Below are 71,328 nucleotides of genomic sequence, written 5' to 3' on the forward strand. Positions count from 1 at the left end.
GCAGGGTCTCATACAGCAAACAACAGAAGGTAGGCTGTTTATTTTTATATTAAAAAGGGCTTCTTAAGATCCCTTTATACAAAGTTTAATATTGCGAGTAGCTCATTTTGGACTCATTATATCCCGCATTATTTTTCTCGGCATATGGGGGCACAAATCTACCACAATGTGAACGTTCTAAACCAGTGCGTTCCACAGGGACCCACTGGAAAGCTGATGGGCATTTATTTACAGCAATTGAACACTAAATTCCTTCCATTTGGTCTATAAATTAATGTAAATGAGATTTAAATATCATGTTATATTGTGAATTATTTGTGAATATTCTTTGGACGCTTAGGCTATTTAAAAATGTTAATCTTTCCTTAAGAAATTGATAGATGTTTAGATCTAGTAATTGAATTTTGATTAAACATGATTTTCTTTTTGAGTATTTACTATTTGTTTCAGCGTTTAACTTTATAGTTTCTACCTTTTTTTCTAAAACGGTAAATAATAACTTGTTTCTGTTAATGCAGTTCAGTGTTTTTTTTAATTTACATTGTAAACAGATGTCTCCAAAGAAGAAATGTAAAGTTGTCAATCCAAAAGCCCAGCCAGGCATAGCTGTTCAACTTGAAATGAATTTCTCTGTCATGCCCGAGTCTAAGAGGGATCTTAAAAATGGACACATCTTGTACTTGTTTACCTCATTTGGAAAAAGTCTGCCTGAAACAGATAAATTGCTGAGTCCACATTTCTCTTTGTCGGATGCAGAAGGCTATTCATGTGCTGCTGTTAAGTTAAGAGTGCAGGCTCTCATTAAACGGACGTTGCTTAAGTTTAAAAAACTCACCAATCCCATGGAATTTGGAGCATTTATGGAAATTTGTGATGAAACTTTTAAACTTCAAGAAGGTGGGCGGCGCGACTGGGTGGGCGGCACGACTCTGGTCAGCAGCGGCCTCTGCAGTCTGTCCGCGTTTTATTATTTTCTGTCTGTGTTTTTATGTAGTTTTTGTTTTTGTTTTTTGGGGTGTGTGGGTGGGGGGGTGCGGGTGGGAATACTTTTTAAATCTCTCCCGGCACGGGAGACCCGACCTTTCCTCGTCGGGTTTCCGTTGTCGTTGGGGCCGCAACGAGGAGCGGCCTCCAACAGGAAGAGACCGGGGACTCTGGTGCTACGACTCACCGTCGCCGTCGCGGGGCTGGCCGAGTCCGGAGCGGGTGGAGCGGTGGAGGAGCGCTGCTGCTGCTGCTGCTGCTGCTGCGGCCCGACCGGAGAGTCGGAGGCTCCAACGGCAGGTCTGTGGACGGCGGCACCGGGAGCCCACGGGTCCCTGGAGGGAGACCGCTTTTCAGGGCTCTCGCAACGGCGACTTCCCCCGCCCGAGTTGCGGGGTTGAAGAGCTCCTGGAGCGGGGCCTACATCACTGCCCCGCGCGGCTTGGAATGGCCGCGGGACTCTGCGGCGCACGCCGGGGGCTCTAACACCAAGACCCGGTGTGCGACCTCGCACCACCCGGCGTGGCTTTAATGGCCGCGGGACAATCGCCATCGCCAGCCGGGGGCTTTGACTTTGACTCTGACATGGGGGGGGGGAGTGCAGTGGAGAGATAAGTTTATTTGGCCTTCCATCACAGCGATGTGATGGATGTTTATGTAAATTATGTTTTGTCTTGGGTCTATGTGTTTGTAATGTATGGCTGCAGAAACGGCATTTCGTTTGGACCTCACGGGGTCCAAATGACAATTAAATGTATCTTGTATCTTGTAAGGCAGTCAACACATTTCTTTAGATGACATTCCACTCCCTGGTGCTCAAGATCCTGAATTCTTGACATCAGCTGAAAGCCAAGTGCCCATATTTCAAGACACTGAGGATATGGACAATGACAGTCATAGTCTGCATCCTCCACTGAATCAAGCAACGCCGACAGCTACTGCCTCACCTGAACCAATGCCATCGACATCTGGTGTTTCAACAAGATGTAGCAGAGAATTTCTTAGTCTTTCACCAGGGAAACAGAAATTGAAGAAAAGAGTAAAGTATGTGTCCGAATTCAGGGCTGCTCTTTCAACAAAGTATCACACAAAGATCAGTGAACTTGGGGCACGGTTGAAAACTCCCAAACGTATAGTTAATCAAGCCTTAAAGAGAAAGCAAAAGTAAATGGATTCAAAGGACAGAAAGATTCAGGAACTCAAAACCAAATTACGTGATAACACTTTGGCACGGGAGCTCTCTAACACCAAGGTAGAGATTTTGAAACTTAAAAAAGCACACAGACAATTGCTGATATTTCGTGGCAGTACGAAAAAGAGGAAAATTGTTTCAATTCAACAGCTCAGAAAATGTCAAGATAATTTAAAGGACAGGGAAGAGGATGTGAGACGCCTCGAATTTGACATTCTTGTCCTCAAAGAAACAATCGAAACTCTGCAGGCTGCCAGTATTGTCAAGGCAAAGGTGGGCCAGAAAATTTACTCCTCAACAATAAGGATGCATGTGTTCGACTGTATTGTAAACAAAACTCCCACAGCAAACATTCCAATCCTGATAAGCCAGTTCTACAAGCGGAGTGGACTTCATCTGGATCATGTTCCACAACGCAGTGCAGTTGAAGTGATGGCCCGAGAATTGGCGGCTATTGCTGAGTTGCAAACAGCAGAGATGCTCCTTGCAACAAAGGGTTTGACTGTGGGTTTTGATGCAACCACCCAGGAAGAGATCCACATTAACAGCGTTCATTTCACCACCACAAACAAATGTCTCTCTGCAGCAGTCGAGGAATTGGCTGGTGGGACTGCTGAGGACTATGCACAACATATTTGTGAAACAATTGACAATTTATGTAAAACCTACACTTATTTCAATCTGCAAGCAAATTATCAAGAAACCAGACAAAATATGATCGCCAACATTTCAAACACAATGAGTGATAGGTTGTGCAGCAAATCATGCTGCTATTAGAATTGTGAGTAGTGAGTGGGGTAAATATTTGAATGAGCTCTACTGCCACTTACATCCTCTTGACTCCATTGCTACATCAGTTCGCTCAGACCTAAAAATGCAAAAACAATCTGGAGGACAATTCTTGTTTGGGAAAGACTGTCTAGCAGTAAATGCCATTCTGCAGATGAGCAAGCTTCGTTATAAAAACGGAAAAGGAGACCCAAAAGGATTTGTCGCATTTTTAGATGACAGGAACATCCCCCGAGGTGTCCTCCCACGGTATCGTGGCAACAGATTGCACATACTGTTTCATATTAGTGGCAAGCTAATAGAACATTATGATGACTTTGTTGCACTGCTGAATAGCGGAACATCCTGTGGGGGGGGGTTGAAAAGCGCCATCCTCCATGACTTCACCCAGGCTGAAGCAAAAGTAGAACTTCAGATATTGGGCTTATTTGGCAAATATCTGACTGGGCCTTGGATGAAGCGCTTCTACACTTCAAGCCAGAATCAGATCAACCATGTTGATGGCATCAACGTGGTTAAATTCAGATTCAGATTCAGATAAAGGGGTGATTGCTGCTCTAAAGGAAGCCACAGAAGATCCAGAGAAATTGATATTGGCAAGGGAAGATTTCTTCGGTGAGGAGGTACATCTTGATGCCACATTGAAAAAGCTTTGGGAGCTACCAGTACATCCACAGTTCAGTTCAAAGATGAGAAGCTGTCTTCAAGCTGTCATCACTGTGTTGGAGAGGTGTGTTGGAGAGGCAGTATAGTAAATACTTTGAACTTGATGTAACTGAGAAACTGAAGGAGGAGACTGCATCAGCAAGATCACACAACATTGATGCGGAGGAGATAATGGGGATGTTTAGTTCATTGAAACAGAAATCTCCCAATGCCACCATGTGTTATTTGTCATGTAGGATGCGGGCCTGCAAGAATAGAACAGTCAACTTCCTTGATAATCTCGAGGAGCATCGTAGGGAGGAGGTGCTCTATAAGGCAGTGACATGGGGGAGAGTGCAGAGGAACACACGGAAGAAAAAACAGAAGGAACTGATAGCAGAAATCATTAAGCGACAGAAAGGCAAGAAGCATGCTCGAGACACGAAAGAGATGAAAAAACTAGGGGAAAAATTGACTATTCCAAATGTGATGATCTACATGACATTCTTAGTGGGAAAGTAGTGGGCAGAAAGGCATGTCATGCGTGGTTTGAAGATCAAAAACTTGTAGTTTACAATGCCAAATTTGAAAAGTTGAGGACAAACAACGTGTACAGAATTGCTTATTGGTTGCAGTCTGAGGAGTATGATGATGCTACTGATCATTGGCATACTGCCAATGTACCAACTAGCAGCTGATCTTCTCCATAAAGACTTGGTCTTTTGCTAGAAATCGTAATTTATTTACCTATCCATAACGAACTTACTGCATATTATACAATAATATTAAAGTTCTGATCTTGAGAATATCACATATTTGAAATTTCAAGGCAGTCTGGTTGTTTATTACTATTTCTGTCACAACGGTCAATTTTGTAATTAGCTACAATTAGGTAACTAACTAATTATATGCTTTAATTTCAGGTCATCCAAGTAAGATTGTTTTATATTTTTTCAGAATGCTTCAATCTATGATGTGAAAATTTCATTAAGTTCTTTTAATTCTTAAGAAAGTTACGGGCTTTGGACTGTCCAAGATCACAGCTTTTTTGTTATGTCCATAGAAAATCAATAGGAAACAAGATGCTAATTTCCGAGTATGAAAATGTCCATAACTGTTTTAATACTTGAGATATGAAAGTGAATTTGGTGTCAAATTTAACTTATTTTTATGCTTTATCTGATGGGATAAATTGCAGACCTGATTTTAAAAATCTCAAAATTTTGTAACATTGCGATTATAAATCAGTCCCGCGGCTCAAACACGGGGTGGTTGAAGCTGCCGCCCACCAGTCCTGCAGACGCAGCCGCTTCTCCTTGACAGAAGTTGAACAATGATGAAAGTTGCGCCTCAGAATATTTAGGCCACCTGTTGCTTTCACCGTTGCATGATGAGTCTGACCATTCCAACGCTGATCATTCTGCAATTTGATGCCAAGACACTTGGTTTGTTTGGATTCTTCAAGGGTGGCACCAAGTATATTGTAAGATGTTTCGCCTGGATTCCTCTTTCTGGTGACACGCATGGTTTCACATTTGGAAGGGTTGAACTGCATGCCCCATTGTTGTGACCACTCAACCATAGTATCGAGATCCTTTTGGAGAGCATCTTCATCATCAGCTGACTTAATTGGACGGTACAGCAAACAATCATCAGCGAATAGTCTGGTCGTACTTGCGACTTTTTCATGGATGTCATTTATGTAACGCAAAAATAGATGTGGGCCAAGTACGGTGCCCTGAGGTGTACCACTCAACACTGGATGCCAATTGGAGCTCTTTCTGTTCACACACACACGCTGAAGATGTTTTGTCAGGAAACTGGAAATCCATCGTTTCGTGTTGGAACGAATACCATAGAAGTCAAGCTTCCGAAGCAGTCTCTGGTGTGGGATGACATCAAATGCTTTAGAAAAGTCCAGCACAACTAAATCCGTGATTACGTTACTATCAAGGTGCTTGGCCAGGTCATTTGTCGTCAGGATAAGCTAAGACTCACATGATCTATGCCTCCTAAATGCATGTTGGTTGTCAGCAAGAATGTTATGTTTGCTCATGTGTCGCATCAGATTACTATCAATTAAATGATTAGTGTAATTTTCCTGAATTCCCCTCAGTTCCAGTTCCTGATCAACAGCCATTTTAAGAGGTTCCTTGCATCCTCTGTAATGACATCTGATGGAGTTGTACAGCACAGAGACAGTCTGTGTGGCCCAGTATGCTGGCCATCAAGGACCCTCTGCACCAATCCCATTTATCATCTGTTGTTTTGTAACAATCTACACCGTAATGCTTCAAGCACTCATCCAGATACTTTACACATGTTTAAAGTGTACCTGCATCCCCCACATTCTCAGGCAGTGTCTCACATTGCAATCAGCCAATGGATGAAAATATAATCCTCACGTACCCTCTAAACCTCTCCATCCTCCCATGGAAGCGATGCTCACTAGTTTCACATGCCTTTGTTTATGTCATAGCAGCAGAATTAAAACATTCAGCCCATTGAGACTATTCCACCATTCAATCCTTGCTGATCTACCTTTCCTTCTCAGCCACATTCTCCTGCTTTCTCCCCATAATCTTTGACATCCTAACTAATCAGGAAAGGCTTGGAAAGGTTTCTCACTATCCATGCTATCTCTGTCCCTATAATCTTTTACTATATCTTTATCAGGTTCCACCTCATCCCAGGCAACAATCTCCCCTGGTGAATCTCCCCTGCGTATTCCAGTTCCTCCTGTAGTCTGATGACCAGAACAGCACCTAACGATTCCAACTCCATACACAGGAGGGAGGGATTACACTAGATTGGCAGGGGGGGTGGGATCTCATGCAGGACAGAGGCACAGGAGAGGTTATAGTTTGGTATGGATGGTGGTGTGGGAAAGGTTATTGGACAGAATAGGCAAAAATCTGGAGAGCAAGGAAGGAGGGTTGGTTTAAACCAAAGATCCTATAGCAGAGCAAGATAGGCTACTCCTGCTAAATGCAATGGACTGAGGTGTAGTACGCTATGGAGGGGTTCATGGGCATTTTTCCACGCCCATTTTAGCAACCTGAGCCTACCTAACCCGACCCGACTCGCACTGTAATCAATGTTGCGGGGCAACAGTTTGTGTCGGTTAGATTCATAAATCTGTCAGTTCAAACTTCTTGTCAAGAATAAAATTTGATTCTGTTAATTGTCTTTTTTAATGTTTTTTAAATCATTTATTTTTAAATGGCTCACAAGCTGTGTTTGAGTTGATTTTGTAGTAATCGGAACCGACCGGACTCGCAGGGTGATTGACAGGGGGGGACTTTTGTGCGTGATATAGGGTTAGATTCATAATTCTGTTGATACTTGTTAAAGAATAAAATGTTTATAAACACACATACATGAAAATTATATAAATGTATATAACACACAATTATATTTCTTTTAATCCAATAATGAACTTTATTTCAGACTAGACAAGGGACATTAAATAAGAAACATTGTAAACCTCCCTGCAACTTCACACACACTAGGCCTTATCTCCCCCGGCACTCTCTCGCCTGCCCCCTTACTACAATGTCCCCCCTCCTATGCCCCTCTCCTCACCGCCCCGGGCCCCGCACTCTCTCTCCCCGCTGCCCCGGACCCCGCACTCCTTCTCCCCGCTGCCCCGCACTCCTTCTCCCTGCTGCCCCGCACTCTCTCTCCCCGCTGCCCCCGTACTCTCTCTCCCGCTGCCCCGGGCCCCGCACTCCTTCTCCCCGCTGCGGATCCAATCCTTGGCCGGAAGCAAGAAGGCGGGAGCAAGAAAGCAAAGCAAGATGGCGGACCAAGATGGCGGAGGCAGGTTGCTAAAATGTGTCCTATAATCACCCATGAATCCGCCCATGAGCGTACCTCACGTTTGCGTGAGAGTAACCCATCTTGCTCTGTTATAGGATCGTTGGTTTAAACTGCAGGTATTTTAATGCAAGGGGCTTGACGAGTAAGGCAGATGAGCTTAGGGCGTGGATACGTATGAGCGACTGGGACGTTGGAGCCATGACTGAAACCTGGTTGAGGGAGGGGTAGGACTGGTAGCTCAATGTTGCGGGGTACAGGAACTTCAGGAGAGACGGATGAGGAAAAAAGAGTTGGGGGAGTTGCATTGTTGGTTAAGGAGGATGTCACGGTTGTGTTCAGAGGTGACATTATGGACATTTTGTCTAGTGGGGCCATATGGATGGAGCTGAGGAACAAGAAAGGGATGATCACCATGTTGGGGGTGTATTACAGACCCTCAAATAGTCAACGGGAATTAGAAGGACATATGTGCCGGGCAGCTGGGATCAAGTGCATCCTTGTAGGAGTTTCGGGAACTAAAAACTCTGTATTTACCGAGGAGAAAGACAGTAGGACGGAGGAAATTGGAGCAGTCACTGGAAGTGTCATGAGAGCAGTCAGGGTTACTGTCAATAGACAATAGGTGCAGGAGTAGGCCATTCAGCCCTTCGAGCCAGCACCGCCATTCAATGTGATCATGGCTGATCATCCCTAATCAGTACCCCGTTCCTGCCTTCTCCCCATATCCCCTGACTCTGCTATCTTTAAGAGCCCTATCTAGCTCTCTATTGAAAGTATCCAGAGAACCGATCTCCACCTGATCTGAGGCAGACAATACCACAGACTAACAACTCTCTGTGTGAAGAAGTGTTTCCTCTTCTCCGTTCTAAATGGCTTACCCCTTATTCTTAAACTATGGCCCCTGGTTCTGGACATCCCCAACATCAGGAACATGTTTCCTGCCTCTAGCGTGTCCAAACACTTAATAATCGTATATGTTTCAATAAGATCCCCTCTCACCCTACAAAACTCCAGAGTATACAAGCCCAGCCGCTCCATTCTCTCAGCCTATGACAGTCCCGCCATCCCAGCAATTAACCTTGTAAACCTACGCTGCAGTCCCTCAATAGCAATAATGTATTTCCTCAAATTAGGGGACCAAAACTGCACACAATACTCCAGGTAATGTTGAGGAAGTACTGAAGGTACTGTCGTGTTTGAAAGTAGACAAATCTCCGAGACCTGATCAGATATAGTCGAGGACACTGGAGGAAACTTGAACAAGTTAGGGCTTTATTCTTTGGAGCGCAGAAGGTTAGGGGGGGACTTGATAGAGGTATTTAAAATGATGAGAGGGATAGACAGAGTTGACGTGGAAAAGCTTTTCCCACTGAGAGTAGGGAAGATTCAAACAAGGGGACATGACTTGAGAATTAAGGGACTGAAGTTTAGGGGTTACATGAGGGGGAACTTCTTTACTCAGAGAGTGGTAGCTGTGTGGAATGAGCTTCCAGTGAAGGTGGTGGAGGCAGGTTCGTTTTTATCATTTAAAAATAAATTGGATAGTTATATGGATGGGAAGGGAATGGAGGGTTATGGTCTGAGCGCAGGTATATGGGACTAGTGAGATTATGTGTTCGGCACGGACTAGAAGGGTCGAGATGGCCTGTTTCCGTGCTGTAATTGTTATATGTTATATGAAACTAGAAAGGAAATTGCGGGAGGCCCAGTTGAAATGTATGAGTCGCACTTAAATACAGGAGAGGTGCCAGAGGATGAATCTAACCCTATATCACACACGTAAACTGTTCATTGATTACATTGCGAGTCGGGTCGGGTAGGCTCCAGTTACTAAAATGGGCGGGGGGAAATGCCCAGGATCCCCTCCGTAGCGTACTACACGTCAGCCCATTGTATTTCGCAGGAGTAGCCTATCTTGCACCGCTATAAGATCTTTTGTGGAAAGTGCGTAATAAAGGCGTTTGTTGTCCGTGAATGCATAAGAAAAGGGGGCGCAGAGCGAACAGGGGCTGGTCGTGTACACACCATTATGAGCCGTGTTGGCATTTACATCGAAACCAGTTACACTTGAATCACTGAAATCAGACTCCACTCCGCAGCAATCTCTGCGGCATCAATTCAGATAAATTCAGGACATTAGAAAGCCCCAGCTCTTTCTTCTGCCGGATTAGTGGCTCTTAAAAGAGCCGTTTGTTGTTGGTGGAGAGGTGGAGTTTAGGCGCGCTCCCCGCGGATGCGGCGGGCCAGCTGGATGTCTTTGGGCATGATGGTGACTCGCTTGGCGTGGATTGCGCACAGGTTGGTGTCCTCAAAGAGCCCCACCAGGTAAGCCTCGCTGGCCTCCTGCAGGGCCATGACGGCCGAGCTCTGGAAGCGCAGGTCTGTCTTGAAGTCCTGAGCGATCTCCCGCACCAGGCGCTGGAAGGGCAGTTTGCGGATGAGCAACTCGGTGGATTTCTGGTAGCGCCGGATCTCCCTCAGAGCCACGGTGCCGGGCCTGTAGCGATGAGGCTTCTTCACTCCGCCCGTGGCTGGAGCGCTCTTCCGCGCCGCTTTGGTCGCTAGCTGTTTGCGAGGAGCTTTCCCTCCGGTCGATTTGCGCGCTGTCTGCTTAGTCCGGGCCATTCTCCTTCAACAGTAGAAGCACAGTGTGAAATACAGGATCTGAATCAAAGATCTTTGATCTGAATGACGGAGCCGGCTCTGGGACCCGCTTTTGTAGCGTTGGTGAAGGGCCGGCCCACAGCCTCTGAATGGATGGAGCAGAGATGTCACTCACCGTGTCCCATCCCTGCGAGTGGCTGCAGGTTTGTCAGCTCCAGGCGGCTGTTTCAGAAGGTCTGAGGCCGGCCGGCCGGGTGGGGGTGGGGGGAAGCTCGGCCAACCAGAGAGCACGGACTGCAGTATCATTGGTTGTGGGTTAAATTTCAAATTGAATTCAGTTTCTGTGAACTTAATATCAAATCCACTTTAACTTCTCGCTTAAATCATGACTGAATATGCGGCGCGGATTTACAGACCGGATCCCTGTGCAGACGGAATTCTGCTCTGCTCGTGACTGGAAATAAGCCACTGTGACCCAGGGAACGGTTTGGAGTCGACCCTCCTGTTGCTGCATTAATCATGAGGTGTAGGGTGATTTCACGAAAGGTCACTGGGTCATAGGTCTTCACGCACGGAGCCGCAAAATCCAACTGGGGTACAAACGTCACTTCCAGTACATGTTATTGATGCTAGAAACGCGTACTTTCAAACCTGTTAAAAACCGCGAAAACTGTTATTTTCTGCGCTATAAATAACTGCGTCGGGGTGACCGTGAGGCACAGTTATCCTGCTTTAGAGATCTAAAGATTAAGGAAAATGAAGGTAAAGAGAAGTGAGTGCTGAAGGGAAAATAACAGCGGAAGTTGTTGGCCGTGCAGATATAAAGATAAAAAATATCGGGAATTATCGCGTTTGCTCACTGCATTTCATCAAAACATCAATAATGCCTACATCATCAGCAAGCGCTGTGAATTAAACGGCGGATAAAGGCTTTTAAATGAAAAAAACGTCTCCATCTCAGAGCCCTCAGAGAACAGCTTCAAAACACCTGCTGAAAAGCCAGAAACCTGAAGAACTGGCCTCTGAAGTGGTTACCATGGCTACAAGATCCAAGACTGAGATGGCTACTAAGGAGAAAAATGAACTTGAGGAGATAAACAATTTGGTACGAGAACTGAGAAAGGATATTGAGGCTGGAAATTAAAAAATGATGGAAAATATGAATGCAAAAATGATGGAAAATATGTCGAACATCATTGCTGGCAATCAAAAACATAGAAATTAGGTGCAGGAGTAGGCCATTCGGCCCTTCGAGCCTGCACGGCCTTTCAATATGATCATGGCTGATCATCCATCTCAGTATCCCGTACCTGCCTTCTCTCCATAGCCACAAGGGCCACATCTAACTCCCTCTTAAATATAGCCAATGAACTGGCCTCAACTACCCTCTGTGGCAGAGAGTTCCAGAGATTCACCACTCTGTGTGTGAAAAATGTTCTTCTCATCTCGGTTTTAAAGGATTTCCCCCTTATCCTTAAGCTGTGACCCCTTGCCCTGGACTTCCCTAACATCGGGAACAATCTTCCTGCATCTAGCCTGTCCAACCCCTTAAGAAAGTTGTAAGTTTCTATAAGATCCCCTCTCAATCTCCTAAATTCTAGAGAGTATAAACCAAGTCTATCCAGTCTTTCTTCATAAGACAGTCCTGACATCCCAGGAATCAGTCTGGTGAACCGTCTCTGCACTCCCTCTATGGCAATAATGTCCTTCCTCAGATTTGGAGACCAAAACTGTACGCAATACTCCAGGTGTGGTCTCACCAAGACCCTGTACAACTGCAGTAGAACCTCCCTGCTCCTATACTCAAATCCTTTTGCAATGAAAGCTAACATACCATTCGCTTTCTTTACTGCCTGCTGCACCTGCATGTCTAAGTTATTGATTGCATTGACATTTTAAAAACAAACGAATTGATGATGTGCAAGAAGAGCTAACGGGGAGAATTGATAAAGTGGAAGGAGATTCCACGAAGAAGTTTGAGGCTGTGCATGAAACTGTTCTTCATATGTAACTGCAATGAAAGACATGGAAACATCTGTTGCACAAATGTCTGAAGATATGCAGGGAATGAAGCTAGAACTAGACAGTCTCAAGAGTCATCTGGCAAAAGTCTTGGATAAATGCCTTGATCTCGAAGCTCGCTCAAGACCCCAAAATTTAAGAATACTGGGAGTAACAGAGGGAGCAGAGTGAAACAACCCCCGTGAGTTTATTGCCAACTTACTCAAACATGTACTCAATTTACCCGTGGAACCGAAAATTGAAGTGGCACATCGAGTACCCAGATTTAAGCCAAGATCACAAGTAGAACCAGCCCACCCACGACAGATCATAGTCAAATTTCGGGACATTTCAGCACTGGAAGAGCTGATGAAAAAAATCAAACATGGAGTGAAGGTGACGTTTGGAAACGACTCTATCAAACTCTTCTGGGATTATCCCTATGAGATCGTGCAAAAGAGAAAACAGTTCTCACTGACAAGACAGATTCTCCAAGGAGTTTAAGATGTCAGATGTGGCATTTTTTATCCAGCCAGGATGCAAATTACTTTCAAGGGAAAGGAGAAATAATTCACCAACCCGGACTCAGCGTTTAAATATGCCCAAGAGATTGTGGCAGAAAAAGAGGATTAAGGAATGCAGCGGGATGGTATGGACAACTTATTTCTCTTTATTAGTTCACAGAGAATGCCCGAAGATAAGGGAAGAAACACCATTTTCTAAAAGTCCAAAATGGAGGAGCATCTCCTTGTGCGCTGGTCTAGACACCTTATCTCCCTCGGACGCTTTGGAATTTAACTCAAGGCCACTCTTTGTTCAAAATGAAGGAAAGACTGATTAACAACGGAGAGACGAACAGGAAAGCCGAACGTGGAAAACATCACAAGGACAAATGGCGGTTTAAGATCTTAAAATAGTTTCACAAAACATAGAGAATTAACAATAATTAACAACACTAATATAGAAATAGAAATGGAAACTAACCTGAACTATATAATAGGCAAAATGTAATAATGTTTTAAAAAGACAGACTATCCCATATATTGAGCGAGACAGTTAAGCAGGTATGAAGAAATAACAAATAACAAATTTTAGAACTAACGTAGATAATATCACAAATTGTAGTGCTATGTACTTTGTGTGGGGAAGGGAGGAGACTCAGGCACCTGGCATAGTTCCAGGAGCCTGATTCTGGTTAACCCTCTCAGCCGACAGCTGACTATTATCAAAGGTATAACTATAACTATAAATAGTTAGTAGATAAAAGTGTTAGATATATAAGTTTCATAGTAGCTGAACATACGATTTGATAAGTCTTAATGAAATATATACATATGGTAATTGGGTGACCGTATATACAACTGATTTTGAAAAGGTCCCTCCCTCCTAGTCTAAGAGTAATAAAGGGAGCGGAGCTAATTGCATAACATCAACATCGGAAGTCGAATTGATGTCAAACCCCACAGACGTGTGGGACACTCATTACAGGTTTTTGTTGGGATGCAGTCCTCCACACATTTATTTATGAAGTCTATAACGACTGTGGCGTATTCATTCAGTTCCTTTGCCAAGTCCCTGAACATTGCCCTGTCTACAGACTCCAAACAGTCCTGGAGTTGTTCCTCTAGTAGTCTCAGCAAGTAGTTCAGGAGAACATTTGTATTTTGCCCAGTGACTAGGATTTGTGATCAGTGTAGAGATATCTCATTGGGATCACGTGGAGACCTGGTAAGACGGCATCTTGTATGTTATGTCCAGGTCTATCATAGGAAGAATGTATGTGCAATAGAGGGAGTGCAGTGACTGTTCACACAGTGTGTCTGGTCTGTGGGGTTGGAAATTGAAGGGGTTTGAAGGACAGTTGATCTGAAGAAATCTGAATATTTTATGATGTTTGTGCATCCAAGATGGTTGATTTGCACATTGGCGCATAGTGTGACAAATCAGGTTGATCTGAGGAGTGAAAACATGGCATCTGTGTGACGTGCAAGTTTATCCCAAGACTGTGTCAGTGACAGGATTGAGTACAGTTGTTGACAAATGCTTTAGTGCCCGACGGCTGCTGGCAGTGGGACTCACTGGGAACTTGTGTCATGGCCGTGCTGTTGATGAGAAGCGGCAACTCTGATGTCAATGTGAAGAAATGTAGGACATGGTGGAAAATTCAGCAGGTCAGACAGCATCTGTGGAAAGAGAAATGGCTGACATTTTAACTCTGACATGCTTGATTGGAACAGAGGAAGAAAGAAATGTGTCTCAGCAGCAGAGAGGGCTGGGAGGGCAGTGGGTGGAACAGAGTGAAGTTCGCTGATAGGTGCACCAGGGCTACTCAGTAGTTAATCTAGTGATGCAGGGGGCTGGGATCCACAGTGACTCTGATCAGGTGGGCTATGTAGAAAATGGGACAGTAAAATCTAGTGGGATGAGTAGACAGAGACAGGAGGGGAATCTCGCGAAGGGCCGGTGGGGTTAACTGCATTTACTTGAATGAAAGGAGCCTCACGGGTAAGATGTGTGAGCTGGGATATCCTGGAGGGATCGACTCATGGAACTTTATGGTTAAAACTTGGGAATAAGAAAAGGACAATCACTATGATGGGATTATACTGTCTGCCTCTCAATAGTCAGCATGCATGAGGAGACCAGACATGTAGGCTGAATGAGGAAGGATGTGAAATCAATGTGTTTGTAGTCGTGGGTAATTTTAACTGTTGGGTGGGGAAAAGCAGTGATGTTGCAACAGAAAGCAACATCCAGGTCTGTGCTACTAGGACTGGCTCTGTGGCACAGTGGGGATGAATGAGACCAGTCAGGCGACAGTGATAAGATACTTGATAGTCGGGGGAAAAGAAGGAAATTATGTGAGGTTAGGGAGAGGAAGATGGGACTGATGAATGCATAACTGAAAAGTTGGAGCAGGGAGTCAGATTATTGGATTATAGGGATCTTTTCTGCAGCAGCAGTGACCTGCACAAGCGGGACGGGTTACACCTGAACTGGAGGGTGACCAATATTCTGGCGGGCAGATTTGCTCACGATACCAGGGAAGATTAAATGACATTTATTTCAGTAAAAGTGGCCGGACAAGTAAGATCATCGAACACTCGACGTGAATAAGTACATGGGATTGGGATATTACAGCCGCTGCAGAAATATAGTGAATAGAGGGTTGGGCTGGTAGCTTAATGTTCCAGGGTACCAGTGTGATAGGCGAGATGGAGCAGGAGAAAGAGAGGAGAGGTAGTTGAGTTTTTGATGCGGGTGAACATCACGCAGTTATCTAAGATGAATGTATTGAGGATTTATGAATGGAACATTGAAATATGGGGGTGATCTTGTTGGGAATTAGAGAAGCAAAATGCAGAATGATTGGAGAATGTTGCAAGAATAACAAAGGCTGTGAAGTGGATTTTACGTTTCTGGATATAGACTAGGACTTGTGGCTTAGATGTGGTAAACTATTGTGAAATAGGGCAAGTGCCTGAAATGTAGGTGGGGAGGCACTTTAGTTCTATTTGTGTTAATACAGTTATGGAAAAACACAGAACTGCTCCACAAGCTAAAGTTATAAACTGCAGCTAGACAAAATCTTACAAAAAATGATTGTAGTATGTTGTTTGAGTATAAAGGAACATCCAGCAAGTGAGATAGTGAGCGGTCAAGTTCTCAATATTCCTATTGGAGTGAAGGGCAGGGCCAGCAGGAGGAGGGAGCTCTGGGTCACAGGGTATGGAGGGTCTGGTCAGAAAAAAAGTAAGGTGTGTTCAGGTACAGCCAACTGCTAACAAGTGATACCTGGACATGTACAGGAGATGCAGAAGCATGCATGGGAAGGAATAAGGAAATTAAAATGGGGGCATGAGATAACTTTGGCATAGAAGTTAAATGAGAAAAATGGAAAAAAGTAAAAAGTCAAAGACCAAAGTCTATGTGTGGAGCTGCAGGAGATAGGCAAGGACCCGAGAGTGTTTCTCTGTTTTTAATATAGAAAAATACATGAAGATGACGGAAACACTTTTTCCACACAGAGTTGTGAGTGTGGAATTCTCTGCCTCATAGGGCGGTGGAGATAAAGATAGCGGAGTCAGGGAATATGGGGTGAAGGCAGGAACGGGGTACTGATGGTGGATGATCAGCAATGATTACATTTAATGGCGGTGCTGACTCGAAGTGCCGAATGGCCTACTCCTGCACCTGTTGTCTATTGTCAATAACTTGAAGAATTGCCAGGGAAGTCTTGTGGTGTTCTTCAATATGGTAGAGGAGGTGCTGGATGTATGAAGCAGATCATTCTTTAAGGACTGATCAGCCATATTCAAGAATACTGTGCAAAGCTGGGGAAGAAATTACATGAACCCAAGCTGAGATTTATCGATCATGATTCCACATGGGTGAGGTGCTGGAACACTGGATGCTGGCCAATATTGTGTCTCCCTTTAATAACAACTGCAAAGAAAAACCTGGGGACAAGAGATCGATAAGCCTAACATCCGTGGTTAGTGTCCAATGGATAAACCACATGTGCATTTGGAAAGATGGATTGATTAAGGATAGTCAGCATGGCTTTATATGTGGGAATCATGTTTCACAAATTTGAGAATTTTAAGGAGATAACAAAGGTATTTGATGAGTGCGGAGCCATAGATATAGTTAATGTCGACTTCAGCAAGGCCTTTAAGTTTGGGAGGCTGCTCTGGAAGGTTTGATTGCATCGAGTTCACGGAGACATAATTGGATTGATGCTGAGGCAAGTGACCAGTGGTATGTCTCAGGAGTTGGTGATGTGCCCATTGTTATTTGTCATCTACATCAACAATTTGATGGTAATGTATAAGACCAAATTTAGCTTAATGCAGCCAGTGAGCAAGACTGTGCAGGTATAGAGCAAGATATAGATCAGCTCCAGAAATGGCAGAAGGAGGTTATTCTGGGTATGTGTGAGGTGTTGCACTTTGGGAGGTCAAATGGAAGGGTAAAGTCTACAACTAATGACAAGATGGCATAACTTTTAAGGTGAGAGGACCAACATATAAAGATGTGCAGGGAAAGTTTTTATTCAGAGAACATTGGGAGCCTGGAAAGTCCACCCAGGGATGGTGGTGGAGGCAGATATGACACCAGCATTTAAAAGGCTTCTTGAAATGCACATGGATGTGCAGTGAATGCAAGGATATGGATCATGTGTAGGCTTAGGAGATTCATTCTACATGGGCATAGTGGACCATGTACAGTATGTGACATGATTTGTAAGTTTGGAGGTGACAGCAAAATATATGGTATTGTCAACAAAGAAGAAGATTTTCAAGAATTATATTGTTTTTTCAATCAGATACATTTGAGATAAGTGCAAGGTGTGCAGTTTGGAAAGACAAAACAGAAGTTCACAGTGAATGGTAGTGCCCCGTGGCTGGTTGTAGAAAAGAGGGATCCAAGAGTACAATTACTTAGTTCCCTGTAAGTGGCATCACGGGTAGACAGGTTGGTGAAGAGGGCTTTTGGCATGCTGACCTTCGTCAGTCAGAGCAGTAAGTATAGAAGTTGGGTGTTACATTGCAGTTGCATACGACATTAGTGAGGCTGCGTGTAGAGTGTGCTGTTCGGTTTGGGGGCATTGTGCTACATTGTGCTACAAGGAAACGTGCAAATAAGCTGGAAAGATGCAGAAAATAATTACAAGAATATTGCCAGCATTTGACTGAATTACATGAAGAGAATTTGCAGGCTGGGACTTTATTCCTCAGAGCATATGAGACTGAGTGGTGATCTTATCGAAAAGATCAAACCAAGAGGGGCGTGGACAGAGTTATTGAAACAGTATTTTATCAATATTTGGGGAATCAAGAACCAGAGTGCATTGGTTTAAGGTGAGAGGTGAAATATTCATTGGAAGTCTGATGAGCAACCTTTTCATACATGGTGGTGTGTTAATGAGATGAGATGTCAGATAATGTGATGGATACAGGTAAAGTAACCATGTTTAAAATGCCATTTGGACTGTTAGAAGGATAGGAAAACTTCAGAGTGGTGTAGGTCAAACACAGATACACAGGACTAACTTAGATGGCAGCCTGGTTGGCAGAGACAAGTTGGGCTGCAGAGCCTGTTTCTGTGCTGTATGACTGATATGAGGATACGAGAATGAGGAAGGGTGTAAAAGTGATGGCATTTAACTTCCTCAATATTGACGGGGATTGCCTCGATAAATAGGGTTTTGATGGAAGAATTTGTAAATGCCATCTGAGAGCATGTTTTGAAGCAGTATGTAGAGAGTGCTACTGGGGAGGGGCAGTACCGGACTTTATCTTGGGGAACGAGGATGTGAAGTTGATAGGTGTATCTATGGCAAAAACATTTTCCATACAGAGGCCATGGTTCGATCTGTTTCAAGGTAGTCGTGAAAATAATTTGTTTTGTTTGTGAAATAGGGTCTTTAACTGGGAGAAGTTGGAGTTCAATAGTGTTCACCACCGTTGTTGGATGAATTAAATATGGTGAAGAGTCAGATGGTGAGATCGGCCGATTGACCAAATGGTGCCAGCACAACAACCTGACTCCCAATACCAGTAAAACCAAGGAACTGACTGTGGACTTTGGAAGAGGAAGGATGAGGACCCACAATCCTGGTTATATCAATGGGATGATGGTGGAGAGTCAAAAACTTCAAATTCCTGGGCATGCATTTTTCTGAAGATCTTTCCTGGACACAGCACACTGATGCAATTATAAAGAAAACATATCAGCGCCTCTACTCCATAGTCCTACTCTACCTCTTTAATTTTAGATAGCCCTTGCTTTCTCCCTCCTTTCCCTCCCCCTTCTAAGCTCACCCACAAAGCCTAATGTCTCCGCCTCTTCCTTTCTTTGCCCCCCGACATCAGTCTGAAGAAAGGTCTCGACCAGAAACGTCGCCTATTCCTTCTCTCCATAGATGCTGCTTCACTGCAGCATTTATCCAGCATTTTCTATCTACTTTCGATTTTTCCGGCATCTGCAGATCTTTCTTAAATAGATCTTGTGTGTGGGAAGCATAAACAGTGAGGGAGTACGAGGTCGGAGTCAACCGGTCCCTGTGAGATAAATAAGCAAATGTGCTTACCTTGGTTTGGTTCTGACTCTCTCTCCATCTCTCCCCCACCCTAATTCTCTGACTAACGTCAATGCCCTTCTGATAATTTTACTGATTTAATGCCTCCTTGTCACCTTAGCTAACAATGAACCATTCTACATTTCCTTATCATCGTCTGCTTTGAACTGTAATTTTACTCCACGATATCTCCAGACTACATTTCCCCTCTCAGTCTGAAGAAGGGTCATAAGCCGAAACATCACACATCCTTTCTCTCCAGACATGCTGTCTGACCTACTTAGTAGCTCCAAACTGGAGTGTCTATCTTTGATGTAAACCTGCATCTGCAGTTCCTTCCAACACACCTAATCTGGTGTAGTCTGGTCGACTGGTAAATAGTCCTACATGCTGCATTGTGCACAGGTGAAAGATGATGTGTTGTTCCTTGAGCTTGTGTCGGGCCTTGTTGTAACATTGCTGGAAGTCACAGACCAGACATTGTACCAGGAACTGGCAGGTACAGAATGAACCCCACACTTTCACACTGTACCAGAGATTGGAATCTGCAGTACTGGACCCTGGAGGATCTCTCTATCAGTCCCCGTGCAATCCAATGCCAACAACCCCTGTCCATGCTCCTTTCCCCACCTGCACACTGCGCTGGGCCCGGGATGTTGACACCGGCCATTGGAACTGTGGAACATTTCTAGAATTAATAAGTCCACCTTGGCCATGGCAATCATGTCTGCATTCTAGGACAGTCCCACTTGCCCACATTTGACCCTTAGCTTCTAATCCCTTCCTATCTCAATATTGGTCAAAATATATTTTAAGCATTGTAATTGTACCTGTTTCCTCAGCAGATATGAACTACTCTCAGTTAAAATGTTGCCCTGTTGTCCCTTTTAAATCTCTCTCCTCTCACCTTGGGCCAATACTTCTACTTTTAGAATCCATTATCCTGGGGAAAAGAAATTGAGTGTTCAATATCCTTGCCCCTCATGATTTTTTACACTTTATTTAGGTCACCCCTCGGCCTCCTATGCTCCCAAATCAATCCTTGCCTATCCAGCCTCTCCCTATAATTCAAATACACGTTCCCAAAACATCTTGGTAAACCTCTTCTGCACCCTTTCCAGCATAATGGCATCCTGCTACAGCTGAGCAACTAGAACTACACACACTATTCCAGGTCTCACCAGTACAAAGCTGCATCATGATATCCAAATCTTTGTATTCAATACCCGTCCCATTGAAGGCAACTATGGCAAAGCCTTCACCACACCATCCATCTTATGACGTCCGAGGAACCATGCACCTGTAATCCGAGATCTCTGTTCTGCAACTCTCCAATGTTCTACCATTTATTGTGCAAGCCCTACCCTGGATTTGCACAATATCAGTGTGCAACACCTCACATTTGTCAGAGTTAAATTATATTTGCCATTCCTTGCCCCACCAAACCAAACATCCTGCGTATGATGTGCACAGCCTAAAGTTGGCATTTAATACCATCATCCCCTCCAAGCTGGTTACCAAGCTCTCAGATCTGGGTCTCTGCGCATCCCTCTCCAATTGGATCCTCAAACTGATTGTGGACGGAGGGAGGGGTAGGATAGGAACTCACATTGCTGTTGATATCTACGGGACGATGGTGATAAGGGTCAAACATAGAAACATAGAAAATAGGTGCAGGAGTAGGCCATTCGGCCCTTCGAGCCTGCACCGTCATTCAATATGATCATGGCTGATCATCCAACTCAGTATCCTGTACCTGCCTTCTCTCCATACCCCCTGATCCCTTTAGCCACAAGGGCCACATCTAACTCCTTCTTAAATAGAGCCAATGAACTGGCCTCAACTACCTTCTGTGGCAGAGAGTTCCACAGATTCACCACTCTCTGTGCGAAAAATGTTTTCCTCATCTCGGTCCAAAAAGATTTCCCCCTTATCCTTAAACTGTGACTCCTTGTTCCGGACTTCCCCAACATCGGGAACAATCTTCCTGCATCTAGCCTGTCCAACCCCTTAAGAATTTTGTAAGTTTCTATAAGATCCCCCCTCAATCTTCTGAATTCTAGCGCGTACAAGCCAAGTCTATCCAGTCATTCTTCATATGAAAGTCCTGACATCCCAGGAATCAGTCTGGTGAACCTTCTCTGTATTCCCTGAAGTCAAGAACTTCAAATTCGTGGGCGTGCATATTTCCAAAGATCTTTCCGGGTCCCAGCACACTAATGCAATTATAAAGAAAGCACATCAGCGCCTCTACTTCCTGAGAATATTACGTAGAGTCGGTATGTGAAAGAGGACTCTCTCAAACTTCTAAAGGTGTACAGTAGAGAGCATGCTGATTGGTTGCATCGTGGCCTGGTTCGGAACTTGAGCGTCCAGCAGCGGAAAAGAATGCCCCTTCTCTCTCCCCCTTCTCTCTTACAGTCTCTCACCTGTTTTGGGCAGAATTTCTGGCAGTTTCCCATCAGGCCTGAGCTGTCAGCCCACCAGGCCTGAGTGACTGAGCTGCCAGCCCAAGAATCCATTCGGCCCACAATGTCCATACTAGCCCTCTGGAAACCAGTTCCTTCGGCCCACAAGAACCATACTAGCGCTCCAGCAAGCCCCCTCCCCATTGGCCACCAATATTGGAATTGGTGGAGAGGTGGAATATTGCGTTGTGGGACCTGCCCTCCCATGTGAACATGGGACCCAACGGGTCCCACTTCGTCCAGTATCCCCATAATCCTTTCCTATCCATGTAAATGTAGTGTCACGCCAAAGATACTGGAGCTTGGTGTGACGCGACCGGGGCAGTGGAAGCGGCTTCTGATTGGGGGAGCGAGGGATTGCAATGTTTCACCGCAGATATCCAATCAGAACGTTTATAGCGAAGTGTGATTCATGTCTCCGACCACCCAATGACGATCCGCTCCTGCACCATCCCTCATTAGCATAGGGTGACGTCGCTGCCTATTTAATCGCCGCTGCGACTCCGAACTGGTCACTTCTGTGTTTGAAATCCACCGAGGAAATGCCTGATCCGCAGAAAACAGTTGCCAAGAAGGGCGCAAAAAAAGCTTTGCCGAAATCCGCAGGTAAAGGGGGCAAGAAGCGCAGGAGGTCGAGAAAGGAGAGTTACTCCATCTACATCTACAAAGTGATGAAGCAGGTTCACCCGGACACCGGCATCTCTTCCAAGGCCATGGGCATCATGAACTCGTTCGTCAACGATATTTTCGAGCGTATCGCGGGCGAGGCTTGCCGCCTGGCGCATTATAACAAGCGGGCGACCATCAGCTCCCGAGAGATTCAGACCGCCGTGCGCCTGCTTCTTCCCGGGGAGCTGGCCAAGCACGCCGTGTCGGAAGGGACAAAGGCGGTGACCAAGTACACCAGTTCCAAATAAGGATCCATACGTTGAAAAAACACCCAAAACCCAACGGCTCTTATAAGAGCCACCCACATTTTCGCAGAAAGAGTTGTATTAATGTTTCGACATTGAATCGCAGCAGAATTGTTTCAGGATATTTTTGCTTGGCGAATTATTTCACATTCTTTTTAGTGATTAAATGTTGTTCCAATATACGCGGGATATTCCCAGTATCCATGTTGCGTTCGTGTCCATCAAACGGAAGTAAAACTCATTTCCCTTCACGTCAGCTTGTCCCAGTCATCATAAGCCAGAGTCTGAAGAAGGGTTTCGACCCGAAACATTGCCTATTTCCTTCGCTCCACAGTTGCTGCTTCACCCGCTGAGTTTCTCCAGCATTTTTGTCTATCCAGTCATCATAAATTGTGCCCACGGCCAGCCAATTAGTGCTGTCGTTGATGTTTTATTGTCTTCATCTCTATAACTGTTCTGAATTGCATTTCTACTCGGCAATTCGTCCAGCCTTTCAAGAAGGAACATTTCACACTGTCGCCCATATTCCAACTTTGTGAAGATGAACCAGACGATAATCCGAGACCGTTTACATAGTAACCGATCGCTAATTGATGCTGAGGATCGTTTTTTGTAATCGGTTACCGGCCCAAATAAATTAAATGTGTTGTGCTGTATTGCCCGGGGTTCAAGGTCGTCAACAATCAAGAGTATTTAATTGTCAAATTTACCGTGAACGGAACAATGAAATTCTTACTCGCAGCAGTATAATAAACATCTTAACGCAATGCACTTACATAAAAAATGATAATGAAAAAAGCAATGATTATGTGATGTAGCAAATTGTATTGACATACAGATTTATAGTTTGGCGGCTATTTCAAAGTTCGAGTTTTGGAGGGACTGGCAGTTATTTTCAGCGCTTTTCTGTTGTGGGTTTTGATTGGTAAATTAAACAGTTCTATGATTGGGTCATTCATCACACCAATGAGATCATGTCCTTTTTCACCAATCACCAGCGGTTCTCTGGATTCCTCAAACAGGTATAAGAAAGGCGAGTCTGTGATAATTTTCTCATTCTGCGTGTACAAAACATCAGGAGATGTCTGGACGAGGAAAAACCAGCGGCAAAGCTCGGGCCAAGGCCAAGTCTCGCTCGTCCCGGGCTGGACTGCAGTTCCCGGTCGGTCGTGTTCACAGGCACTTGAGGAAAGGCAACTATGCTCAGCGGGTGGGTGCAGGAGCCCCTGTCTATCTGGCTGCTGTGCTCGAGTATCTGACGGCTGAAATCCTCGAGCTGGCCGGCAACGCAGCCCGGGACAACAAGAAGAGCCGCATCATCCCCAGACATCTGCAGCTGGCCGTCCGCAACGACGAGGAGCTCAACAAGCTGCTGGGAGGGGTGACCATCGCTCAGGGCGGTGTGTTGCCCAATATCCAGGCCGTGTTGTTACCCAAGAAAACCGGCAGTGCGAACAAGTAAGCGAGAGAAACTCAACATAGTGACCCAAAGGCTCTTTTCAGAGCCACTCACCATGTCTGTGGAAGGGCTGATCATCGATTATGTTTAGTGCGGGACAAGTGTTCCTTGTCGTTGTCGAAAACCGACTGCACATTGACTTGTCTACCAAGGTGGCGGAGCGGTAGACTTACAGCGCAGAGACCCTGGTTCGATCCTGACTACGGGCGCTTCCCTGTACACAATTTTCACGTTCTCCCCGTTTCCTCTCACACTTAAGACGTCCAGGGTTGTAGGTTAATTGGTTTGATATAAATGTTTAAAAATATATGTTTTTCAAACACTTATCATTTGTAGGATAGTGTTCATGTGTGAGGATCGCTAGTCGGTGCGGACTCGCTGGTCCGAAGGGTCAGTTTCCGCGTTGTACCTCAAAACTAAACATGAAACAGCGGTTGGCTGATGCGGGAAGATACATTTAGGCAGATATTCCTCAGAACATTGGCAGCGACCTACAGTAAGACATCCTCCTCGAAACCAACTCCGTTTCCCTCTCACCTACAGAACAATTAATGCAGCAACACTAACATCGACTCAAGGTTTCTCTCCGAAAACAGCGACTAATATCCAGCCTCGGGCAGAGCTGAATTCCTTCAGTTTCGCTAGTGGATCAGTAAACCCGCACCGCATATGATTTATGGGGACATTAAAGTCGATATAAATGGATGGAAACGATATTATGATAACATTTGCCTCTGTTCTTGTTTGCACTGAAATTGACCGGCAATCACACTGCAGTCTTTTCTCCGATTGACTGAGCTCCGACCGCCGGAGAGAGGAGAGAAGCAGCGAGAGCTAGTGTGTGTGTGCCTAGAGTGTCAACAAATAACAAATAAATAGATACATAGAAAATAGGTGCAGGAGTAGGTCATTCGGCCCTTCGAGCCTGCACCGCCATTCAATATGATAATGGCTGAACATCCAACAGTATCTTGTACCTGCTTTCTCTCCAGACCGCCTGATTCCTTTAGCCACAAGGGCCACTCCCTCTTAAATATAGCCAATGAACTGGCCTCAACTACCCTCTGTGGCAGAGAGTTCCAGAGATTCACCACTCTCTGTGTGAAAAATGTTTTTATCATCTAGGTCTTAAAGGATTTCCCCCTTATCCTTAAGCTGTGACCCCTTGTCCTGGACTTCCCCAACATCGGGAACAATCTTCCTGCATTTAGCCTGTCCAACCCCTTAAGAATTTTGCAAGTTTCTATAAGATCCCCTCTCAATCTCCTAAATTCCTGCGAGTATAAGCCGAGTCTATCCAGTCTTTCTTCATATGAAAGTCCTGACATCCCAGGAATCAGTCTGGTGAACCTTCTCTGCAGTCCCTCTATGGCAATAATGTCCTTCCTCAGATTTGGAGAGCAAAACTGTATGCAATGCTCCAGGTGTGGTCTCACCAAGACACTGTACAACTGCAGTAGAACATCCCTGCTCCTATACTTAAATCCTTTTGCTATGAATGCTAACATACCATTCGCTTTCTTCACTGCCTGCTGCACCTGCATGCCTACTTTCAATGACTGGTGTACCATGACACCCAGGTCTCCTTGCATCTCCCCTTTTCCTAATCGGCCACCATTCAGATCTGCTTTCCTGTTTTTGCCACCAAAGTGGATAACCTCACATGTATCCACATTATACTGCATCTGCCATACATTTGCCCACTCACCCAGCCTATCCAAGTCACCTTGCAGCCTCCTAGCATTCTCCTCACAGCTAACACTGCCCCCCAGCTTAGTGTCATCCGCAAACATGGAGATATTGCATTCAATTGCCTCATCCAAATCATTAATATATATTGTAAATAGCTGGGGTTCCAGCACTGAGCCTTGCGGTACCCCACTAGTAACTGCCTGCCATTGTGAAAAGGACCAGTTTACTCCTACTCTTTGCTTCCTGTTTGCCAGCCAGTTCTCTATCCACATCAATATTGAACCCTCAATAGCATGTGCTTTAAGTTTGCACACTAATTCGTCAGACATGATTTACCTTTCGTAAATCCATGCTGACTTTGTCCAATGATTTCACTACTTTCCAAATGTGCTGCTATCCCATCTTTAATAACTGACTCTAGCAGTTTCCCCACTACCGATGTTAGACTAACTGGACTGTAATTCCCCATTTTCTCTCTCCCTCCCTTGTGAAAAACCGGGGTTACATTAGCTACCCTCCAATCCTCGGGAACTACTACAGAATATAAAGAGTTTTGAAAAATTAATGCATCCACTATTTCTGGAGCTACTTCCTTAAGTACTCTGGGATGCAGCCTATCTGGCCCTGGGGATTTATCGGCCTTTAACCCATTCAATTTACCCAACACCACTTCCCGACTAACCTGGATTTCACTCAGTTCCTCCATCTCCTTGGACCCGCAGTCCCTTTTATTTCCGGCAGATTATTTATGTCTTCCTTAGTGAAGACGGAACTAAAGTAGTATTCAATTGGTCCACATTATCCTTGTTCTCCATGATCAATTCACCTGTTTCTGACTGCAAGGGACCTACATTTGTTTTAACTTATCTCTTTCTTTTCACATATCTATAAAAACTTTGGCTGTCAGTTTTTATGTCCCCTACCAGTTTTCTTTCATAATCTATTTTCCCTTTCCTAATTAAGCCCTTTGTCCTCCTCTGCAGGCCTCTGAATTTCTCCCAGTCCTCTGGTAGGCTGCTTTTTCTGGTTAATTTTTACACGTCATCTTTTGCTTTGATACTATCCCTGATTTCCCTTGTTATCCATGGATGCACTACTTTCCCTGATTTATTCTTTTGCCAAACTGGGAAGAACAATTTTTGTAGTTCATCCATGCTGTCTTTAAATGCCTTCCATTGCATATCCACCGTCAACCCTTTTAGAATGAATTGCCTGTCCATCTTGGCCAATTCACGTCTCATACCCTCAAAGATACCTTTCTTTAAGTTCAGAACCATTGTTTCTGAATTAACAATGTCATGCTCCATCTTAATGAAGAACTCAACCATATTATGGTCACTCTTGCCCAAGGGGGCACGCATAACAAGACTGCTAACTAACCCTTCCTCCTTACTCAATACCCAGTCTAGAATAGCCTGCTCTCTCGTTGGTTCCACTACATGTTGGTTTAGAAAACTATCCCGCACACATTACAAGAAATCCTCTTCCTCAGCACCCCTGCCAATTTGATTCACCCAATCTATATGTAGATTGAAGTCACCCATTCTAACTGTTTTACCTTTGTTGCACGCATTTCTAATTTCCTGTTTGATGCCATCCCCAACTTCACTACTACTGTTAGGTGGCCTGTACACACCACCCACTAGCGTTTTCTGCCCTTTAGTGTTACTCAGCTCTACCCATAACGATTCCACATCCTCCAAGCTAATGTCCTTCCTTTCCATTGCGTTAATCTCCTCTCTAACCAGCAACGCTACCCCACCTCCTTTTCCTTTCTGTCTATCCCTCCTGAATATTGAATAACCCTGGATGTTCAGCTCCCAGCCTTGGTCACCCTGGAGCCATGTCTCCGTGATCCCAACTATATCATAATCATTAATAGCTATCTGCACATTCAACTCATCCACCTTATTACGAATGCTTCTTGCATTGAGCCACAAAGCCTTCAGGCTTGTTTTTACAACGCTCTTACCCCTTTTAGAATTATGTTGAAAAATGGCCCTTTTTGATTTTTGCCCTGGTTTTGTTTGCCTGCCACTTTTATTTTTCACCTTGCTACCTATTGCTTCCACCCCCCATTTTACACCCCTCTGTCTCTCTGCTCACCCATTTAAGAACCCCACCACCTCTTATTCTCTGTTTATTATTGTTTTCTTCTTTCCCCCCTACAAGTTGGGTCTACGTGCTCTCCTTCTCTGCGTCCTGCCTCACACACTGTCTACTAGCTTTCTCTATTTGAGTCCCTCCCCCCAACCATTCTAGTTTAATGTCTCACCAGTACCCTTTGCAAATCACCCCACCAGGATATTGGTCCCCTTCGGGTTCAAGTGCAACCCATCCTTTTTGTACAGGTCGCACCTTCCACAAAAGAGGTCCCAATGATCCAGAAATTTGAATACCTGCCCTCTGCACCAATCCTTCAGCCACTCATTTATCCTCCACCTCGCTCCATTCATTACTCTCAGTCGCATGGCACAGGCAGTAATCCCGAGATTGTTACCTTTGCGGTCCAAATAATAGTACAATATAATATAGTATTTCGTAGTTCAGAGCTTATTCGTTATGTTTAATAGCCTGATGGCTTTCAGGAAGAAGCTGTTCCTCAATATGGATAATACAGTTTTCAGTTTACAAAAGTTGGACGTGACTACAGAAGTCGGGCATAAGTAGGTTAGTCCACAAGCCCCCCCCCCCCACCCCCCACTGACATCCACACCTCAAGACACTGTCCTCCGCCTGGCTATAGGATGCTCCCCCTACTGAAGCCACCCCCATCCCCCGCAGTAGGACACCCCTCCCTCATCAGCCCACGAGAGCCCCCGCCTGAAGCCGTCCCCTCTCTCGTCTGCAGTACATTTGCCAGGGGTGGAAGATTGCAACCTTCACGTGGTCCACCCTGTTTCGACTAATGCAATCAACTCGATGTGCACAAACAGAAGATCAAATAGACCAGTTGTCCTGCAACTTTAGGCTGTGCACACCACACGAAAGAAGAAGCCACCCCTCACCCCACCCCGACAGCCCTGGCCTCAAAAAATGTTTTGCACAAATCTTCAGTGAGTCCAGAGGATTGAGAATTACAACAAATTACAACTGCTCAATCTCTCTATATTAAAATTGTCTCTTTTTTTATCAACAGAAAATAGCCATCAAGAGGCAGTGAGCAGCAGAACACAACATGAAAGAACTTAATAATTCTCATCTTTAACATTTAAATTGTTCTTATATTTTAAGACTAATTCACAATTTAAACTTTGATAAATCCTTTTTCCATTTTTCATGCCTGCGTGTTCTTTATCACGATGGGAACCTAATAGACAGGAATGGGTGCTCTGTGGGAGAGCTGCTAAGAGTGCATGGGGGGAGGTTGTAGGGAGATGGACAGGATGTGTGGGGGGGAGGGGAATGGCAAGGAGCCGAGTGGGGGGATGAAGGGAGAAGGGGTGACTGAACGAACTGCCAGCGTACCAGGCGTGAGTGACTGAACTGCCAGGCCACAAGCCATGAGTAAGTGAACTGCCAGCCCAATAATCCATTCAGTCCAACCTCTCCCCGTTCTCTCACAGCCTGTCACCTGTTTTGGGCAGAATTTCTGTCAGTTTCTCAGCTGCCAGCTTGGCAGGTCCGAGTGGCTGTATTGCCAGGCCTCAGTGACTGAGCTGCCAGCCCAAGAATCCATTCGGCCCACAATGTCAATACTAGCCATCTGGAAACCAGTACCTTTGGCCCACAACACCCATACTAGTGCAACAGAAAGCCCCTCCCCACCCCCCACTGGCGTGCAATATTGGAATTGGTGGAGAGCTGAACCCGGAGCGCGTGAGAAAAGAGCGCAAAGCGAACAGGGGCTGGTCGTGTACACACCATTATGAGCCGTGTTGGCATTTACATCAAAACCAGTTACACTTGAATTACTGAAACATAGAAATTAGGTGCAGGAGTAGGCCATTCGGCCCTTCGAGCCTGCACCGCTATTCAATATGATCATGGCTGATCATCCAACTCAGTATCCCGTACCTGCCTTCTCTCCATACCCTCTGATCCCCTTAGTCACAAGGGCCACATCTAACTCCCTCTTAAATATAGCCAATGAACTGGCCTCGACTACCCTCTGTGGCAGAGTTCCAGAGATTCACCACTCTCTGTGTGAAAAAGGTTCTTCTCATCTCAGTTGTAAAGGATTTCCCCCTTATCCTTAAGCTGTGACCCCTTGTCCTGGACTCCACTCAGCAGCAGTCTCTGCGGCATCAATTCAGATGAAACCCCGCAGAAAGAACAGATCATTGATGTAAAAGGACATTAGAAAGCCACAGCTCCTTCTTCTGCTGGATTAATGACTCTTAAAAGAGCCGTTTGTTGTTGGGTGGACAACATACGTCTGTGATTCTGGAACCCGGACACTAGCGGATCGTTCTTTGCTGTAGATGTTGGCTTTACTCATGAGGACGTAACGCGGAGTGAGTTAGCCCGGGTGGTTTATAACAAGACGCGCGTGCATACAAGACATACGAAGCGATCTTCTGAACTGAAATACCCAGCCGGTGCTCAGCCCTTTGATAGACACTGTAGGTGGCTCTGAAAAGAGCCTTTGGAAAGAACAGAACATTAATGCAACAGGACATCAAACAGAAAGCCACAACTCTTTCTTCTGCCGGATTAGTGGCTCTTAAAAGAGCCGTTTGTTGTTGGTGGAGAGGTGGAGTTTAGGCGCGCTCCCCGCGGATGCGGCGGGCCAGCTGGATGTCTTTGGGCATGATGGTGACTCGCTTGGCGTGGATTGCGCACAGGTTGGTGTCCTCAAAGAGCCCCACCAGGTAAGCCTCGCTGGCCTCCTGCAGGGCCATGACGGCCGAGCTCTGGAAGCGCAGGTCTGTCTTGAAGTCCTGAGCGATCTCCCGCACCAGGCGCTGGAAGGGCAGTTTGCGGATGAGCAACTCGGTGGATTTCTGGTAGCGCCGGATCTCCCTCAGAGCCACGGTGCCGGGCCTGTAGCGATGAGGCTTCTTCACTCCGCCCGTGGCTGGAGCGCTCTTCCGCGCCGCTTTGGTCGCCAGCTGTTTGCGAGGAGCTTTCCCTCCGGTCGATTTGCGCGCTGTCTGCTTGGTCCGGGCCATTATCCTTCAACAGTGGGAGCACAGTGTGAAATACAGGAACTGAATGACGGAGCCGGCTCTGGGACCCGCTTTTGTAGCGTTGGTGAAGGGTCGGCCCACAGCCTCTGAATGGATGGAGCAGAGATGTCACTCACGGTGTCCCATCCCTGCGAGTGGCTGCAGGTCTGTCAGCAGCAGGCGGCTGTTTCAGAAGGGGAGCGAGGGGAGGAGGCGATACCGAGATTTATGACCTGCGGGTGGGGTGGGGGAAGCTCAGCCAACCAGAGAGCACACATTCTATGAGTGTTATTGGTTGAGGATCCATATTCAAATTGCCCGCTAATTTCGTAGCAGCCGGTAAACGAGGCCAGTCTTTTGTCTTATAATTCTGAATTCATTCAGATTCTGTCAACTTGACATCAAATTCACTTAAACTTCTCCTTTAAATAATTGACCGAATATGCGGCGCGGATTTAGACCGGATCCCGGTGCAGAGGGAATTTGTCTCTGCCCGTGACTGGAAATAAACGACTGTTACCCGGGGAACGGTTTGGAGTCGACCCTCGTGTTGTTGCATTAATCACGAGGTACATAGGTAAAAGGGAAACTGACATCGCCTTGTGTATGATCTTTTACTGTCGGCTGTCGATATTCTTTGCATCTCTAATGAACGCGCGGATCAAGCTAAACACGTTTGTGTTCAGTGGTTGAACTAAATGTTTTATTAAAGCAGATGGCAATCTGCATCCACTTTCATCCCGGGTCACTGCTCTCTCTGTGATTGGGTCCAAGAGCCTTACAAGCAAAGATCTTATAGCAGAGCGCTTCGCTATAAGATCTTTGGTCACAAACAGCTAAACTCAGCTGGACTTCTTCAGACGCTCTTGTAAGCAAAGATCCCTTTGCTATAGGATCTTTGGTTACGCTTGGCGTGCTCAGTGTCGGTGACCGCATCCCTAATCATATAGAGGGACAGAGAGTTAGGAGGATGAATCCCGGGTTAATTGTAATTATTTCCGTCTCGCACTGAGCCTGGTCCCGGGATCGCTTGAGTTTAGATCAGCTCTTTCCAGATATATGTGGGTGGCTCTTAAAAGAGCCGTTGGGTTCTGGTCTTTACAGACAGCGTTTTTTATTTCACTTTTTGGCCGCTGCCTTCTTGGATTTCGCCTTCACCTGACGTTTTACCGGCTTCTTTGCTACCTTTTTGGGTATTTTCGGCGCCGCCTTCCTGGGCGATGCTTTCTTTGCCGCTGCTTTCTTCACCTCAACTTTTTTAGTGGAAACTTTCTTGACCGCTGCTTTCTTGGCCCCAACTTTCTTGATCGCTGGTTTGTTGGCCCCAACTTTCTTGACCGCTGGTTTCTTGGCCGCTGGTTTCTTGGGGGTAGATTGTTTTACCAGTGATTTCTTGGTCGGGGGTTTCTTGGCCGTCGGTTTCTTGCTCTTCGATGTCTTGCCTGCTGAAATCTTCGCTTTCTTTACTGATTTCACGGCCGCTTCTCCCTTGCCGGTCTTGAAGGAGCCCTTGTTCTGGACCAGTAAACCGTTTACTAATCTCCTCTTGATGCACATCCTGATCAGGTGGCCGTACTTGTCCACATCGACGCTGTTGGCGGCCAGGCTCTTTTTTATCGCAAATAAAGACAACCCTTTGCGATCGCGGCAATCCGCCACAAGCTTGTCGATCTGTTCGCCCAGCTTGAGACCGGCTGCCTTGCTCCGGGCGAGCGCCTGCTTCTTCTTGGGAGCCTTAGTTTGAGCGGCGGGGACGGCTTGAGGAGCCGCTTCAGCGGCTGCGTTCTCCGTCATATCGGCAACTATGCACAAGCTCTCTCTGACACTCAGAACTGAGTGAGAAATGAAGCAAGTGGCGGCGGCACTGAGCAACTTAAAGGCAGCGAGCGGACGGGGCGGAGACATCCTGCTGTCAACTCCCGGCCCCTCCGACTCGCTGTGTTTCTCTGTCTTCAAAAATCATGTAATTCCAATTAAAATCGGACACTTCGGAGACCTAAACTGGCCTCGGTACACTTCTGAGACCGGAATGTTTATTGTAGAGTAAGTCTGATACGAATTAAAGGCAGCGTTTTCCATTTAGCCCCGTTTCACTGATGCACTGCGCGCGTTATCTGTCCACATCACTGACATGCTCGTTACTTTTCGACAGAAATATCGAAACTAACGTAAACTTTGCAGTTAATTCCCACTTTAGGGCTGAGCTGGGAAGTGGGGCTATGCCCTGCCACTGATATATTTACATTTTTCACCAGAGGGGCTGGGAAATCCGTCCAAGTGTTCGGACCCACAAACACAGTGACATCTGTCTGAGCCGCCCACCCCTTTAATACACCCTCTGACACAATTTTCACATCTACACATTCACAGCTCAGACAGTTGGCCCGTTGCACAGTTCCCAGGGTGGGATTACCTCTCCGCTCGACCCATGCTGTGGATTCTCGGGGGTTACGTGTAGTTTTCCAGTTCAGTAAACTCGCTGAAGCCGCCGCTCATCAGAGTCTCTGATCCCTGGATTCGAAATTCGTCTCGTCTCTTTCTTACATGAGCGACCCTGTATTTTTAAACAGTCCAACACCGGACACAAACTCCAGTTGTGGTTTCAATAACTCACTGTATGTCTGAAATGTAATGTATTTACTTTTTATTTAACGGATAGTATTATGGTCACTGTCTCCCCACTGACTCTTCAGTCACTTGCTCTGCCTAATCTCCCAATAGGAGACCCAGGGTCGCCTCTCTGTCAAGCCCTTCCACATATTGTTCGCAAAATCTTTCCTGGAATTCCACCCCTTCCATAGCCTCAAATCTATGACAGACCCAGTCCCAGAAGTTTAAATCGCTTACCAGTATAACCCTGTTATACTTGCAGCTTTCTGCAACCTCCGTCCCCTACATCATGAAACCCGTTAAGTTCACTAATTCACTGATTCTTTTTACGTCTGCTTGCGAATTGTTGTAAATCAGGCAGCAGGGCCCGAAGATCTCTGTGAACCTCGGGCCTTTGTTATCTCAGTATGTGGAGTTGGTTTATTATTGTCACGTAGCAATATGATGTGTCAAAGTTTATTTTGTATATAATGCAGGCACATCGTACAGTCACAAAATACATGAGTGCAAAAAGGAAACAAAGTGCAAGGGGCCACTACGAGGAGGATTGGAAGATTGGAAACATATGAAAGGTCTGTTCAAGAATCTGATAACAGCGGGCGAATAGCTAATCTTGAATCTGGTGGTATGTGCTTTCAAACTGTCATATTCTTCACCTGACAGCTGAGGAGACGAGATAAAATGACCAGGTTATGAGTGGTCCATGGATTATGTTGGTTGCTTTCCCGAGGCAGGGTGCAGTGTAGATTAAGTTGATGGAGCAGGTTGGTTTGTGTTGGACAGGGCTGTTTCCACAACTCTCTGCATCTTATTGAGATCCTGGACAGACCTGCAATCTATGATGCTTGTGGATCAATGATTTCTATGGTGGTGCATCAGCAGAAATTGCCAGTCATTGGAGAGCTGCTAGATTTATTTGATGTTCTTTGAAGTAGAGGCGTTGGTGTGGCGCTTATCGTAGAATCAATGTATTTGTACCAGAACAAATAGTTGGTGATAGCCGGACATAGTGCAAATTCCATTTTCAAGTTCGCTGATGACACCACCATTGTGGTTTGAATTACAAATGGTGCAGAGTCAGAGTGTAAAAGTGAGATTGAGGGACTGACCATATGCTGATGGCACCACAGCCTGGCTCTCAATACCTGTAAAATGAAAGAACTGATTGTGGACTTTGGAAGAGGAAGGTTGACCCCCCACAATCCTGTTCACATCATTGAGTCAAAAACTTCAAATTCCTGGTCATGCAGATTTCCGCCGATCTTTCCTGGACCCAGCACACTGATGCAATCATAAAGAAAGCACATCAGCGCCTCTACTTCCTGAGAACATTACGGAGATTTCAGTCTTTACCGCTCCTGGACGTTCAAGTTGCCGAACCAGGCCACAATACACCAGTCAGTATGCTCTCTACTGTGCTCCTGTAGAAGTTGAAGAGAATCCTCTTTGACATGTTTGTTTTATTTCTGAGTTTTTGTGATATTATTTATTATGATTCCATATTCTTATGCGCTGCAGCACATAAGAATTTCATTGTTTTATCTGGGACACATAACAATAAAACACTTGACCTGACTCTTAAGTTCCATTTGCCATTACTTGGGCCTCTGTCACAGCTGATTTAGACCCAGCATCAATATTAGATAACTTTATTCACTGTCCACGATACCGCTAATTTGTCATCCGTTAACTTGCTAACCATGACAATTGTAGAATCATCCAAATGATGGACATAGATGATAAACAACAGTGGATCCAGGTGCAATAATAATTATAATAATTGTCTATTGTAGTTCACAACTTTTGAGGTTGTAATGTTTAATAGCCTGATGGCTGTAGGGAGGTTGCTGTTACTGAACCTGGTTGTTACAGTTCTCAGGCTCCTGTACCTTCTTCCCGATGGCAGTGGTGAGATGTGTGTGTGGCCAGAATGGTGTGGGACTTTGATGATTTTGGCTGCCTTTTTGAGGTAGCGACTACGATAGATCCCTTCGATGATGGGGAGGTCAGAGTCAGTGATGGCCTGGGCAGTGTTTACGCTACCACCCCTCCCTCTCTACCCACCTCCCTCTCTAGAGATTGAAGAGGGAGGCTGAAGAGTAGGAGGAAGGAGTGCTGGTGGATGAGGAAAAATAACTCGCGCCTGTGTAGCTGCGGGCTATGAGTGAGTGGTGCAATAACAGCTTGCGTTGGGGGAACTGGGGAGTGGTGGGACCTCGAGTTGTGGGAGCAGACCCAATGGGTCTGCACTTGGTCTAGTGACAATTAAACGTTCTTGAGTCTTGAGAGCCCTCGGTCGGTGGGAGCGCAGCGAGCCGGCTGCCCTGCCAGCAGCGTATTCGTTATTTCAACTTTTTTTGGGGTTTTTGGTGTGCCTAAATGTTAGTTAGGTGTCTCTTGGTGGGTCTTGTGTAGGGTGGGGGGGAGAGTGAACAGGGAGGAACCGTTTTCGGATGCCTCCTCGACTTCCTTACCTGGTAGTGATTCCCACTCACGCTGCTGTCAACGATTTACCACCATTGCCCCTCAGACTCACTTTGCACGGAATCACCGCTCACTTTCTCAATAAATTTCCCTTTTATTTTATTTCACCAGAATGTTTACTCTTTACACGATTCTGACTGGCTGCATCTCTCGCCTCTTACTTTGTTCTTTATCTCTTTCATTAATTTTTCGCTGATCTTTTTCATTGCTACTGCCTTGGAAACAAGATTTTATTTTGTTCAAGTTTCCGTCTTGAGAAAACAGTTTCTATTTTGCTTCCCCAGTTGCAGATTTTACACCAAAATGTCTCCATGAAGCCAGGAAACAATGTGAGAGTCATGTTTTTTAACTTCTCCAGTGACTTTACCACCATCCGGCCTGCACTGCTAGGCAGCAAACTGACGATGATATGGGTGGATGCTCCATTAGTGTCCTGGCTCACCAACTACCTGACTGGGTGACCACAATGTCAGGCTACAGAATTGTGTCTCGGACATGATAGTGAGCAACACGAGGGGCTCACAGGGGACAGTCCTCTCTCCCTTCCTGTTCAACATCTACACCACGGACTTCAGATATAACTCGGACTCCTGCCACCTGCAGAGGTTTTCGGATGACTACAATTGTGGGCTGCATTAGTGAGGAGAGGGAAGCTGAATACAGAGGTGTTTTCAACAACTTTGTTGGGTGGTGTGGATTGAATCACCCGATTTTCTAACAACGGTGGTAGCCAGTGCTGCAGATGCCAACAGGATTAACAACCTCATCAGGAAGGCTAGCTCCGACCTGGGGGCAGAGTTGGATTCATAAGAGGTGGTGTTGGAGGGGGAGGATGCTACTCACCTGCGGAGCATCTTGAACAATACAGCTCACCCTCTCCACGACACACGTAACAACCTGACCTGTGCACCACCTTCAGCAACAGACTGGTTCAGCCATGATGCAGTACAGCACGTCTGAGGATATCCTTCTTCCCTGTGGCTATCAGACTGTACAACTCCTCCCCTTTCTGTCTTGCGGTAGACTGGCTTCCCTTCCCCTCCATCCCCAAATATTTGCTCATCCCCAAACGTTTCATTCCGTCACTTTAATTTCATGTTTCATGTATCTTGTGCTTTATGACTGTTTAAACACAAAATAAAGACTCTTGGAAGCCACCCAGAGCCTCACAGTGAGAGCAGGCACCCGGGAGTGAGTAGAAAGCCAACAGTTTGTATACTAATCTCTTATGTGGGAACTTGTCGAAAGCCTTCTGAAAGTCCAGATATTTATGCAAAGAGCGATCTTGTTCCCATAGGTTAGCGGTTTAAAATAGTAAGAATGATTCCTAGAAGTCTCTCACCATGAAACTAATTAACACTTGGTGTGTATTGTAGGTGGGTCAGCATAGAATAACTGTGGATGCGGGGATCCATTATCATACATCAATATGTAAATAATTTCTTAAAGTCTAAGGGTCCCTGGTGGGAGACCGCTTTTCGGGGCTTCCGCAACGGCGACTTTCCCCGCCCGAGTTGCGGGGTTGAAGAGTACCTGGAGCGGGGCCCCTACATCGCCCGGTGCGGCTTTAACTGCCGCGGGACTTGCTAGCGCCCGCCGGGGGCTCCAATACCAAGACCTGGAGCGCGGCCTTGCATCGCCCAGCGCGGCTTTAATTGCCGCGTGAAACTTACCATCGCCCGCCGGGGACTTTGACTCCGACATCGGGAGGAATGCATGGGAGAGATAAGACTTTGCCTTCTATCACAGTGAGGAGGAGATTCATTGTGATGGATGTTTGTTTAAATTGTGTTGTGTCTTGGTTCGTTTTTCTTGTGTGTATGACTGCAGAAACCAAATTTCGTTTGAACCTCAAGAGGTTCAAATGATAACAAATAAATTGTATTGTATTGTATTGTATTGTAAAATATATTTTATTTTTGGGCGGGCTTTTCAAATGTCAGTTATTTTTTGGAGCAACGGTTGTTTTCCTATTGGCGTCTGGTCATTGGAGAACGAGGCAGCTCTACGATTGGCCTATTTCATATTACCAATGAGATGAAGCGCTGCGCTACCAATGGTAAGCGCCCCACCACATTCTTCTCTAGAAGCTACAAGCAGGGCCAGTGCAGGAGAGTATCCACCAAAGATCCTATAGGATCTTTCATTTCCACATTCTCTTTCCGCAGAAGTTTGTGGAAATTGACTGGACGAGGGAAACCGGAGGCAAAGCCAAGACCAAGCCTAAGTCACGCTCGTCCCGAGCTAGACTGCAAATCCCGGTGGGCCGTGTTCACAGGCTCCGAGAGAAAAGGCAACTATGGTGAGCGGGTGGGTGCCGGAGCCCCGGTCTATCTGGCTGCTCTGCTCAAATATTTGACGGCTGAAATCGTCGAGCTGGCCGGCTACGCGGGATATTTCCGTTCTGTTTATCCGCTGTCGTGGGGAGCTGGGGGATATCAGAAAGGTCGAATGAGGGAAAATTTAATCTACTTTCATCTGTGTGACGACTTCAATTACTGGAAATAACTTAACCAGTCAAACAGCATTTGTGGAGGGAAGGAATAGGCGACATTTCGCCGACACGAATCTGTGTCTCCATGTAGCAAATCCTGTCTTCATGACCCAATGCCACCCAGACTGTTCGACACGAGTACAACACTCCACAACAGTACAACCGATCACCAATGTAACAAAATGTTCATTTACAGGAACACATTGACTGCTGCAGGATGCAATATAATTATTTGAAAATCTCATCGCACCCGGTTAACATATAACAAATTACAATTAATCAGATCTCGTGGTCACTGCTCCCTCTGTGAGGCTGTGGGCGGCTCTTAGAAGAGCCTTTGTTTTGTGTTGGAATAAAGGGGGTAGTTATTTAGCCGCCGAAGCCGTAGAGAGTGCGGCCCTGTCGTTTCAGAGCGTACACCACATCCATGGCAGTGACCGTCTTGCGCTTGGCGTGCTCGGTGTAGGTGACCGCGTCCCTGATCACATTCTCCAGGAAAACCTTCAACACCCCGCGGGTCTCCTCGTAGATCAGCCCCGAGATCCGCTTGACCCCACCACGCCGAGCCAGGCGACGGATAGCTGGCTTGGTGATGCCTTGGATGTTATCGCGAAGCACTTTGCGGTGCCGCTTTGCTCCGCCTTTGCCTAATCCTTTGCCTCCTTTCCCTCGACCAGACATGATGCTGCTTCACTCGAGTCGCTGCTCAGTGACAAGCTGACTGTTGCTGTCTTCTTTTATACGCAGCGCCCCGACCTGCCTGGGAAATGCAGAGTAAGAGGAAGGAGGGGAAAAGGCAGAATCAGAGTGACAGACAGAAAGAGGGACGTCTCTCATCTTCCAGCTCCGCCTTCAGTTTTTTAGAATCGCCCATTTTGCAGGAAGACGCCCCACAGACCTAGATTTTGCCGATGACATTGCAATACCAGCAGAGACGAGAGCTTTGGAGGAGAATCAGCTGCCAGAAGACAAAGACATAGAAATATAGACATAGAAAATAGGTGCAGGAGTAGGCCATTCGGCCCTTCGAGCCTGCACCGCCATTCAATATGATCATGGCTGATCATTCAACTCAGTATCCTGTAACTGCCTTCTCTCCATACCCCCTGATACCTTTAGCCACAAGGGACACATCTAACTCCCTCTTAAATATAGCCAATGAACTGGCCTCAACTACCTTCCGTGGCACAGAATTCCAGAGATTCACCACTCTCTGTGTGAAAAATGTTTTTCTCATCTCGGTCCTAAAAGATTTCCCCCTTATCCTTAAACTGTGACCCCTTGTTCTGGACTTCCCCAACATCGGGAACAATCTTCCTGCATCTAGCCTGTCCAACCCTTTAAGAATGTTGTAAGTTTCTATAAGTTCCCCCTCAATCTTCTAAATTCTAGCGAGTACAAGCCGAGTCTATACAATCTTTCTTCATATGAAAGTCCTGACATCCCAGGAATCAGTCTGGTTTACCTTCTCCAGTCAGCATGGTCTCTGGAGACCATGCAGACTGGAGACCAGCAGCCAATAGACCAACTGATAATCAATGGGGAACCTGTGGAAAACGCCACAAGATTTACCTTTCTTGGCAGCATGTTCAAAGTAGATGGAGATGTAGAGTTCGACATCAACTCCCGAATTGGTAAAGCTGATAAATCAGTCTTCAGAAAGTTGGTAAATCAGTCTTCACAAAAATGCAGGCATTATGTTCTAGTGGCGGGATATCCAAGATGCTAAAGCTCAAGCTCTTCCAGTCTGAAATCCTCCCTACAGCCCTCTCTGCCAGTGAGACATGGAAAATCAATGTGAAGATGAAAAATAAATTGAATGTATTCCAACAACATTGCTTGAGGAAGATCCTGAAGATCAGCTACAGAGACCACATCACAAATGAGGATATCTACCGGGAAATTGCAACAAAGCTTCTCAGCCAGGAGATAGAGGTACGCAGGATGAAATGTGTAGGGCATGTACTCAGAATGTCACCAGATCGTGCATCTAAGATAGCAATGACATGGCAACCTGACGGAAGAAGAAAAAAAGGCCGACCAAAACTCACATGGAGGCGGAAATTCCAGAAGGATTTGGAAACCCGGGAGACAAACCTATCGAGGGTGGAATACGTTGCACATAAACAAACAGAATGGCGAAAGCTTGCTGCACAACGCACTCAACAGTGGGAGGAACTAAGACGAAGTAAAGTCATTTCCAACCGTGAATCAACAACAGAATTTAAATTTAGCATCCCGCTAATCCCTGTGTTGAACTGGTAGAAATAAGGAGCTGCAGATGCTGGTTCATAATAAAGATAGACACAGAGTGCAGGAGTAACCAGCATCTCAGGGGAAAAGGGATAGGTGACGCTTTTCTCCGCAACCCTTCTTCAGCCTGAAATTGGGGAGGGGATGTGGGTAAATGGGGAGGGAGTGGGGAGGGCGTGGAAAATTGGAGGCGAGAAAAGACCGGGACAAATCAGGGCCGGCAACAATTTACCTTTCCGCCTGGACATTGGAGGAACAGCACCTGATGTTTAGCTTGTGAAGCGGTATGAACGGTGATTCTCTGTGTTTAAATGACTTCCACCAACATCCTCCTCCCCTAGGGTGGGCAGACTAGGATGGGCAGATGGCAAATAAGAGATGTTGCATTTTGGTCTATGAAACAATGGACAGGACTTGCACATAAATGGTAGGACCCTGAAGCGTGTGGAAGAACACAGAGATCTGGGTGTACAGCTCCCTGAAAATGGTGAGTCAGGTGGACAGTGCAGTGTAGGTGGTGTTTTGCATGTTTTACTTCACTGGGAAGGATATAGAGTACAAAAGTTGCCACATCATGATGCAGCTGCACAAGTCGTCGGTCAGAGCATGATTGCAGTATTGTATGGAGTTCTGGCCGCCCAGCTTTTACAAGAATGTCATTAAATTGGAACGGGTGCAGAAGAGATGCACCGTATGTTACCTGGGCTTGCATTATAGGGAGTGGATGGATCGGCTGGGCCTTTTTACTTTGCAGCATTGAAGGCTAAACAGTGACCTTTTTGATGTGTACAAGAAACTGATGGGCAGGGTAAACTGAATGAACAGTTTTTTTTCCCCTCGGGAAGAGGATTCATTAAAAAAAGGCACACGGTGAAGGTGAAATTAGATAAACTCAACAGAAACCTAAAGAGCAACACTTTTATTCAGAGTGTCGTCCACATCTGGAATGAGCTTCCAGAAGAATGTATAGGAGTGGATACAATTATGACATTTGGACAGATACAAGGCCAGGAAGATTTTAGAGGGATATGGGCCAAAAGTTGGTAAAAGAGACTAGCCCAATATGTCAACCTAGTTGGTATGGACAAGGTTTCCATGCTGTACAGCTCTATCACTTTATGACTTGTATTTTATACAATCACTGATGACTGGCACTCACTGTGTGAATTAAAAAGATTTAGGTTTATTATTGTCACGTGTACCAACAGGAAACAATAAAACTTCCCTGCACTGTACTGCAAGGAGACAGGCCTGGAAAACACACTATTTGACCATCACACCGCACAACAATGTAATGACATGGACCTCACATTCCCTGTGGGGCAACAGATTTCCAACACCAACCCCTCCTGTACAGATAAAGACAGGAACACCCCCTGCACTACACTGTGAAGTCACAGCCCAGTACAGATCACACAACCTGTGGTCTGAGAGATTTGCACCAGCCATTCCCAACATTGTAAGGGCACAGACCTGCACAAACCATCTCAGAACTGCATGGAGACTGCCCAGTACAACTCCAGCACTGACAGCAGGGAGATGGACAAAGGGAAATCAGCCACAGTCCAAGACCAAGCTCAGGGAACTGGGTCTCTGCACATCCATATGCAACTGGATCAAATTCCTGGGCATGCATATTTCGAAAGATCTGCCCTGGCCCCAGCACATTGATGCAATCATAAAGAAAGTGCATCAATGTTTCTACTTCTAAGACTGGGGAAATTCAGTATGCCAACAAATACGTTATTTAATTTCAACAGATGTACAGTGGAGAACATAGTGACTGGTTGCATCATGGCCTGGTTCAGCAACTTGAACGACTAGAATCATAGATGATTGCACAAATGGATGAACACTGCCCAGTCCATAGACACAAAAAGCTGGAGTAACTCAGTGGCACAGGCAGCATTTCTGGAGAGGGTGACATTTCAAGTCTAGACCCTTCTTCAGGCTGGTTAGGGAAAAGGGAAACAAGCAATATGGAAAGGTAAAGAACAATGAATGAAAGATATGCAAAAAAGAAGCAATGATAAAAGAGACAGGCCATTCTTAGCTGAGAAGCTATTGCGTCTTAGGTGGGGGAGGTATAGAGTGAGAGAGAATGCTGGGGCTACCTAAAGTGAGATACATAGAAAAAGGTGAAGGACTAGGCCATTCGGCCCTTCGAGCCAGCACCACCAATATTATGACCATGGATGATCATCTAAAATCAGTACCCAGTTTCAGGTTTTGCTACCCTCCAGTACACAGGAACTGATCCAGAGTTGAGTTAAAATTGGAAAATGGTCACCAATGCATCCACGATTTCTGGGGTACACCTCCTTGAGTACACTGGGATGTAGACCATCAGGCCCTGGGGATTTATTTGCCTCCGTTAGTAAAAAACGGTTTACTAACACCATTTCTTGACTAATGTGAATTAGTTTCAGTTCCTTCCTCTCATTAAATCCTCGGTCCCCTAGTATTTCTGGGAGATTGTTTGTGTCTTCCTTAGTGATGACAGAACTAAAGTACTCATTTAAATGTTCTGTCATTTCCTTGTTTCTCCATTATAAATTCATCTGTCTCTGCTTATAAGGGACCTACATTTGTTTTCACTAATCTGATCCTTTTTACATATCTAAAGAAGCTTTTACAGTCCATTTTTATATTCCCGCAAGCTTTCATTCATGCTCTTTTTCCACCCCTTTGTCCCCCTCCATTGAGTTCTAAATTTTACGGTTCTTCTCACAGTCCTGGTGTTGCTGTTACGTTCCCACCCTCTGCACTGACACAGACATGTTATCTTCTTATTCCCTCTCAGCTTGTCCCTGTCTCCAAATATTTCACCCACAACATTACATATAGAGCAGACTAATATGAACAAGGTACTGCATTTGCATTTTGCTGCTGTTGATGTGATTTAATTGCTGTGGTGAACATGATGTATTAACTGCAACCTCCTGTGTTGTAAGTCCCCTGAAATCTCACTTCTTATCAAGATCACCACAAGTTCTTGGTCCTTTCACTGAACCAACTTTTACACCTAAGTGAGGATTTGACCCCGGTTTATGAATAATAACCTGTCCATAACCTAATACCCTTTGCACAAAAATCCAACCGCTGTTATGTTCCATGAATCGTATTTGTTTCAAATGGTTACCAGGTGAAATTAATGGGAGGTTACATTCCCAGAATCTCCTATCAGATAATTAATTCACTTGCAGTCTGTATTGTAAATGGACCGGGATCAAGTGAAGGGTGCAGTGGCTAAACCACATTCACACATTTATAATGTTCTAGACTAAGTGGGACCCGTTAGGACCCAGCATCAAACGGGGGGGCTGGTCACCCAACGCAATAGTCCAGATCTCCACCAATTCCAATATTGCTCACCAGTGGGGGAGTGGGGGGGGGGGGGTTCTGTTGCAGTAGTATGGGTGTTGTGGGCCAAAGGTACTGGTTTCCAGAGGGCTAGTAGAGACATTGTGGGCCAAATGGATTCTTGGGCTGGCAGTTCAGTCACTGAGTCCTGGCAGTACAGTCACTCGGACCTGCCATGCTGGCAGCTGAGAAACTGAAAGAAATTCTGCCCAAAACAGGTGACAGACTGTGAGAGAGAAGGGAGAGAGGTTGGACTGAATGGATTATTGGGCTGGCAGTTCAGTCACTTACGGCTGGTGGGCTGGCAGTTCAGTGACTTACAGCTGGCTTGCTGGCAGTTTACTTATTCACGGCTCGTGGGCTGGCAGTTCACTTACTCATGGCTTGTGGGCTGGCAGTGCAGTCACTCACGACTGGTACGCTGGCAGTTCATTCAATCACCCCTCCTCCCTTTATCCCCCCACTCTGCTCCTTGCCATTCCCCTCTCCCCCACACATTCAGTCCATCTCCCTACAACCTCATGCACTCCCTAACACCCCATGCACTCTTAGCAGCTCTCCCACAGAGCAGCCATTCTTTATTATTAACTATTAAGTTCCGATTGTGATAAAGAACATGCAGGCATGAAAAATGGAAAAAGGATTTATTAAAGTTTAAATTATGAATTAGTCTTAAAATATAAGAACAATTTAAATGTTAATGATGAGAATTATTAAATTCTTTCTTATTGTGTTTTGCAGCTCACTGCCTCTTGATGGCTATTTGCTGTTGATAAAAAAAGAGACAATTTTAATATAGAGAGATTGTGCGGTTGTAATTCTCAATCCTCTGGACTCACTGAAGAATTTGTGCAAAACATTTTTTGAGGCGGGGCTGTCGGGGTGGGGTGGGGGGTGGCTTCTTCTTTCGTGTGGCGTGCACAGCCTAAAGTTGTAGGACAACTTGTTCTATTTGAACTTCTGTTTGTGCACGTCGAGTTGATTGCATTATTCGAAACAGGGCGGACCACGTGCAGGTTGCAATCTTCCACCCCGGGGGTGGCAAACGTCTTGCAGCCGAGAGAGGGGGACGGCTACAAGCGGAGGCTCTCGTGGGCTGATGAGAGAGGGGGTGTCCTGCGGCGGGGGATGGGTGCGGCTTCGAGAGGGGGAGCATCCTATAGCCAGGTGGAGAGCAGCGTCTTGCGGTGGGGAGGCCAGTGGGGGGGGGCGGGTTATTACAACGAATCAGCTCTGAACTACGAAATACTATAGTATTCGTACTATTTGTTATTTGTTCACACACACACATCTAATTAAGGGCTAATTATTAAATTACTTGTCCCTGGGCTTTTGGCGCTCTTTTTAAATCTTCTTTCCCTTTGACTCACTTACTTCCAACCAATACTAGCTCTCGCTGCTTCTCTCCTCTCTCCGGCGGTCGGAGCTCAGTCATTCGGAGAAAAGACTGCAGTGTGATTGCCGGCCAATTTCAGTGCAAACAAGAACAGAGGCAAATGTTATCATAATTTCGTTTCCATCAATTTATATCGACTTTAATGTCCCCATAAAATGTATGCGGTGCGGATTTACCGATCCGCTAGCGAAACTGAAGGAATTCAGCTCTGCCCGAGGCTGGATATTAGTCGCTGTTTTCGGAGGGAAACCTTGAGTCAATTTTAGTCTTGCTGCATTAATTGTTCTGTAGGTGAGAGGGATACGGAGTTGGTTTCGAGGAGGATGTCTTACTGTAGGTCGCTGCTAATGTTCTGAGGAATATCTGCCTTAATGTAGCTCCCCGTATCAGCCAACCGCTGTTTCATGTTTAGTTTTGAGGTATAACGCGGAAACTGACCCTTTGAAACAGCGGGTCCGCACTGACTAACGATCCCCACACATGAACACTATCCTACAAATGATAAGTGTTTGATAAACATGTTTTTAAACATTTATATCAAACCAATGAACTTACAACCCTTTTGTGTGGGATGAATCGGGGACAACGTACAAACTGCGTACATGCAAGCGCCCGTAGTCAGGATCGAACCAGGGTCTGGATCCGCCACCGTGTAGACAACTCAATGTGCAGTCGGTTTTCGACAACGACAAGGAACATTTGTCCCGCATTAAGCATAATCGATAATCAGCCGTTCCACAGACATGGTGAGTGGCTCTGAAAAGAGCCTTTGGGTCACTATGTTGAGTTTCTCTCGCTTACTTGTTCGCACTGCCGGTTTTCTTGGGTAACAACACGGCCTGGATATTGGGCAACACACCGCCCTGAGCGATGGTCACCCCTCCCAGCAGCTTGTTGAGCTCCTCGTCGTTGCGGACGGCCAGCTGCAGATGTCTGGGGATGATGCGGCTCTTCTTGTTGTCCCGGGCTGCGTTGCCGGCCAGCTCGAGGATTTCAGCCGTCAGATACTCGAGCACAGCAGCCAGATAGACAGGGGCTCCTGCACCCACCCGCTGAGCATAGTTGCCTTTCCTCAAGTGCCTGTGAACACGACCGACCGGGAACTGCAGTCCAGCCCGGGACGAGCGAGACTTGGCCTTGGCCCGAGCTTTGCCGCTGGTTTTTCCTCGTCCAGACATCTCCTGATGTTTTGTACACGCAGAATGAGAAAATTATCACAGACTCGCCTTTCTTATACCTGTTTGAGGAATCCAGAGAACCGCTGGTGATTGGTGAAAAGGGACATAAACTCATTGGTGTGAAGAATGACCCAATCAGAGAACTGTTTTATCTACCAATCAAAACCCACAACAGAATAGCGCTGAAAATAACTGCCAGTCCCTCCAAAACTCGAACTTTGAAATAGCCGCCAAACTATAAATCTGTATGTCAATACAATTTGATTATCATTTTTTATGCAAGTGCATTGCGTTAAGATGTTAATTATACTGCTGCGAGTAAGAATTTCATTGTTCCGTTCACGTACATATGACAATTAAATGTTGACGACCTTGAACCCCGGGCAACACAGCACAACACATTTAATTTACGATTTATTTGGGCCGGTAACCGATTACAAAAAACGATCCTCGGCATCAATTTGCGATCGGTCACTATGTAAACGGTGTCGGATTATAGTCTGGTTCATTTTCACAAAAATCGGAATATGGGCGACAGTGTGAAATGTTCCTCCTTGAAAGACTGGACGAATTGCCGATTAGAAATGCAAGTCAGAACAGTTACAGAGATGAAGACAATAAAACAGCAACGACAGCCCTAATCGGCTGGCCGTGGCACAATTTAAAACTGCTGGAGAAACTCAGCGGGTGAAGCAGCATCCGTGGAGCGAAGAAAATAAGGCAACGTTTCGGGTCGAAACCCTTCTTCAGACTCTGGCTTATGACGGACAAGCTGACGTGAAGGGAAAGGAGTTTTACTTGTTTGATGGACAGAAACGGGAATGGATACCGGGAATATCCCGCGTATATTGAAATTTAATTTAATCACTAAACAGAATGTGAAATAATTCGCCAAGCAAAAATATCCTGAAACAATTCTGCTGCGATTCAATGTCGAAACATTAGTACAACTCTTTCTGCGAAAATGCGGGTGGCTCTAAAAAGAGCCGTTGGGTTTTGGGTGTTTTCTCAACAATGTGTGAATCTTTATTTGGAACTGGTGTACTTGATCACCGCCTTTGTCCCTTCCGACACGGCGTGCTTGGCCAGCTCCCCGGGAAGAAGCAGGCGCACGGCGGTCTGAATCTCTCGGGAGCTGATGGTCGCCCGCTTGTTATAATGCGCCAGGCGGGAAGTTTCTCCAGCGATACGCTCGAAAATATCGTTCACGAACGAGTGCATGATGCCCATGGCCTTGGAGGAGATGCCGGTGTCTGGGTATACCTGCTTCATCACTTTGTTGATGTAGATGGAATAACTATCCTTCCTCTACCTCCTGCGCATCTTGCCCCCTTTGCCTGCGGATTTCGGCAAAGCTTTCTTTGCGCCCTTCTTGGCAAAGATCCTATAGCAGAGCTCTGCTATAGGATCTTTGCTTCTTGGCGGCTGTTTTCTGCGGATCAGGAATTTTCGCCTGGATTTCAAACCCGGAAGTAACGAGCTCGGAGTCGGAGCGGGGATTAACTAAGCAACTACAGATGTTCAGCTCACCGGCCTATAGTTCCCAGCATTTTCCCTGCAGCCTTTTCTTGAAAAGAGACACAACATTTTTCCACACTCCGGTCTTACGGCACCTGTCCTGTATTGAAGGACGACTCATAAATTTCAACCACGGCTCCAGCAATTTCCTCTCTAGTTTCCCTCAATGTCCTCGGATAGATCAGATCAGGCCCTAGAGATTTGTCTACCTTCAAACACGACAGTATCTTCGGTACTTCTTCGACAGTAACCCTGACTGTTCTAGACATTTCCAGTGCCTGCTCCAATTTCCTCCGTCCTACTGTCTTTCTCCTCGGTAAATACAGAGAAGAAATACTCTTTTAGGACCTTGCCCATTTCCTGTGGTTCCACACAGAGGTGACCACTTTTATTCCCAAGGTCTCACTTTCCCTCTAGTTGCCCCTTTCCCCCTTATGTATTGATAAAATCTTTTGGGATTGTCCTTAATGCTAACCACCAGAGCCATCTCCTGGCCCCTTTTTGCATTTCTGATTTATTTTTTTAGTTTACTCCTTAGTTCCCAAAACTCCTCCAGGGATCCACTTGATCCCAGCTGCCTATACCTGTCCCATGCATCCTTCGTGTTTTTGACTAATGTCTCAATTTCCCTCGTCAGCCAAGCTTCCTTACACTTGTCTGCTTTGCCCTTCACTGTAACGGGGACGTAAACATCCTGAGCTTTCTTCAGTACACTTTTAAAAACATCCCACTTGGCCGATCTTCCTTTCCCCTCTAACAACCTGCTCCAGTCAACTTGAGCGAGACCTTCTCTCATACCCTCAAAGTTGGCCTTACCCCAGTTGAGCATTTTAATACTTGGACCCTCTCCGTCCCTATCCATAACTATCTTAAACCTAATCTAACTGTGGTCACTGGTCCCAACAGGCTACTTCACACACACTTCATTAACTTGCCCTTCCCAGTTTTCCCTATTTCCCAATACTAGATCCAGCGTTGCCCTCCCACAATAGCCAATAGTTGCAGGACTAGGCCATTCGGCCCTTTGAGCCACCACGTTGACTGTGATCATGGCTGATCATCCACAATCAGTACCCCTTCCCTGCTTTCTCCCCATATCCCTTGACTCCGCTATCTTTAAGAACTCTATTTCACTCTTTCTTGAAAACATCCAGAGAATTGGCCTCCACTGCCTTCTGAGGTAGAGAATTACACAGATTCACAACTCTCTAGCTGAAAAGGTTTTTCCTCATCTCTGTTTTAAATGGCCTACCCCTTATTTTTAAACTGTGGCCCCTGATTCTGACTCCCCCAACATTGGGAACACGTTTCCTGCCTCTAGCATGTACAATTCCTTAATAACCTGATAGGTTTCAATAAGATGCCCTCTCATCCTTCTGAATTCCAGTGTATACAAACCCAGTCCTTCCATTCTTTCAACATATGACAGTCCCGCCATCCCGGGAATTAACCTCGTGAAACTACAATGCTCTCCCAAGAATGTCCTTCCTCAAATTTGGGGACCAAAACTGCACCAATACTCCAGGTGTGGTCTCACTAGGGCCCTGTACAACTGTAGAAGGACCTCTTTGCTCCCATACTCAACCCCTCTTGTTACGAAGGCCATTAGCTTTCTTCACTGCCTACTGTACCTGCATGCTTACTTTCAGTGACTGCTGAATAAGGACACCCAGATCTCGGTGTACTTCCCCTTTTCCTAACTTGAGATCATTCAGATAATAATCTGCCTTCGTGGGGTTCTTGCCACCAAAGTGGATAACCTCACATTTATCCACATTAAACTGCATCTGCCATGCATCCGCCCACTCACCCAACCTGCATCCTCCCCTCAGTTAACACTGCCACCCAGCTTTGTGTCATCTGCTAATTTGCTAATGTTACTTTTAATCCCTTCATCTACTAAATCATTAATGTATATTGTAAATAGCTGTGGTCCTGTTACTGCTATCCAAATGTGCCTCTATGTCATAATTTATAATTGACTCCAGCTTCTTCCCCACCATCGATGTCAGGCTAACTGGTCTATAATTCCGTTTTCTCTCTCCCTCCTTTCGTCAAAAGTGGGATAACATTAGCTACCCTCCAATCCACAGGAACTGATCCTGAATCTATAGAACATTTGAAAATGATCACCAATGCGTCCACGGTTTCCAGAGCCACTTACTTAAGTACCACGGGATGCAGACCATCAGGCCGTGGGGATTTATCAGCCTTCAGTACCATCAGTCCTGCCTAATAGTCAACAGTCCTGCCTAATAGTCCAGTCCCATAGTCAACATCATTTCCTGCCTAATGTGATTTTCCCTCATTTCATCCATCACCCTGGGTCCTCTGGCCACCAGTACATCTGGGAGATTGTTTGTGTCTTCCTTAGTGAAGTACCATGTTCAACTCATCTGCCATTTCCCTGTTCTCCAGTATAAATTCATCTGTTTCTGTCTGCAAGGGACCCAGTTGTCTTAACTAATTATTTCCTCCTCACATACCGAAAGAAGCTTTTGCTATCCTCCTATATATTCCTGGCGAGCTTACCTTCGTGCCTCATCTTTTCTCCCCGTATTGCCTTTTTAGTTATCTTCTGTTGCTCTTTAAACATTACCCAATACTCTTGCTTCCCGCTCATCTTTGCAACATTGTACTTCTTCTCTTTTATATTTATACTGTCCTTGACTTACTTTGTCAGCCACGGTCACCTCTTATTCCCCTCAGATTCTTTCTTCCTCTCTGGAATGAACTGATCCTTCTGAATTGTTCCCAGAAATACCTGCCATCGTTGTTCCACTGTCATCCCTGCTAGGGTCTCTTTCCAGTCAACTTTTGCCAGCTTGTCCCTCTTGCCTCCAAGGCTCCCTTTGCTCAACTGTAATACTGACACTTCCGATTTTCCGTTCTCCCTCTCAAATTGTAGATTAAAACTTATCATATTACGGTCACTACCTCCTAATGGCTCGTTTACCTTGTGTTCCCCAATCAAATCCGGTTCATTACACAACACTAAATCCAGAATTGCCTTCTCCCAGGTAGGCTCTAGTACAAGCTGCTCTAAGAATCCGTCTCGGAGGTACTCCACAAACTCCCTTTCTTGGAGTCCAGTATGAACCCGATTTTCCCAGTCTACCTGCATGTTGAAATCACCCATAACCACCGTAGCATTACCTTTGCTCCATGCCAATTTTAACACTTGATTCAGCTTGCACCCTATATCCAGCTTACTGTTTGGGGGCCTGTAGATAACTCCCTTCAGGGACTTTTTACCCTTACAATTCCTCAGTTATATCCATACTGATTCTACATCTCCTGATTCTATGTCACCCCTCGCAAGCGACTGAATTTCATTCCTCACCAACAGAGTTGCCCCACCCCCTCTGCCCACCTGTCTGTCTTTTCGATAGGACGTATACCCCTGAATATTCAGTTCCCTGCCCTGTACCTCCTGCATCTATGCCTCTGTAATCCCCACTTGCCAATTTCTAATTGAGCCTCAAAACTCATCCACTTTATTTCTTATACTTCGCGCATTCATATTCAACAATTTAACTTCGGTATTCACCTCCCCTCTCACACTATTAGCCCTGACCTTACTCTCTTAACCCTTCTCGAACTTTCCTTCCCATTAATTTGGGAGTCGTTTGTAACTTTTCCTGTACTTACTTCCCCTTTAACTTCATCTGTATACCAAAGATCTTATAGCGAAGCAAGATAGACTACTCCTGCTAAATGCAATGGACTGACGTGTAGTACGCTATGGAGGGGATCATGGGCATTTTTCCACGCCCATTTTAGCAACCTGAGCCTACCTGACCCGCACTGTAATCAATGTTGATGGGCAACAGTTTGTATGGGTCAGATTCATAAATCTGTCAGGTCAAACTTCTTGTCAAGAATAAAATTTGATTCTGGTAATTGTCTTTTTTAATGTTTTTTAAATCATTTCTTTTTAATTGGCTCACAAGCAGTGTTGGAGTTGATTTTGTAGTAACCGGAACCGACCCGACTCGCAGGGTGATTGACAGGGGGGGACTTTTTGTGCGTGACATAGGGTTAGATTCATAATTCTGTTAGTTCATAATTCTGTTGATTCTTGTTAAAGAATAAAACGTTTATAAACACATACATGAAAATTATATAAATGTATATAATACACACAATTATATTTCTTCTAATCCAATAATGAACTTTATTCAGACTAGACAAGGGACATTAAATAAGAAATATTGTAAATAAGAAACATTGTAAAACTCCCTGCAACTTCACACACACTAGGCCTTATCCCTCCAGCACTCTCTCGCCTGCCCCCTTACTACAATGTCCCCCCTCCTATGCCCCTCTCCTCGCCGCCCCGGGCCCCGCACTCTCTCTCCTCGCTGCCCCGGACCCCGCACTCTCTCTCCCCGCTGCCCCGGGCCCCGCACTCTCTCTCCTCGCTGCACCGATCCCCGCACTCCTTCTCCCCGCTGCCCTGGACCCCGCACGCTCTCTCCTCGCTGCACCAGACCCCGCACTCCTTCTCCCCGCTGCCCCGTACTCTCTCTCCCTGCTGCCCCAGGCCCCGCACTCTCTCTCCCCGCTGCCCCGGGCCCCACACTCCCTCTCCCCGCTGCCCCGGGCCCCGCACTCTCTCTCCCCGCTGCCCCGCACTCCTCCGGGCCCCGCACTCCTTCTCCCCGCTGCGGATCCAATCTTTGGCCAGAAGCAAGAAGGCGGGAGCAAGAAAGCGGAGCAAGATGGCGGAACAAGATGGCGGAGTCAGGTTGCTAAAATGTGTCCTATAATCACCCATGAATCCGCCCATGAGCGCACCTCACGTTTGCGTGAGAGTAATCCATCTCGCTTCGTTATAAGATCTTTGCTGTATACTACCAATTTGTCGACCACTTTCCCTTCCCCCCTCCCCTCGCTGTTTAGTATAAGCCCACACGTGTAGCACTAGCATACCTGCCTGCCAGAACATTGGTACCTCTCCAGTTAAGGTGTAGCCATCCCTTTTGTATAGGTCACCCCTACCCCTTGGTGCCTTGGTGAGACCACACCTGGAGTATTGCGTTTAGTTTTGGTCTCCTAACCTGAGGAAAGACATTCTTGTCATAGAGGGAGAACAGAGAAAGCTCACCACACTAATTCCTGGGATGACAGGACTTTCATATGAGGAAAGACTGGATAGACTTGGCTTGTACTCGCTGAAATTTAGAAGATTGAGGGGGGATCTTATAGAAACTTACAAAATTCTTAAGGGGTTCAACCGGCTAGATGCAAGAAGATTGTTCTCAATGTTGTGAAAGTCCAGAACAAGGGGTCACCATTTAACGATATGGGGAAGTCTTTTAGGACCGAGATGACAATTTTTTTTTCCACACGGAGTGGCGAATCTGTGGAATTCTCTGCCACAGAAGGTAGTTGAGGCCAGTTCATTGGCTATATTTAAGAGGGAGTTAGATGTGGCCCTTGTGACTAAAGGGATCAGGGGGTATGGAGAGAAGGCAGGTGCAGGATACTGAGTTGGATGATCAGCCATGATCCAAATCAATGGCGGTGCAGGCTCGAAGGGCCGAATGACCTACTCCTGCACCTATTTTCTATGTTTCTAAACGGAGTTGGCTTCGAGGAAGATCTCTTACTGTAGGTCGCTGCCAATGTTCTGAGGAATATCTGCCTAAATGTATCTTTCCGCATCAGCCAACCGCTGTTTCATGTTTAGTTTTGAGGTACAACGCGGAAACTGACCCTTCGGACCAGCGAGTCCGCACCGACTAGCGATCCTCACACATGATTGAAGTATTTGAAAAACATATTTATATCAAACCAATTAACATACAACCCAGGACGTATTTTGAGTGTGGGAGGAAACGGGGAGAACGTACACATTGTGTACAGGGAAGCGCCCGCAGTCAGGATCGAACCAGGGTCTCTGGCGCTGTAAGGCAGTTGGTCTACCGCTCCGCCACCGTAGACAACTCAATGTGCAGTCGGTTTTCGACAACGAACACTTGTCCCGCACTAAACATAATCGATAATCAGCCCTTCCACAGACATGGTGAGTGGCTCTGAAAAGAGCCTTTGGGTCACTATGCTGAGTTTCTCTCGCTTACTTGTTCGTTCCGCCGGTTTTCTTGGGTAACAACACGGCCTGGATATTGGGCAACACACCGCCCTGAGCGATGGTCACCCCTCCCAGCAGCTTGTTGAGCTCCTCGTCGTTGCGGACGGCCAGCTGCAGATGTCTGGGGATGATGCGGCTCTTCTTGTTGTCCCGGGCTGCGTTGCCGGCCAGCTCGAGGATTTCAGCCGTCAGATACTCGAGCACAGCAGCCAGATAGACAGGGGCTCCTGCACCCACCCGCTGAGCATAGTTGCCTTTCCTCAAGTGCCTATGAACACGACCGACCGGGAACTGCAGTCCAGCCCGGGACGAGCGAGACTTGGCCTTGGCCCGAGCTTTGCCGCTGGTTTTTCCTCGTCCAGACATCTCCTGATGTTTTGTACACGTAGAATGAGAAAATTATCACAGACTCGCCTTTCTTATACCTGTTTGAGGAATCCAGAGAACCGCTGGTGATTGGTGAAAAAGGACATGATCTCATTGGTGTGAAGAATGACCCAATCAGTGAACTGTTTTATCTACCAATCAAAACCCACAACAGAAAAGCGCTGAAAATAACTGCCAGTTCCTCCAAAACTCGAACTTTGAAATAGCCGCCAAACTATAAATCTGAGGTACACAAAAAGCTGGAGAAACTCAGCGGGTGCAGCAGCATCTATGGAGCTATCAGCCTGAAGAAGGGTTTCGGCCCGAAACGTTGCCTATTTCCTTCGCTCCATAGATTATGTTACGTTAAGATGTTTATATACTGCTGCAAGTAAGAATTATATTGTTCCGTTCACGGTACATATGACAATTAAATACGCTTGATTGTTGACCACCTTGAACCCCGGGCAATACAGCACAATATTTAATTTACGATTTATTTGGGCCGGTAACCGATTACAAAAAAATCGACCATCGGCATCAATTAGCGATCGGTCACTATGTAAACGGTCTCGGATTATAGTCTTGTTTATATGTTCATGTTTATAAAAGTCGGAGTTTGGGCGAAAGTGTGAAACGTTCCTCCTTGGAAAAACTGGACGAATTGCCGAGTAGAAATGCAATTCAGAACAGTTACAGAGATGAAGACAGGAGTTCATAGAAATATAGAAAATAGGTGCAGGAGTAGGCCGTTCGGCCCTTCGAGCCTGCACCGCCATTCAATATGATCATGGCTGATCATCTAACTCAGTATCCTGTACCGGACTTCTCTCATAGAAACATAGAAATTAGGTGCAGGAGTAGGCCATTCGGCCCTTCGAGCCTGCACCGCCATTCAATATTATCAAGGCTGATCATCCAACTCAGTATCCCGTACCTGCCTTCTCTCCATACCCTCTGATCCCCTTAGCCACAAGGGCCACATCTAACTCCCTCTTAAATATAGCCAATGAACTGGCCCCGACCACCCTCTGTGGCAGAGAATTCCAGAGATTCACCACTCTCTGTGCGAAAAAGTTATTCTCATCTCAGTTTTAAAGGATTTCACACTTATCCTTAAGCTGTGACCCCCTTGTCCTGGACTTCCCCAACATCGGGAGCAATCTTCCTGCATCTAGCCTGTCCAACCCCCTAAGAATTTTGTAAGTTTCTATAAGATCCCCTCTCAGTCTCCTAAATTCTAGAGAGTATAAACCAAGTCTATCCAGTCTTTCTTCATAAGACAGTCCCGACATCCAAAGAATCAGTCTGGTGAACCTTCTCTGCACTCCCTCTATGGCAAGAATGTCCTTCGTCAGATTTGGAGACCAAAACTGTACGCAATACTCCAGGTGTGGTCTCACCAAGGCCCTGTACAACTGCAGTAGAACCTCCCTGCTCCTATACTCAAATCCTTTTGCAATGAAAGCTAACATACCATTCGCTTTCTTCACTGCCTGCTGCACCTGCATGCCTACTTTCAATGACTGGTGTACCATGACGCCAGGTCTCGCTGCATCTCCCCTTTTCCTAGTCGGCCACCATTTAGATAATAGTCTGCTTTCCTGTTTTTGCCACCAAAATGGATAACCTCACACTTATCCACATTATACTGCATCTGCCAAACATTTGCCCACTCACCCAGCCTATCCAAGTCACTTTGCAGTCTCCTAGCATCCTCCTCACAGCTAACACTGCCCCCCAGCTTCGTGTCATCCGCAAACTTGGAGATATTGCCTTCAATTCCCTCATCCAGATCATTAATATATATTGTAAATAGCTGGGGTCCTAGCACTGAGCCTTGCGGTACCCCACTAGTCACTGCCTGCCATTGTGAAAAGGACCCGTTTACTCCAACTCTTTGCTTCCTGTTTGCCAGCCAGTTATCTATCCACATCAATACTGAATCCCCAATGCCATGTGCTTTTAAGTTTGCATACTAATCTCTTATGTGGGACCTTGTCGAAAGCCTTCTGGAAGTCCAGATACACCACATCCACTGGTTCTCCCCTATCCACACTACTAGTTACATGCTCGAAAAATTCCATAAGATTCGTCAGACATGATTTACCTTTCATAAATCCATGCTGTCCAATGATTTCACCACTTTCCAAATGTGCTGCTATCCCATCTTTAATAACTGACTCTAGCAGTTTCCCCACTACCGATGTTAGACTAACTGGTCTGTAATTCCCCGTTTTCTCTCTCCCTCCCTTCTTAAAAAGTGGGGTTACGTTTGCTACCCGCCAATCCTCAGGAACTACTCCAGAATCTAAAGAGTTTTGAAAGATTATTACTAATGCATCCACTATTTCTGGAGCTACTTCCTTAAGTACTCTGGGATGCAGCCTATCTGGTCCTGGGGATTTATCGGCCTTTAATCCATTCAATTTACCCAACACCACTTCCCGGCTAACCTGGATTTCACTCAATTCCTCCAACTCCTTTGACCCGCGGTCCCCTGCTATTTCCGGCAAATTATTTATGTCTTCCTCAGTGAAGACGGAACCAAAGTAGTTATTCAATTGGTCCGCCATATCCTTGTTCCCAATGATCAACTCACCCGTTTCTGACTGCAAGGGACCTACATTTGTTTTAACTAATCTCTTTCTTTTCACATATCTATAAAAACTTTTGCAGTCAGTTTTTATGTTCCCTGCCAGTTTTCTTTCATAATCTATTTTTCCTTTCCTAATTAAGCCCTTTGTCCTCCTCTGCTGGTCTCTGAATTTCTCCCAGTCCTCTGGTATGCTGCTTTTTCTGGCTAATTTGTACGCATCATCCTTCGCTTTGATACTATCCCTGATTTCCCTTGTTATCCACGGAAGTACTACCTTCCCTGATTTATTCTTTTGCCAAACTGGGATGAACAATTTTTGTAGTTCATCCATGCAGTCTTTAAATGTCTTCCATTGCATATCCACCGTCAACCCTTTTAGAATTAATTGCCAGTCAATCTTGGCCAATTCACGTCTCATACCCTCAAAGTTACCTTTCTTTAAGTTCAGAACCATTGTTTCTGAATTAACAATGTCACTCTCCATCCTAATGAAAAACTCAACCATATTATGGTCACTCTTGCCCAAGGGGGCACGCACAACAAGATTGCTAACTAACCCTTCCTCATTACTCAATACCCAGTCTAAAATAGCCTGCTCTCTCGTTGGTTGCTCTACATGTTGATTTAGATAACTATCCCGCATACATTCCAAGAAAACCTCTTCCTCAGCACCCCTGCCAATTTGATTCACCCAATCTATATGTAGAATAAAGTCACCCATTATAACTGTTTTGCCTTTGTCGCACGCATTTCTAATTTCCTGTTTGATACCATCTCCAACTTCACTACTACTGTTAGGTGGCCTGTACACAACACCCACCAGCGTCTTCTGCCCCTTAGTGTTTCGCAGCTCTACCCATACCGATTCCACATCCTACAAACTAATGTCCTTCCTTTCCATTGCATTAATCTCCTCTCTAATCAGTAACGCTACCCCACCTCCTTTTCCTTTCTCTCTATCCCTCCTGAATATTGAATATCCCTGGATGTTCAGCTCCCAGCCTTGGTCACCCTGGAGCCATGTCTCCGTGATCCCAACTATATCATAGTCATTAATAGCTATCTGCACATTCAACTCATCCACCTTATTACGGATGCTCCTTGCATTGAGACACAAAGCCTTCAGGCTTGTTTTTACAACACTCTTACCCCTTATACAATTATGTTGAAAAGTGGCCCTTTTTGATTTTTGCCCGGGTTTTGTCTGCCTGCCACTTTTACTTTTCACCTTGCTACCTATTGCTTCTACCCTCATTTTACACCCCTCGGTCTCTACGCTCACACATTTAAGAAACCCTTTCCCTTTAACTCCATCCTCCACTATCCCATTCGACACCCCACCCCCCTTATTCAGTTTAAAGCCACCCGTGTAGCAGTGGCAAACCTGCCTGCCAGAATGCTGGTCCCACACCTGTTAAGATGCAATCCGTCCCTTTTGTACAGTTCCCCCTTACCCCAAAACAGATCCCAGTGATCTAAGAATCTAAATCCCTGCCCCGTGCACCAGTTCCTCAGCCACACGTTCAGGTCCCGTATCTCCCTGTTCCTGCTCTCGCCAGCACGGGGATCTGGAAGCAAACCGGAGATAACAACCATGGAGGTCCTGCTTTTCACCATTTTTCCGAGCTCTCTAAAGTCACACTGCAGAATATTCATCCCCTTCTTTCCGACATCATTTGTGCCGACATGCACTTCCACTTCCGGATGTTCACCTTCGCCCTTGAGGATTTTCTGCACTCAGTCCGTGACATCCTGGATCCTGGCACCGGGAAGGCAGCACACCATCCTCGCATCTCGTCTGTTGCCGCAGAAACCCCTGTCCGTACCTCTCACGATGGAGTCTCCCACTACAATGGCCTTGCCTGCCTTAGGCCTTTTTGGTTTTGGCTCAACAGCCCTATACGCATCGCAAGCCAGTCCGCTGCTAACGTCTTCTGTCCCAATAGCTTCTAAGCGGATGAACCTGTTTACAAGAGGTACACCACCCGGGGACGTTGGCATTCCATGCTTCCCTCCCTTTCTCACTGTCTCCCACCTTCTCTCTTCCAGTACCTTAGGTGTAACAATCGTACTGTAGGACTTGTCGAGGAACGACTCCGTTTCTCGTACGAACCGGAGGTCATCCACTTGCTTCTCCAGTTCCCCAACACGGGCCTTCAGGAGCTCTACCTGGATGCACTTTTCGCATTTGTAGTAGCCAGAGGCACCAGCGGTGTCCTTGACCTCCCACATACTGCAAGCATCGCACTGAATCAGCTTGCCTGACATCTCCTTCTTTCGTCTCTACCTCTCAAGCGTATTGCGTGGTCTCCTCTCCTCAGCGCCGAAGACTCTCGAGCCAAAGACTCACACTTCCCTCACAAGGCCGCTCACTCACTGCCGCTCGCTAAGAGCCGTCTTGCTTAAATTGACTGATAAATTGCCTGATTTACCAATTTACAAAGCAAATTCCTCCGTTTTCAACTGTTTTCACCCCTCTGACTCACTTCTCTCCTCCCACTTGGGCTAGAGCCAATCAGTCGTATCTCTTGCTAATCTGCTGCTGCTGTTCCTCCCAAATCTACAGCAGTTCTGAACAAAGACTGCCCGTCCTTGGCCTTTACCTAAACTGTTTTCACCCCTCTCCTCCCACTTGGGCTAGAGCCAATCAGTCGTATCTCTTGCTAATCTGCTGCTGCTGTTCCTCCCAAATCTACAGCAGTTCTGAACAAAGACTGCCCGTCCTTGGCCTTTCCTTTTAACTGTTTTCACCCCTCTCCTCCCACTTGGGCTAGAGCCAATCAGTCGTATCTCTTGCTAATCTCCTACTGCTGTTGCTCCCAAATCTACAGCAGTTCTGAGTAAAGACTCTCTGTCCTTGGCCTTTCCTTTTAACTGTTTTCACCCCTCTCCTCCCACTTGGGCTAGAGCCAATCAGTCGTATCTCTTGCTAATCTCCTACTGTTGTTGCTCCCAAATCTGCAGCAGTTCTCTCCATACCCCCTGATCCCTTTAGTCACAAGGGCCACATCTAACTCCCTGTTAAATATAGCCAATGAACTGGCCTCAACTACTTTCTGCGGCAGAGAATTCCAGAGATTCACCACTCTCTGTGTGAAAGAAGTTTTCCTCATCTCGGTCCTAAAAGATTTCCCCTTATCCTTAAACTGTGACCCCTTGTTCTGGACTTCCCCAACATCGGGAACAATCTTCCTGCATCTAGCCTGTCCAACCCCTTAAGAATTTTGTAAGTTTCTATAAGATCCCCCCTCAACCTTCTAAATTTTAGCGAGTACAAACCGAGTCTATCCAGTCTTTCTTCATATGAAAGTCCTGACATCCCAGGAATCATTCTGGTGAACCTTCTCTGTACTCCCTCTATGGCAAGAATGTATTTCCTCAGATTAGGGGACCAAAACTGTACGCAATACTCCAGGTGTGGTCTCACCAAGACCCTGTAGTAGAACCTCCCTGCTCCTATACTCAAATCCTTTTTCTATGAATGCTAACATACCATTCGCCTTCTTCACTGCCTGCTGCACCTGCATGCCTACTTTTAATGACTGGTGGTACCATGACACCCAGGTCTCGTTGCATCTCCCCCTTTCCCAATCGACCACCATTCAGATAATAGTCTGCTTTCCTAATCGACCACCATTCAGATAATATACCCCAATTCATAAACCCAAATAACCACAGCAAATAAAACAGTAACGGCAGCACTAGTCGACTGGCCGTGGGCACAATTTATGATGACTGGGACAAGCTGACGTGAAGGAAAAGGAGTTTTATTTCTGTTTGACGGACAGGAACGCAACATGGATACCGGGAATATCCCCCGTATATTGGAATTTAATTTAATCACTAAACAGAATGTGAAATAAATTTGCCAAACAGAAATACCCTGAAACAATTCTGCTGCGATTCAATGTCGAAACATTAGCACAACTCTTTCTGCGAAAATGTGGGTGGCTCTTATAAGAGCCGTTGGGTTTTGGGGGTTTTTTCAACGTGTGGATCTTTATTTGGAACTGGTGTACTTGGTCACCGCCTTTGTCCCTTCCGACACGGCGTGCTTGGCCAGCTCCCCGGGAAGAAGCAGGCGCACGGCGGTCTGAATCTCTCGGGAGCTGATGGTCGCCCGCTTGTTATAATGCGCCAGGCGGGAAGCCTCGCCCGCGATACGCTCGAAAATATCGTTGACGAACGAGTTCATGATGCCCATGGCCTTGGAGGAGATGCCGGTATCCGGGTGAACCTGCTTCATCACTTTGTAGATGTAGATGGAGTAACTCTCCTTCCTCGACCTCCTGCGCTTCTTGCCCCCTTTAACTGCAGGTTTCGGCAAAGCTTTCTTTGCGCCCTTCTTGGCGACGGGTTCCTTCTTGGCGGCTGTTTTCGGCGGATCAGGCATTTCCTCGGTGGATTTCAAACACAAAAACAAAACACGATCTTTGCACAGAAGTGACCAGAAACCGCTCGGTGCGCGGATTAAATAGGCAGCGACGTCACCCTATGCTAATGAGGGATGGAGCAGGAGCGGATCGTCATTGGACGGTCGGTGAGATGTTTAATGACACTTCTCCTGTAAACGCTCTGATTGGATATCTAATCATAATCGCTCGCTCCGCCAATCAGAAGCCGCTCTCACTCACTGTTCGTGTCCTGTCCGGTCCCAGAAAGCTGTCGTTTGTCATCCTTTAGTTTTAGAGACACAGCGCGGAAACAGGCCCTTCTGCCCACCGAATACTCGCCGCCCAGCGATCCCCCTACACGAGCACTATCCTACACACTGGGGACAATTTACAATTGTACCAAGCCAATTAACCTACCAACCTGAACGTCTTCAATGTGATAGGTAACCCGAGCACCCACAGAAAACCCACACAGGTCACGGGGAGAACGTACAAAGATCCGTAGTCAGGATCGATCCCATATCTCTGGCGCTGTAAGACAGCAAATCTACCGCACACCACGGACAGACGATGTTTTCGGGTGGGAGCATTCTTCAGATTTTCATTTATCATAGTTGATTCGATTAATTGAGGAGATAGTGTAGAGTGTTGGCGAGCACTTCAGCATCACTGATAGGTCCAGAAGTCAAAACTGTCAAATGCCGTGGGAGCAAATGAAGACGGGTAAATCGGTTTCAGAATCATTTCACCAGAGCACATGTCCAGGGACCCCGACTGTCCTTTCAGACGCCTCCTAAATATATTGTCTGAATAAGGGCCTTGACCCGAAACATCACCTATTCATTTTCTCCAGAGATGCTGCCTGACGCGCTGAGTTACTGCAGCTTTTAATATCTGTCTTTATTTTATGATGGGCACCAGTGGGAAGTAAAGAGCCAAATAACAGATGCATCATTAATAGATGGGGGCAGGGGGGGGGGGGGGGGGGGGGGGGGGAAGGGGGGAGAAGAGGCGAAAGTTAAATGTTACCCAGAAGAGGGTGGGGTCAGGAAGTAAGTAGTAAGTAAGTAAGTTTTATTTATATAGCACGTTTTAAGTCAACTCGCATTGATTACATAAATTAAATGTTTTACATAAATTGAATAATAAGTTCCATTACAAACCATAGAAAAAGGTTAAAAAAAAAAGGAATAAAATGGACACAACACATTATAGAGTTCAACACAATCGTCCCCCACAGCAGGATCAAAACTTTCCACTGTGGGGAAAGGCACCTGAAAGTTAAGTCCTCTTCCTCTGTGAAACACCCGAGGTCGGGGCCCATTTGTGGCCGTGCAGCCAGTCCGATGATGTTCAGGGCCCTCTTGCCTTGAAGATGGAACTTTGGCGTCGGGTGAAACATTCCTCAGCGGCTTGGAAAAGTCTGGAGCAGCTGCCTCCTCCCTGGAGACCAGGGCACTCGTAGTCTTCAGGCCGCGCCGGCTGGAGCTCCGACCCCAGTAAACTCGATCCCTGGCTCTGCGGCACTCCAAATCCAGCGCTGCCCGCGGCTGGACGCCCGTAGCCCCAGCTCCACGATGTTGGGATCGACGGCCACAACGCTCCGGAGCTAACCGCACGGCGACCCGGCAAGGCATCGCCCGCTCCATGTTGGTATCCCAGCGCTGCGCCACTGCCGCCGAAGCTGTAGTCCCGGCCGGTCCCGACAGGAAACGCCGCTCCATTCTCGATGGTAGGCCGTGAGGACGGGGCGAAGAAGCAGCTTGCAGGGATGCTGCCTCTCCGACCAGGTAGGGGACTAAGAAATAAAGTTTCCCTCTTCCCCACCCCCACATAGAAGACCTCCACTAACATTTTTTAACAGGACTTAAAATAAAAAAAGGTGTAGAGACGGACTGCGGGCAGGCTGCCATACACAGACGGCGCCCACTTCCAGGCATCCGCCATCTTGTCACTGAATAGGTGGGAGAGGGTGGGACCCTCATCACATTGGCTGGTTGGAAAGAGTCCACGCAAGGGTTCCCAACCTGGGGTAAATTTACCCCCTGGGGGTACATTTGTTGATTCTGGATCTGTACATATTTTTTCTCATTGACTAACTGTGTTTGGTTCTGGTATACAATTGTTGTTCACCATTAGTTGTTAATAAATAACTGAAATAACATTGTTATGTGCAATTAAAGTTGGAGGGGCAAACGGGACGAAAAAGGTTGGGAACCCCTGGTCCACAAGATAACCGAAGGGTTGTATTTTGTAATCAGTGCTGTGCTGCAGGTGTCGGTGCAGAATTCAATGTTGTTTGTTACCTACATTAATGTTTTGGATGACAATGCAGGTAACATTGTGAGTAAATCTGCAGATGACACCAACAATGTTGATCTAGATCAGTTGGTTTGGTGGGGCAAGGAATGACAAATATAATTTAACTCTGACAAATGTGAGATGTTGCACACTGATATGCAAATCCAGGGTAGGACTTGCACAGTAAATGGTAGAACATTGGAGAGTGTTGCAGAACAGAGATCTCGGATTACAGGTGCATGGTTCCTAGAATGTCGTAAGACGGATGGTGTGGTGAAGGCAACTTTGCCATACTTGCCTTCAATGGGAAGGGTATTGAATACTATTATTTGGATATCATAATGCAGCTTTGTATTGGTGAGACTACACCTGGAATAGTGTATGGAGTTCTAGTTGCTCAGCTGTAGCAGGATGCCATTATACTGGAAATGGTGCAGAAGAGGTTTACCAAGATGTTTTGGGGACGTGTGTGGTTGAATTATAGGGAGAGGCTGGAGAGGCAAGGATTGATTTGGGAACATAGGAGGCCGAGGGGTGACCTAAATAAAGTGTGAAAAATCATGAGGGGCATGGATATTGAACACTCAGTTTATTTTTCACAGGAGAAAGGATTTTAAAACTAGAAGCATTGGCCCAAGGTTAGAGGAGAGGTTGAAGAGGGACCTCAGGGCAACATTTTAACTGAGAGTAGTTCATATCTGGAATGAGCTGTTGAGGAAACAGGTACAATTTCAATGTTTAATGGGGCAAGTGCCCCAACACCGAGCCTTGCGGCACTCCACTCACCACTGCCTGCCATTCTGAAAAGGGCCCGTTCACTCCTACTCTTTGCTTCCTGTCTGCCAGCCAATTTTCTATCCATGTCAACACCTTACCCCCAAAACCATATGCTTTTCTATCGCAGTTACAGTTTCTAATTCATTTCTCCAGTTGCAGATTTTACAGCGAAACGTCTCTGTGATTTGCTTGTGCGCAGTGACTGCCCGCGGCTGCGTCTCCGATGGACAGCTCTCTCTGCCCCTCCCCAGCTATGCCTGTTTCTTTGTAGGGTACGTTGAACAATCCCTGTTCAAGGCATACACTGGCCCTATCCCCGAACTCTATCTCTGTTACATTAATGACTGCATCGGTGCTACCTCCTGTATTCATGCAGAACTCATGGACCAACTTCACCAACAATTTTTATCCTGCACTAAAATGTACTTTGACCATCACCGACACCTCCCTCCACTTTCTTGATCTCAGTCTCCATCACAAGAAATAGACTGACTGACATCTATTACAAACCCACTGACTTTCACAACCATCTCGACTATACTTCTTCCCACCCTGCTTCCTGCAAAGACTCTATCCCTTACTCCCAATTCCTCAGTCTATGCCCGTCCATGCATCTGTGCCCAAGATGAGATGTTCCATCCTAGAACATCCGAGATGTCCTCATTCTCAGGGAATGGGGGTTCCCCTCTCCCATCATAAATGAGGTCCTCACTTGTGTCTCCTCGCTACCCCTTGCTCTGCCTTTCCTCCCCCTCCCCCTCCCCTAGTCACAACCGAGACAGAGTACCTCTAGTCCTGACCTTCCACCCCATTAACCGTCGCATACAACACATAATCCTCTGAAATTTCCGCCACCTCCAACGGGATCCCAACACTAGCTACATTTTCCCAGTTCCAACCCTTTCCGACTCATGCAGAGACCATTCCCTCTGCAACTATCTGGTTAACTCATCCCTTCCCACCCAAAAAACCCCCTCCCCAGGTACCTTCACATGCAACCGCAGAATATTCAACACCTGTCGCTATACCTCCTCTGTCGACCCTGTCCAGGGACCCGGACAGTCCTTTCAGGTTAGGCAGAGGTTCATTTGCACCAACTCCATCCTCATCTACTGTGCCCGTATTTCAAGATGTGGACTTACAGGCGAGACCAAACACAGACTGGGCGATCGTTTCGCGGAACACCTTCACTCAGCTCACATGAACCAACCTCATCTCCCGATTGCTAGACACTTTAATTCTCCATCCCATTCCTACACAGACCTTTCTGTCCTCTGTCTCCTCCATTGTCAGAGTGAGGCTAAACGCAAATTGGAGGAGCAGCATCTCATATTCCTCTTAGGAAGCTTACAGCCCACTGGTATGAATATTGATTTATCTCACTTCAGGAATCCCCAGCATTCCCTCTCTATATCGGGGTTGCACGCAAGGTCATCGGGTCAAAGCGCGTGACGCACGGAGCAGCTCAATCCATACACTGTTTACACACGGAACAGTGCTTTCTTACCTGTTAAAAAAACGCCGAATTGGCCAATGTTCCACTGTAAATAATTGTGGAAGGTGACTGAGCGCTCTGAATCAAATGCTATAGTATTGTTGCTCTAAACCCGAGCACCAAGGTATAAGCGGCTGAAGGAGCGCATCCCTCGGGACAGCCCCCACTCTCTCCCCGGGGTCAGCGTTATCCGACCACGGCTGCCTTCCACCTACCCTCCCACCCACTGTCACGGGCCGTGGCTCGGCAACGCCCACACACGGGGCCGGGTGGAGCGGGGTCGCGGTTCCGGGCAGCGGACACACGGGGACAAAAACATGGCAACGTACCCGTCAGCTGAAGCGGAGTTGGGGACGGTCTGGTCTCTTTACCCATCCAGACCGCTCCACAACCCCTCTACCAGGGTGATTTACCCCCCCCCCCCACCCCACCCCCCACCTACTGCCCACCCTCCGCCACCCAGAGTCACTGACCACGCTGCATTGGCACCCCGGACACCCCCCCCCGACCACTCCCCGTCCTTCCCCAGACCATACCGCCACCTTCCTTCCCCCCCCCGCGCGACCACCCGGCAACGCCCCCGTCAGCTGCAGCTGAGTTGGGGACAGTTTGGTCCCTCCGCAACCCAGAGTCACTGTATCAGCACCCGCCCCCCATGAACTCCTCCCCACCCCCGGCCGCGGTGATAGACGGCCCGGGATCCGCAAGTGTGGAACCAGTCAGCGTGGAGTCTGGATGCTGGGACAGAAGACGGGCCCGCTACACCCTTCAATCCATGGCAAGTGCTTACCTGCAGTTCTCCGCGTGTACTCCAGTTGGCGTTCCGTGGCAACAATACTGGTCATGGGTCGTGAGCCGACTGCCGTGCAACCTCTCTATTCCTCCACCACCCAAGTCCACACTAGCTTCTCATTTTCACCCTACAAACAGCTTACAATGACCTGTTTCCTTTGTCATCGTTACTTTTTTGCATATCTTTCATTCATTGTTCTTTATCTCTCCACATCACCGTCTATATCTCACGTTTCCCTTATCCCCAACCAGTGTGAAGAAGGGTCTTGACCAGAAACGTCCCCATCCCTTCTCTACAGAGATGCTGCTGCCTGTCCCGCTGAGTTGCTACATCTTTTTGTGTCCACATTCACTAAGCAATTTGCGCGTTGACGTCACTCACAGAAGCCGCGTCCCGTCACTGACGTCGTTGCCACGGCAACCGGCCGGTCCGGGCGCGGGTCGGCGACGAGGCCCACGGAGGGGGAGCGGCCTGGGCCCGGGGATGGAGCCTGAGGTTAAGGACGGAACTGAAGTGGGGTCGCTCGCTCGCTCGCTCGCTCGGTACTTGTGGTGTTTAGACGAATGAGAGGTGATCGCACGGATGCTCTTGTGGTTTGCAGAGATAGAGAAGGCGGCGATTGTATCAGACGAGCTGGTCCTTGCTCTCTGCCATTCTCGTGTGGATCTGCGGCCTGACTGGTGGAGTCTTGTGGGCCTAACTGCTCCTCCACTGTGGACATCCATCGGGGTCTTCTCTTCCTCCTTGCCGGGCAGTGAACAGTGAGTGTGTGTTAGTGCCTCACTCTATCGGCTCCCTCCCTCCCTCCCTCACTTTTACCATTCTCATCCTTGTGCAGCAACCCCTCCTTCACCCTCTCCCCTCACTCTGCCTGTAATCTCCTCCATTTCTAGTGACCCCCTGAAATCTCTGCTCGTTGATGTTGCTGTTGTTCACAATGTTGGTGGTGCTGCATATGTATTGTGTTCAGATTCAGTCACCAAGGTGAATGAAAGATGCCAGTAAAATGGATAGAGTGCAGAGGAGATTTACATGGATGTTGTCTGAACCTGAATTTATGGGGTGAGATTGGACAGGAACCTTATTCCTTAGATCGTGGAAATCTGAGAATTGGTCTTTGAGGTTTATAAAATTCTGAGTGACGTAGAGAGGGTGATCCCACATAGTCCATTTGCCAGGGTATGGGAATCAGGAACTGGAGGGCATGGATTTGAGGTGAGACAGGAAAGATTTAGGGTGAAGGGCCATTGTTTTCACATGGAGGGTGATGGTATATGGAACAAGTTAACTGAGGAAATGGCTCAGGCAGGCACAATCACGACTTCCGGTGGCTGCTATGAAGCAGTGAAGGCAGCTGCACTGAGCTCTCCTCCAGACAAATCGTATTTAAAGTCGACTCCCATGCCAGGATCGAGTTAAAAATTCTTATCAGGTTTGCTGAACGTCAAGGGTACTGACTCCATCAAACGGTACTGGTGGATTTGGGATTTAAAACAATCTTATCGTAAAAACTGGATGAGAAAGAGAAGAGGTCAGAGAGGACCCAAGAAGACTACAATCAGTTTCCAGCTCCAAAAAGCTCTGGATGAGCTTGAAACCACCCCTGAACCCACGTTTGAAAGTTTGGAAGAGGAGCTGGAACCTCAACAACCTACAAGCGATCTGGCTGCAAGTAGTGATACAAAGGAGAAAGAAATGAAAAGCTGGGAAGAAACGGTAAGAGCTAATATTATTAAAGACATTACTAAAGATCTTCAGAAGCAATTTGCCAAAATGAATTCTACAATTCAGAATAACTTCTCCACTATGGAGGGCAATCTTTCTAAGAAAATTGATAATAGCTGCGGCGAAGTAATAGAGCTTTATGTAGCCCTGAACCAGCAGTTTAAAGATTTGGAGTCCAGGACAGTGAAGGAAATGGAAAGTATGCAGAAAGATTATAACAACAAACATGACACTCTGCTGAAGCAATTAACAGACACGGAAAAATTGATGGAAGAAATGGAGGGTGAGATGGTACAGATGAGCCAAGAAATAACAGGTCTGAAAAAACAACACGATACGAATTGGGAGTTAACGAATAAACTGAATGAGAAATGTCAAGATTTAGAGGCCAGGTCAAGGAGGCAAAATCTGAGAATAGTAGGAGTTAAAGAGGGTGCTGAACACGGCCTTCAAATGCGTGATTTTATTACTAAGCTACTTAAAGATGTTTTCAAACTTCCTGAAAAACCAAAGATAGATCTGGCTCATCGAGTGGGTCGCTTCCAAAAACATGATAATGCTACACCAAGGCAAATTATTGTAAAGTTCCTAGATATTTCAACTGTGGAAACTCTATTAAAGAAGATAACCTATGGAGAAAATCTTACATTCGCTGATAATATCGTAAGATTCTACAGGGATTATCCTCGGGAAATTCTGGCAAAAAGACGCGAGTTTAAAAGGGCAAGCAGTATTTTATATGGACATTCTGAAGTTCGTTATGGCGTGATCTATCCAGCAAAAATGCTAATTACGTTTAAGGGCAAGCAACGCTCATTCACGGACCCGGACTCTGCTTGCAAATACGCCCAGGAGATTTTAAACAAAATTCAAGGAGGAACAGAATAATAGCCATTTTATCTGTGGAACTTTGTTTTTTCTGTTCCAAGACACTAGAACGCTTCAGACGGCTACCAGACAGGCTTAACTGGCAAGAATGTGCTGTTTAATAACACAGGCCGAATTAAACTTCTGAACTGAAAGCACATATGAAAGCTCAAGGTCGCAAGCTCGTCACCAAACCCTTCAGCACGGAGAACTATGAGACCGTCTCCTTTTGAAATGGCCATGATATGAGGCATCTGTTCCACACTATATGACCTATTATCCAATTACGCGCAATAAACTCCACCAACCTTAAAGGCGTAATGTCCTATACTAACACAATTAACTATATAGCAGGAAGGGTGGGGGAGGTTAGACATATATTTTAAATACTAAATACTAATAATGAATTAACTAACATACAGGTAAATGAAAAGTGTAATTTTTGACGAGGTACTTTAACCCATAATTACTTTTATTTTAATCCAAATTTCTACCTTCCCTTTTATTTTATTCTATTTTAAACTGTTCAGCGATGACCTTATATGATAATTTTGGTAACATTTAGAGGGAACCGACTAACGTTGGGTCAAATTCTAATAGGGGGATAAGGCCCAGTGCATAATCTCATCGATGGAGGTCAATTTAAAAACAAATCTAGCTACATTAGGTGGCTTTTTTGGAATTTATCGCTTTTTTGATAAATTACATTCACTTTTTTTGTTTATTCACAATTATGTGTTGTATGACTCAATAATTTTTATGTACACTTTATTTTATGTTTTTCTCTTTCCCTTAATTATGTTTAATAGTGTCAGGAGATGTAGAACTACTGTAGAAATTATGAAGGACAACTCTGGATTCGGGATTCTGAGGTACTTGGCTGCATCATATGAATCATACAGTCTGGTAATAATAGCCAATGCAAGATAATAGTCGAATAAATATCGGAGGTCTCACCTTCTGTAGTTGGAACATCAGAGGTGCGAATGAGCCAATTAATAGGGGTAAAATTCTGGCACAATTAAAATCATTAAATATGGATATTGCTTTCCTACAAGAGACACATTTGAAACAACAAACTCAGATCAGATTAAGGGCAAATTGGATAGGTCAAACCTATTACTCCTCATTCACCTCTAAAGCAAGAGGCACGGCCATTATAATTCGGAAGGGCATACCTTTTAAATTAAAGAAATCCATATCGGATAAAGAGGGAAGATATGTTATAGTCACGGGAGAAATTTACAATACACCATTAACTATGATAAATATTTACGCGCCTAATTCTGATAACCCACAATTCTTTGGAAAATAATAGATTTAATCGCAGAGCATAATTTTCAAAATATAATAATGGGGGGAGATTTCAACTGTGTTATAGACCCATACTTAGATAAATCAATAAAGCTAGGGAAGCGTCTTGTTAAAACTAAGACCTGTGAATTTTTAAATACTTATATAAAAAATAATAACATAGCTGATGTTTGGAGAATAGCAAATCCAAGTGGTAAGGAATACTCATTTTATTCATCAGTTCACAAAACTTATTCGTGAATTGACTATTTCTTATTGGACACAAAATTGATCCCGTTTACGAATAAACCATCATATCATAATTTCTGATCACTCACCATTGACTTTTATACTTAAAATTGAGGGAATGCCGAGTATAAAACCTTTTTGGAGGTTCAATGCACACATATTAAATAACCCGCAGGGTTATGAGTATATAAAAGAACAAACAAAACTTTTTTTCGAAATAAATGACACGCCGGGTATTTCTGCACCGCTATTATGGGAAACCTTTAAGGCATATATTCGCGGTGTCATAATCTCTTACCAAAGTTTTCAAA

General features: G+C 46.0%; 8 protein-coding genes across 8 annotated transcripts; 2 read left to right on the top strand and 6 right to left on the bottom strand.

The window, feature by feature from the left end:
- Positions 1–9,566: 9,566 nt before the first annotated feature.
- LOC129694613 (uncharacterized) lies at positions 9,567–30,839 on the bottom strand. The gene is given in 4 exon segments (XM_055631344.1): positions 9,567–10,061; positions 20,029–20,064; positions 22,276–22,365; positions 30,164–30,839. Coding segments are annotated over 4 exon segments (1,146 nt in total). The 5' UTR covers positions 30,769–30,839; the 3' UTR covers positions 9,567–9,646.
- Positions 22,075–22,535, top strand: LOC129694609 (histone H2B-like). The gene has a single exon (XM_055631339.1). It carries the CDS (start codon positions 22,132–22,134, stop codon positions 22,504–22,506), a length of 375 nt encoding a protein of 124 aa, XP_055487314.1. The 5' UTR covers positions 22,075–22,131; the 3' UTR covers positions 22,507–22,535.
- On the top strand, positions 23,535–24,086 carry LOC129694608 (histone H2AX-like). The gene has a single exon (XM_055631338.1). The coding sequence runs from the start codon at positions 23,585–23,587 to the stop codon at positions 23,963–23,965; it is 381 nt and encodes a 126-aa protein (XP_055487313.1). The 5' UTR covers positions 23,535–23,584; the 3' UTR covers positions 23,966–24,086.
- A 477-nt stretch (positions 30,840–31,316) lies between the features above and the next one.
- On the bottom strand, positions 31,317–32,820 carry LOC129694607 (histone H1-like). Its single transcript, XM_055631337.1, has one exon. The coding sequence runs from the start codon at positions 32,668–32,670 to the stop codon at positions 31,885–31,887; it is 786 nt and encodes a 261-aa protein (XP_055487312.1). The 5' UTR covers positions 32,671–32,820; the 3' UTR covers positions 31,317–31,884.
- Positions 32,821–38,689: 5,869 nt separating this feature from the next.
- On the bottom strand, positions 38,690–39,083 carry LOC129694610 (histone H4). Its single transcript, XM_055631340.1, has one exon. The coding sequence runs from the start codon at positions 39,032–39,034 to the stop codon at positions 38,723–38,725; it is 312 nt and encodes a 103-aa protein (XP_055487315.1). The 5' UTR covers positions 39,035–39,083; the 3' UTR covers positions 38,690–38,722.
- Positions 39,084–45,917: 6,834 nt separating this feature from the next.
- Positions 45,918–54,578, bottom strand: LOC129694614 (histone H2B.v1-like). Its single transcript, XM_055631345.1, is given in 3 exon segments — positions 45,918–46,568; positions 47,589–47,776; positions 54,144–54,578. Coding segments are annotated over 3 exon segments (975 nt in total). The 5' UTR covers positions 54,525–54,578; the 3' UTR covers positions 45,918–46,162.
- LOC129694612 (histone H2B) lies at positions 47,556–51,099 on the bottom strand. The gene has a single exon (XM_055631343.1). It carries the CDS (start codon positions 47,813–47,815, stop codon positions 47,570–47,572), a length of 246 nt encoding a protein of 81 aa, XP_055487318.1. The 5' UTR covers positions 47,816–51,099; the 3' UTR covers positions 47,556–47,569.
- Positions 54,579–61,114: 6,536 nt separating the features above from the next.
- Positions 61,115–61,580, bottom strand: LOC129694611 (histone H2B-like). Its single transcript, XM_055631341.1, has one exon. It carries the CDS (start codon positions 61,514–61,516, stop codon positions 61,124–61,126), a length of 393 nt encoding a protein of 130 aa, XP_055487316.1. The 5' UTR covers positions 61,517–61,580; the 3' UTR covers positions 61,115–61,123.
- Between the last annotated feature and the right edge of the window lie 9,748 nt (positions 61,581–71,328).

Source organism: Leucoraja erinacea, unplaced genomic scaffold, assembly GCF_028641065.1.
Source record: "Leucoraja erinacea ecotype New England unplaced genomic scaffold, Leri_hhj_1 Leri_723S, whole genome shotgun sequence".
NCBI lineage: Eukaryota > Metazoa > Chordata > Chondrichthyes > Rajiformes > Rajidae > Leucoraja > Leucoraja erinaceus.

Excerpts from the sequence above, each read along its gene's own strand:
- LOC129694608 (XM_055631338.1), top strand. The coding sequence starts at position 23,585 with ATGTCTGGACGAGGAAAAACCAGCGGCAAAGCTCGGGCCAAGGCCAAG.
- LOC129694607 (XM_055631337.1), bottom strand. The coding sequence starts at position 32,670 with ATGTCTCCGCCCCGTCCGCTCGCTGCCTTTAAGTTGCTCAGTGCCGCC.
- LOC129694609 (XM_055631339.1), top strand. The coding sequence starts at position 22,132 with ATGCCTGATCCGCAGAAAACAGTTGCCAAGAAGGGCGCAAAAAAAGCT.
- LOC129694611 (XM_055631341.1), bottom strand. The coding sequence starts at position 61,516 with ATGCCTGATCCGCCGAAAACAGCCGCCAAGAAGGAACCCGTCGCCAAG.
- LOC129694612 (XM_055631343.1), bottom strand. The coding sequence starts at position 47,815 with ATGAAGCAGGTATACCCAGACACCGGCATCTCCTCCAAGGCCATGGGC.
- LOC129694610 (XM_055631340.1), bottom strand. The coding sequence starts at position 39,034 with ATGTCTGGTCGAGGGAAAGGAGGCAAAGGATTAGGCAAAGGCGGAGCA.